Source organism: Sphaerodactylus townsendi, linkage group LG05 (assembly GCF_021028975.2).
Source record: "Sphaerodactylus townsendi isolate TG3544 linkage group LG05, MPM_Stown_v2.3, whole genome shotgun sequence".
Lineage (NCBI taxonomy): Eukaryota > Metazoa > Chordata > Lepidosauria > Squamata > Sphaerodactylidae > Sphaerodactylus > Sphaerodactylus townsendi.
This window is the reverse complement of record NC_059429.1, coordinates 119,252,095-119,323,934: the sequence shown is the minus strand read 5'-3', so window position 1 is coordinate 119,323,934 and position 71,840 is coordinate 119,252,095. Positions and strand designations below refer to the sequence as shown.

General features: G+C 49.6%; 1 protein-coding gene across 1 annotated transcript; it reads left to right on the top strand.

The window, feature by feature from the left end:
* The first annotated feature begins 28,457 nt into the window (after window positions 1–28,457).
* LOC125433398 lies at window positions 28,458–64,686 on the top strand. The gene is made up of 6 exons (XM_048497900.1): window positions 28,458–28,586; window positions 56,619–56,753; window positions 58,190–58,279; window positions 61,486–61,659; window positions 62,365–62,513; window positions 64,509–64,686. The coding sequence occupies exons 1-6, from the start codon at window positions 28,551–28,553 to the stop codon at window positions 64,684–64,686; spliced, it is 762 nt and encodes a 253-aa protein (XP_048353857.1). The 5' UTR covers window positions 28,458–28,550.
* The last annotated feature ends 7,154 nt before the right edge of the window (window positions 64,687–71,840 follow it).

The window sequence follows — 71,840 nt, the reverse complement described above, 5'->3', positions numbered from 1 at the left end:
AATTGGACACCCTGACTCAATATTCTTCAAGCTTGAAGATTCTTCAGTGGACAGGTACCATCAGCTCTGCTACAATTTTGGTGCCTCTAGCTCTTTTCACAATCATCTTAAACACACACACACACACACACACACACACACACACACACACACACACACACACACACACACACACACACACAGGCTCCCAGATAATTTTTCCATAGGCTAAAATAAAGCAGAATAAATTCAGATTCCTGAATAAAAGCTGGACCTGAATGCCATACTGGTAGTAGGATAACAGTAAATCAGGAATACCAATATATATATTGGCTCCAATATACCCCCCCCCCCCAAGGCTTTTTTTAATGCACATGCCTACTTAGGACTGTGACCTTCAATCAGTCAAAATGTAGACTTAGGATCATCTACTGCCTAATGCAAACCTAGTGATTGGAGTGAAAAAGGAAATGTATGAAAGAAAGTCAAACATTTCTTGGCATTTTTCTCAATGAGTTTGTTGTTAGCCAAAACAAAGAGTGAATGTTTCTGTAACACATCAACAAGGGAAACAAAGGAGCTTAAGTGGCAACTTTTAGCCTCAATGTAACACCCCTCCCCCTCAGCTTCTTTGAAATCAGAGCCTGGAAACTTGATTAAAGAAAATCTTAATGGCTTTACAAGAGTCTCTTGTAACTTGGCTCAAAATCTTTTGAGCAATAAACACTGAATATTAATCCCAGTCATTTATTTGCTTGCACAAAAAGAAACCAAGCTGAAGCACTCTAAGGGTGAAGTGTCTGCCGTACTGCGGGGACAAATGTCGGTGGGGGCAAGATTTCTTGTGCAGATGTATTTCCCCGAGCCCCGCTTTCAATTTTCATTCTCCCTGCACCAAGCGACACTACTTTAAGTGCACCTTCAGTTTTCTTCATTGCCAGAGTGAGGGAGATTTGCCAATGATCATAGCTTTGCCTTGACATCTTCCCTCCACCCACCGCCAGCCTAGCTAGCTTCACCCCTCCCTCATGTTGCTATACATCCCCTTCTCCCTCCCTGTTGTGATCAAGTCCTCCCTGCTTCCTCCTCATTCTGCCAGATCGCTTTTCTGCCATCTTTTAACTGCCCCTGACCCCCCTCCTCCTGCTGATTTCTACACGCTGGGACAAATGAGGCACAGAACAGTTTGCATGGGAAAGTAATGTTGTTCCAGGAGGTCTGTGCCCTGCCATTACTGCCCTTCTTCCTTCCTGCTAGAAATTGGAAACAGTGGGCAGGCAGTGGGCAAGGACATTGAGGGTGATATCATGGCTCAGACTTTGGCATCAGAGGAAGTGGTAAATACACAAGAATTAAGAGTGGGGAAGTTGCTGCATTGAAACGGAAGGTGGTTGCTGTGGAAGTAGGACTGTGGAATTTTTTTTAAATAATACTGGAATTTTTTTTAAATAATACTGGAATTTCCAGTGTCACTGGAATTTTTTTTAAATAATACATCCTTGTGTATGTGCTGGAACTTTATAAAGGTAGCAATAGGGTAGCTCCTTCTAAGCAAGCCTTTATTGGCATAGACAGCAGTACAACAATAATAAAAACAGATTAAAAGCATATACAATACAGGATATACATACATGTTAGGACGAAGGAAATCTACTGGCATTTAGTAATTTCCAGGAGAAAGTCTGCCACTATCATACAGAGAGAAGGATCAGGGTTGTCCAACAAGTAGTGTAATCTAATTAAATCAGGGAGATCGGGTAAATGTAAAGGAGTGAGATTCACATACTTGGATCTGATTTCCTTGAATCTGAGACAGTGAAGTAATTGGTGGGCCAGAGATTCAACTGAGCCATCGTTACATGGGCACAATCTTTTAGCCTTTTCTTGCTTATTAAATCTGCCATGTAACAAGGCAGAAGGCATAACATTAAACCTGGCAAGCATTATGGCTCTCCTTTGAACAGGGTTTATTAAGCAATACAGGTAGTATGCCAGTATGTTTAATAGGGTAGCTCTAGGAACAATCAGAAACTCTATGGTGAAACCACAGTTTCCAGTGATTTCTCCTTTTGTCACTTCCTATTCCAATTTTTGCCAAATACACAAGGCTGCTTTTTCCATCTCTTAATTTTTCTCCCACCACCACTGGGAGTAACAGTGGGCCACAGGACCTGGGGTCAAGGGATTCACTAAAGGCTATGTGGAAGTTAGAGGAAATTGAATTGAAGGAGGATACCAGCAATTATAATTGTGATGCAGCAGGCACCATGAGGTGGTTTCGGGAAACAGAGAGTGGTAACACTACCTGAAATGTGGTTTGTAGAGACACTGTTGAGTGAGCAGAGTAGTGATACAAATATGTATGATAGAAACTACTATGGGGTCATCTTAGATCTTTGAACATGCCATAGGCAAGTGAATATGGAACATCCTTATCATACCTAGCACTTGGTAAGGGCCAAGGTGTATGAACAGTGAGGGTGTGTGTTGGTCAATATGTTTTTTGGTGATCCAATTACTTGGAGTATGAAACGCTGAACAAAACAAGTCTTGCCCTTGAGGCAGACAAAGGTAGTCACAGTTAGAATAATCTTGTTATTATGATCTGTCTGTTTGACCCCCTGTCAGTCCAGTATAAGTTTTTTTGAACTTTGTTAAATCAGGGAAGTACAGTTTGAGCTCCATCAGCTAAGTCCGCTAGGCCTACAAATACCAAGAGTATTGTGAGTGAAAAGGGAGCGCCTTCAATGAAAGCTCAGGTAATCAAAGAGTCCTCCCTGCTACTCCCCAAACTAAAAGATGGGCTTGCAACTGATGAGCCATCGTAGCCTTGCGGATCCTTGAAAAGCCTTCTTCGAGGTTGGCTGATTGCATTTGTCCCTCACTCCAAGGACACTTGTATTGATTAACTTGGTCTGATGGCAGTTTGAGTGGGCTTTCCACTATCCTTGGAGTTGGAAGAAAGCGTCCTGAGTGGCTCTAAATGGCCATCATTTGATGGGTGTTGACAGAACATTTGCATTTTACTCCCGAAGGAGGACTGTTTATTTACATTTGAGCTGAACCCTCCCGCTTGCTCGGTGATAGATGCACTGTATTGAGCTGATGGATGCCTGCTCATCCTAACTGTGTTTATTCACAAGCAAGCTCTGTTGATTTTAACTGGGCGTTGTAAGAATCTGTAGAGCTTTCAAACTTTGCCGAGTCACTGTATCCTGTGCCTGCCCTGGAGGAGCATTTGTCTGGTGCATTGGTTCTCAATCTTCCTAATGCCACGACCCTTTAATACAGTTCCTCATGTTGTGGTGATCCCTAACCCTAACATTTATCCATTTTACAGATGGAGAACACTGATGCAGAGAGTCTTAGGTGACCCCCGTGAAAGGGTTGTTCGAACCCCAAAGGGGTCCCGACCCACAGGTTGAGAATCACTGTCTTCTTAAATTTTGAAATGGCTATTGAATTTCAGTCCTTTTTTAAACAGGCCATTTGGGCAGTTCAGTTGCTCAATCATTGAAAAAAAAAAGAAAACGAAGAGAGCATGTAACTCACCAGATCCTTTTTCCTAACAAAAAGTAGCATTCTAGGGGGTATCCAATTAAGCAGTGATCAATTATTAAATTCAACGGTTTAGATACAAAATAAATCTGCCATTTCTACCAATTCCCCTTTCCAGCTGCAGACCTTGGCATGTCTTTGCTCATGGCCCGCTATCCACTGGCAGCATCATGTTGTGGAGGTCTGTAGGATGCAGTGGGAGAGGGGAGGCAAGTCATTCTAGTCTGCCATTGGAGGATTTGTCTAGATCCAATTGAGTAGCCATTATACTGAAGTTAGTTGCACTGAAAACCTGTTATGGTCCATGGGATCCAACAACAACCATCCATGAAGCTGCCTTGGTCCATCAAGGGCAGTATCGTCTATTCAGACTAGCAGCAGCTGCCCAGGGAGTTGGGTAGAGATATTTCATATCACCTCCTATCTGATGTTCTAACCAGAGGTGGGATTCCGCCAGTTTGTGCCAGTTCAGCAGTACCAGTAGCTAATCGGCTGGAATCCCACCACCCCAGGTCAGATTGGGCTTCACGCCTCTGGGCCAGCAGCATGGCCTTGGGGGAGCCCACCCAGGCAGCCTAGCTGGAGCCCACCCAGGCCTCCTGGCCACTGCTAATGCTGGAGAAAGGGCCCACTCGGGCCGCACAGCTGGTCCCCAGGTGCGTGGCCTGCTCCAAGGTGAAAGAAGCCCGGCCTGCAGCCACTGCCTTCCCTTGCCTCCCCCTGCCCAACAATCTTGATCCTCTTTGAGCTGATATTACAAATGCCTTAACAGTCCAGGTGCTCAGAAGCAACAGCCGCAGAAGGCCATTGCTTTCAAATCCTGCATGTGAGCTCCCAAAGGCACCTGGTGGGCCACTGCGAGTAGCAGAGAGCTGGACTAGATGGACTCTGGTCTGATCCAGCAGGCTCGTTCTTATGTTCTTATGTTCTTATGAGGTTGCAATAGCCAGGTAAGTGGGCAGGAAGGCACTCGAAAGGGGTGCAGGGGGGGGGGGCAAATTGGTGGCTGAAGTTTTAGAATCCCACCACTGGTTCTAACTGAAGATGCCAAGCAGATTTTCTACCACTGAGACATGATCCCTATATAACCAACTTAAGCCTCATTAGTTGCAACGCTATTTAGGCACGACTGTTCTTCTTTTTAGTGAGTCTGTAAGATTGATTCCAGTCAAGGAGGAAATGGATACCAGGAAGTCACTTGCAAACACTATGGAGTCCATGGCTCTGTTATGGGATCACTGTTCTCTCTCTGTGTGTCTGCTGTCAAGTCACAGATGATTTACGATGAGCCCATTGGGTCTGCAAGGCAACAGGCAGAGGCAATTTGCCATTGTCTGTCTGCCTGGGCTAAGAGAGTTCTGAGGTAATTATTAACGGCCCAAAGTCGTCCAGTAGGATTCATGCGGAGGAGAGGAGAATCCGGTTCTCCAGATTAAAGTCTTGTCACTGTGAGTTAACTACACAGTGCTGGCTCTTATCACTGCTATAGGTTGCTGGTATTATGGTGTATATTTATGAACATGTCTGCCCCATTTATGGAGGCTTAATGTGTGTAAATGGTCAGCGTAATCTGTTTTTAGCACGATGGTAAACATGACATCAACCTCTATTAAAGGGACAAGGTATCTTTTCCCCCCTCCAGGCTGTTCACATCCCTGCTTATGGGTATAATAACGTAACAACCCCCAATACAAAACAGTTCAGAACTTTATTGGAATGAGACAATGCCTGGGCACTGCTAGGCCATAAGCAGCCATCTAACCTGCAGCCAATATAAGAAGTGAAAAGTGAAACTAAATTCAAGGCTCCCCCCCCCCCCCGGAATCATGTTAAAATAACTATATGATACAAGGGAATATTGCAAAATTCACAGTTCATCAGTGTATAATAACAGATTCCTGAATGTTTTTCATAATATAGCAAATATCAGTTTTCGCTGAGGTAGTCTGATAACGAAATTAACCCCCTTTGTCCCTGTATCAGTTACCAACTAGGGGCATTTCCCCACTCACCACGATCCCCACTCTTGTGCCGTGTCTGGGTGTCCCCATGTCATTTCTGGTGGGCACCCGGGTGTCCCCATGACCCCGCGCTCTGCTCGGGGTCATCAAAAGGCGCCATTTACAAGAGCACCAGGGATGCCACGCGCTGAGGGGGCGCGAGAGCGGCAGCATTGGGGCGGCTGCGTTGTCGCCGCCCCTGTAGTGGGGAGTGCCGGGGGAACCCGCGCTACTTGAGGAGAGTAGCTCGGGGCTTACGGTAAGTGGGGAAAGGCTCTCAGTTTGAGGCTTTCTGTGACTGCTGAAAACAGGGGTGGTCTGAGCTTGGTTCTTCTGCTGTCAGATGGCACCCGAAGCCTTCTGTGTGCAAACTGTGAATTCATCTGTTCAGCCAAGAAACCTCCCTAGATTATTCATTTGTTTTAAATGCATACATTAAAGCAAAATGAGGCTCTTGCTTCATATTGTCAACTCAATTTTTCAATCAATTTAAATGGAAGCAGAACAGAGTTTGGTGCCACCTTCTGGTTTGCTAGTTGTTTACAGGGACCTGTGGGAAGCATTAAGTAGCTGTATAGGACTCTCAGAACGAAAGAGAGAGAAGTGAAGCAACCCCCCCTTCCCCCACCACCCACAAATTGACCACCAGTTGCGTAAAAAAAGAGCCGTATATTCTTTCTCAGGGTCAGATGTCAGAGTAAAACATTAATGAAAAGTAACTATGTATTACTTAGGTTGATGGTGGGGATGCGAGTCTCCAGGTGCAGACGGAGAAAAATCAGGAGCAAAGACAGAAGGGGCCCATATGCAAGTGGGCTGGGTGCACAGATCCAACACACACACACACACACACACACACACACACACACACACACACACACACACACACACACACACACACACACACACACACACAAATATGAGTGACCAAATATTTATAACCCAAAATGGATCCTGAGATGGCATGAGGTAAACTGGCAGGAAAACCAGAGACAAATAATTGATTGCTTTTCTGAGGTTCAAACAAAGAGATAGGAGAGTCTTGATGTATTGTCTGAACCTAGGGAAACACCTGGACTATTCTTTTCAATACTGACTGATTGCTGGAATGGGTCCAGATAGGGTAAGCTGATTGAATCACCCTAGGGTGACACCATGGGGAATAGCTAGCCCTATTGGCCAGGCAGGAGAAAAATTCAGCAGCCAATCTTCTTCACCCTGCCCAAACTCCACACACGCGATTGATCACAAAACTCTCAGACGGCCATAAGTTTTGTGGGGAGCAGTATCTTGCTTTAATGCCAGTCTTGGTCTCCGGTGCCTCTGTGGTGGAAGGAGGGGTCCAAGTGCTTACAATCCTATCTAGCACATAACAGATAATGCTTACAAACTGTTGGAAGCCAGCTGGGTGACCTTAGGCTAGTCACAGTTCTTTCAGAACTCTCTCAGTCTCAGGTGTCTGTTGTGAGGAGGGGAGGGTGATTGTAAGCTGCTTTGGAGACTCCCTAAAGATAGAGAGAAGTGGAGTATAAAAGCCATCTCTTCTTCTCTTCTTCAAAGGGTCAACTTCCTTGAGTGGACAGCTCCTGTCAGAACTGTTATACCACTAAGGTGCCTTGACTGGGACCAATTTTTGGTGAAACAAAAAAGAAAAACTTGTTTCCCACCCCCCACCACTAAATGTGCAGGTGATTATAAAACAATGTGATGACTACTTGTCGTCCCCCCCCTCCCCACTGCCGCTGGATCATTTTGCGCACTGAAAATAGAAGTACCATTTAAGAGTCAGCATTCTCAGAAGGAAACATAGAGTTCTGGTGGAAGCACAGAGCTCTGACTAAGATGTTGTCTCAAGGAGTAACTCACATGAAGCAGGTTGTGTTTTATACCACTAGGTACAGGCAGAGCCTCCGAGGTGCACATCTTCCATGTTGGAACTATTGCAAGAACCTTCAAATAAATCTTTGTCCAGGATTTCAAAACTTTGTATCTTTGAATATGTTGCTTTGCTGAGAACTATTTGACCTAACAGTTCCTTCTATTTTACATCACTTAAAAACAATTAAGACCTCTGATACTTTCTGTAAGAAACTTTAATTTGAATTCTTCACAGTAATCATCCAAAATATAGCTACTGGAGATAAAGGGCCTGGAGATAAATGTCCCTTCCGCACATGCAGAATAATGCACTTTCAATCCACTTTCAATGCACTTTGAAGCTGGATTTTACAGCGTGGAATAGCAAAATCCACTTTCAAACAACTGTGAAAGTGGATTGAATATGCATTATTCTGCATGTGCGGAAGAGGCCTAATTAGAGAGGCTTAATGTGTTGAAATGGGCAGCTGAAGCTTTTCATGATATGACATGGAGGTAAATTACATCACCTGGCACATGGCATGCATTAAGCCTCTATTAAAGGGACAGGACACAATACAACAACCTTTATTAGGCATATTAAAATAGGCTCCAGAGCATTACAGAAATTTCTGAAGTACAAATCAAAAGTACATTCAAAACACAGACAGATAAACTGTATCTAGCATTGAACGTTACTTAGAAAATTCTGTCACTTGTAAAAGAAATTTTGCTACTTTTTCCAAGAGCACGGCCTCTGTGTTATTTAACAAAAGCTCCACAACAGAGTTGTCAGAGTCTCTTTCAGATTTGTCTAAGACCCGTCCAGGAGAGAAATTCCTAATACCCACATATCTCGGACAGTCAAGTATAATGTGAGCAAGAGTCTCCACTTGGTTTTTACAGTGTGGACAGACCCGATCCTGGAGAGGGATAGATAGGTAGCAACCCTTCGTAATGGCCGATGGAAAAGTACTGCATCTGCCCCTTGTAATAATCCATCTCTGTTGGGGTTCAGTTAATAGTTCAAGATATTTGGCTGTGTGCCCCTGTTCTGGTACTATTCCAACAGAAAGGGGTGAGCATGATTTATTTGCTTGGCCGAACAAGATATGGTATTCCTGTTCTAGAAGTCTGCTTTTTAAGGTTTGGGGACAGGACACTTTTTTCTTCAATCAGTTGGCAATCCTAAACAAACAAACAAAACAGAATTGCCAAAATACCTTCCTGTGTGCAACTGTCAAAGTGAAACACTATGCGTGACTACTGAGGAGGCCCCACTGATTCCAATAGGATGTGAATCTGCAGCATTAAAGGTACAGGGTGCATCAGGGGCATACCTAGGCAAACTGGCGCCCGGGGACAAAACCTGAGTTTGGTGCCTCCCCCGCCCGGCGTATGGGCAGCCACCCTCCCCCACCATGACCAAACAATGATTTTTTTGTACCAGCTCACAAAACACCTCCCACTCCCATCAAAACATAAATGGCTCTCTCCCCACCAACTCTTTTCCTAATTTCCTACTCACAACAACCCTATGAGGTAGGTTGTTAGCCTGAGAAACAACTCCAAGCCAGTGCAAGTGGGTATTAAGCAAGTAAATCTTTCACAAATCACCCCCAGCAAAACATTTACCAAACAAATGTCAGCATCATCTCTCACAAAACACCTCCAGTGGAATCCACCCCCAAACACCATCACTTTCAATGGTGTTTAAACTAGGGAGTTCAGATTCTTCTTTTAAATCTACCTTAAAGGGAGAATCTGGGGTCCCCGGTTAAAACAAAATTGAAAGTGATGCTGTTTGGGGGTGGATTCTCCCCCACCCTGAAACAGCATCACTTTTGAGGGTTGGAGATTCAGATGAAACAAATAGCAGATTCGGCTGGAATCTGGGCAAATTTGGGCACATTCGGACAAAAATTGTCCGATTATGTCCTGCTCAAATATGAACAAATGCGAATGCAAGCTATTTGGGTTTTTTGGGGTATTTTTGGTGTTTTTTGGCATGCAGGGAGCACATTTTTAAAGTTAGCTGCACCATGATTTCAGGGCATCATCCAGAGACTGCCCTGATGATACCACCCGAGTTTGGTGATGTTTGGTTCAGGGGAAGCAAAGTTATGGACGCCCAAATGGAATGCCCCCATCCCCATTGTTTTCAATGGGAGCTAACCTGAGATGGGGGCTACCCATTTGAGGGATCATAACTTTGGTCCCCCTGAACATAACTTCACCAAACTTGGGTGCCATCATAAGAATAGTTAACAGATGATACCCTGAAATTTTAATGTCACTAGCTTTAAAAATACATCCCTTCCAGGCACCCCAAGAAATTTGCCCAAGATTCTTTGTTTTGCAGTGACTTTGCTTCATTGTAGCTAATGAGGAATTTCTGAGGCAGGCTGCACATTTTTGAAGATAGAGGTGCCAGACTTTCAAGGTGGCTCCAAGAGGCCTTGAGTAATAGCACCCAAGCTTGGTGAGCTTTGCTTCTGGAGTGGGGGGGGGGGAGTTGAGAAAGTTCTGAGAGAACTCAGTCCACAGGCTTTCATGTGCAGGAGCGGGGAAACAAAATAAGTCTTTTGGGGGCCCATAAAATTGAACCCCCAGAAGCAAAGGCCTCCAAACCTGGATGCTATTACCAGGAGGTCCTTCTGGAGCCACCCTGAAAGTCTGGTGCCTCTATCTTCAAAAATGTGCAGCCTGCCTACACACTCAGAAATTCCCCATTGGCTACAATGGAGCAAAGTCACTACAAAACAAAGAATCTTGGGCAAATTTCTTGGGGTGCCTGGAAGGGGTGTATTTTTAAAGCTAGTGACACCAAATTTTCAGGGTATCATCTGTTAACTATTCTTATGATGGCACCCAAGTTTGGTGAAGTTATGTTCAGGGGGACCAAAGTTATGGTCCCTCAAATGGGTAGCCTCCATCTCAGGTTAGCTCCCATTGAAAACAATGGGGATGGGGCACCCCCTTTGGGGGTCCATAACTTTGCTCCCCCTTAACCAAACATTTCCAAATTTGGGTGGTATCATCAGGGCAGTCTCTGGATGGTACCCTGAAATTTTGGTGTCGCTAGCCTTAAAAATACGCCCCCTGCAGGCTGGAACGTGAAAAAACACTTTAAAATTTAAAAACACACAAACGACCCTGAAATGTTGGCGCCCCCCCAAGTGACCAAATGGGGGACGCCCGGGGACATAAGGTACCCCCTGTCCCTAGGCAGGAACGCCACTGGGGTGCATATTACCCTTTGCAGCAGGTGACCACCAGGGCCTTGTTTTTACTGTAAAATTGTGTATTGAACGTCATGGCCACTAGATGTCTCTGTTGGCTAGCTGAATTCATTCTCAAGCACTGAAAAGTTTGTTTTAAAATTTAAAACATTAATCACTAGTCTCTGTTTTCCCTTTCGATTTTTTTTGGGGGGAGGGGGCATATGCCTTCCCCAATTCAATCAACTTTAAGCTGTAGCACAAAATACATTTTTGCTTAAAACAAATGCAATTAGAAGCTGTCCGTACACATAGATGTGATTCCCCCCAAGTATTTTAATTGGAAACTGTGGTCCCTGCTGAAAAGTCTCACTGGTAGCAAAATTAAAACATGAAATTATGGTTCCTGTGAATAATGCTGAGAATAACTAGATATTTTATTTATTTTACAAAATTACAAGTTACGTAGGCACACGAAAGGTGATTCTAGGGTGAACAAATCCACCTGGAAGGTGATGATGAATGCTCAAGGCCGATTTTCAGTCACCTACAGGGACTGTGCCATGTTTGCCTTCCCCCTGAGGACAAGATAGACTTCATGTGTCAAAAGTTTAAGCTGATAAGGCCCTTGGAAGAGAAGATTCTGAGCCTGCAGGAAAGGATTACAGCCCTTCAAGAGATCCATGAAGGGAAAGATTTTATTTATTTGCTTCGTTTATTTTATTTATTATTTATCCCCCCCCCCCATTACCAAAGTCCTTGGATGGAGTACAATCATAAAAACACCATAAAATTACTGTCATATAAAACCATCCTAAAGTCTCCTTAAAACCATCCTCATCCTTAAAAACCGTCTCCTTAAAAACCACTTTAACCCACCCTCCTCAAAAAATGTGTACAATTCAGCCCACATAAAGCCCACTCCAACACATTTCAGAGTTTCGGCTGGGGTTGAATCCAGAAAGCTGATACAGAAGAGAAAAGGTACCCAAAGTAAAAGAGTATGTAAAAGTGGGCACCTCCCCCCCCCCCAAAAAAAAAGGCAATAGGCATAGCTGTCTGATCAGCTGCATTTGAGTAGTGTAGATCTGGCCCAAGGCTGATGTGCATGTGCAAAATCACCCTCTGGGATCCTGGCCGATCACTGCAGATGTTGGATGTTGCTTTAAGACTGGATGGAGAATGTGGACAGACAAATGGAAGGGTTTTTCAAAGAGATGGAAAAAGTGCAGAGAAGGGCAATGAGGATGATTGAGGGATTGGAGCCCCTTCCTTATGAGGAGAGGCTGCAGCGTTTGGGACTCTTTAGTTTGGAGAGGAGACGTCTGAGGGGGGATATGATTGAAGTCTATACAATTATGCATGGGGTAGAAAATGTCGACAGAGAGAAATTTTTCTCTCTTTCTCACAATACTAGAACCAGGGGGCATTCATTGAAAATGCTGGGGGGAAGAATTAGGACTAATTTCTTCACGCAACATGTGATTGGTGTTTGAAATATGCTGCCAGAGGAGGTGATGAGGGCCACTAACCTGGATAGCTTTAAAAGGGGCTTGGACAGATTTATGGAGGAGAAATCGATCTATGGCTACCAACCTTGATCCTCCTGGACACCTCTCTGTCTGGGATATTGCTCCACAACACATTGTTCTTCTACCAGAGCTAAGTCCGGGTTGCTCAGTTCTGTACATCAGACCATTCTGCTCCAAGATCAGGTGACTATAACCCTTACTCCCCAATTCCCTCATCTATTCCAGACCTATCCCCTCACAACTGCTTGTATCCTAGGACTGTGTGTGTGTTTTGCTGGTTTGATTTTTATTGTCTGCTCATGTACCCCCATTATCCCTAAATAAAAATGGTTGAACTTTATTTGCTCTCCTGCGAGTTTCTTGCCAAAAGATGTCACACCCACCCTGTGTTTTTCAGGGAATCTCTGGCATACATGGGCAATCAAGGTCTCGAGTTTTCTGACCTCTAGTTAAGCCAAGAGTCTTCTCTTGGTAATTCCTCACTCTAAAAGAGAGAGATTCCCACCATTTTGGGTAACACACCTGTCTAGGAGTGGAGAAACAAACCTGGCTCACCAGATTAGAATCTGCCACTGAACTGGAAGAGCAGAGAAATAAATCTGGTATACCAGATTAGAGTCTACCATTCACGTGGAGAAGTGGGGAATCAAACCCGGTTCTTGATTAGAGTCTGCTGCTCATATGGAGGAATAGGGAAACAAATTTGATTCACCAGATTAGAGAAGTCCACCACTGTTAACTACTAAGCAATGCTGGCTATCTGGATGGATTCAACACAGATTGTCTTGTATATCCAGTTGTTTGCATGTTACATGGGAAAACTAAATATAAAACCCTTGGAATTATGCTGCAATGTGCAATCAGTTATTTTTGTATGCAAACGAAAAAGACGGCTTTAGGTTTGATCATCTTTGATTGCTGATGAAGGAAGTTTCTGCATCAAGATTACATTCCATTGAGAAAACTCAGGTGGGTTTGACACTGAGGTCTGGTTCTTGGACTAAGGTCATCCAGGTGGCTTTCGAGGCAGGCTGACATGGAAACCCTCAGCAAAACGGGAGGGAGGAGAAAAGCTGGACTGAAATTAATGTATGTAAATGGCCTTGGATTTCTCCAGCTAGTAATCACTGAGAGGCCCTTTTGTACATCATTCTGCCTTCTCAGCTGCAGCTGCCTAGATTCTAGATTCTTGGCATCAGAGGGGCTTTCCCCACTACAGAAGGGAGCTAAGGTCGACTCGGTTCCCTTCAGTGGAAGGCGATTCCAGGTTGTCCCCACAGCAACTGAGTTGGCCCCCTGGAACCGAGCTAAGTGGGCAGGATCATCTTGGTGCCTGTTTCGCTCCTCGATTGTGATTGGAGCTTGTGCTATGGCGGGAAACGGGAGTGTTCTTTTTTTTTAACAGTTTTTACAGTTTACAGTGTACAGTTACATGCGCTTTCTGCCCGCCACGACTCTCCCGTTCTGCGCATGTCACAAAAGCGGCTCGTGATTGGTTGAACAGATGAGGTGTCATTTCGATGCTTCCCCACTTCGAAGCTATGAAGTGGTATCGACCTTGTTCCGGCAGAAAAATGTAGTTCATAACTGCGACAAGGATGTCGCAGTTCGGGGGGGGGGGGGGGGGGGAACTGAGACAAAACAATGTTGAGCTCGGTGGCAGTGGGGATTAACTGAGGCGAACCTAGGTAGAAACCAGTTCAACTCTGTCAGAGGGGAAAGCCCCAGAGTGGGGACTGAAAGAGAATCTGCACATGCCCAGAGACATGCAACTTTGTTAAGCACATACCTCTGTGAACCAGTGTTAAGATATGAATATTCCAGTCCAGAAGATGAAAGAAAGAGAGAATGGACTGAGTGCTGGGGAGTCAAACAAAATTCAGAGCTCCTTCCTCTCTTCTTTGTTATAGGGGTGACTCCAAGATCTCACTGCAGCTCCAGTGCTTAATGCAGGCCATTCAGAAGTGATTACCGCAAGCAAACGGAGTGAGCGAGGTACAGATAGACGGCATCCACATTTTAATGTAGGTTCTGAAAAGGTGGTGCTGGGACTCATTAACGTGGGCTCATGCAAGTCTAGTGTTATTAATTGGCTGTGTATCTAGCCATGACTTTGACAGCCCCTATTCTGTTTTTTTGCAGTCCCAGGAAAAGAAAAGAAGGCTTGTTGGTGCCTTGGTGCTTTTGAAGTCGTTCCTGAAGGCTGTCTCTGGAAATGCTTTTTGATTTGCAGCCATTAATCAGTGATCACCACTCCACACCATACAAAGCTTGCTCTGTTCAGGGTGCCAGTCCATTGCTGGCAATCTTGGGAGATTTCCAGAGGTGGAGTCAAGAAGAAGAAGAGTTTGGATTTATATCCCCCCTTTCTCTCCTGCAGGAGACTCAAAGGGGTTTACAATCTCCTTGCCCTTCCCCCCTCACAACAAACACCCTGTGAGGTAGGTGGGGCTGAGAGAGCTCAGAAGAACTGTGACTAGCCCAAGGCCACCCAGCTGGCATGTGTGGGAGTGCACAGGCTAATCTGAATTCCCCAGATAAGCCTCCACAACTCAAGCAGCAGAGCTGGGAATCAAACCCGGTTCCTCCAGATCAGAGTGCATCTGCTCTTAGCCACTGCTCTTAGCCACTACGCTACTGCTGCTCAAGGAAAGCAGCATTGCCAGAACGCCCAGAAGTGATGTCACACCCACCCTGTGATTCTCAGGGAATCCCACAAATCTCTAGGACATCATAAGAACTGAGTCAGTTCCTAGAGTCCCATAGTCACTTCTGATGTCCTTTCTGGGGCTTTGCCAGAAAATGACATTATAGTATTGGCAATGCCATTTTCTCTCCTTTTTTGCTCTCTGCCAGTGCATTGCTTGGTGGCAGGCACTTGGGTGAGGGGGATGGTGTGTTGCTGCCTGGCTGCTGGTAATCCTATTACTTGCTGATTTCTGCACATCAAAGGAAGGGGCAAAGTGACTCACTTTGCATGCAGATGGTCACAGGTTTAACCCCGGGCATCTCCAATTAAAAGGGCCAGGAAGCAGGTGATGTGAAAGACCTCTACTTGATACCCTTGAGATTTCCTGTCAGTCAAAGTAGACAGGACTGTCCTAGACAGATGAGCAATCTGACTTAGTACAGGGTGGCTTCACATGTGCACATTGAGACACTGCAAATCCCTTGATGGTGGTGGAAAATGTCATCAAGACACAACTGACTTATGCAGACCCTGTAGGGCAGTGATGGTGAACCTTTTCGAGACCGAGTGCCCAAATTGCAACCCAAAACCCACTTATTTATCGCAAAGTGCCAACATGGCAATTTAACCTGAATACTGAGGTTTTAGTTTAGAAAAACAGTTGGCTCCGAGGCGTTTGTTACTCGGGAGTAAGCTTGGTTGCAACTCTTCCAATGGGTGAATCACGACCCTAGGAGGCTTTACTCAGAAGCAAGCCCCATTGCCAGTAACCGAGCTTACTCCCAGGTAAAGGATAGCTCTTTAGTTCTTCCTTTGAAAATCAGTGGGATTGAACAGCACTTAACAGGGTTACCTACACTGCTTCCCCAAAACTAGGTCTTAGGTTTAATGCTAATAATCGAGCCCAGCGGCCCAGACCAGCCTAGATGTGGGGGAGGGGGCACTGTTTGTACGTGCCCACAGAGAGGGCTCTGAGTGCCACCTCTGGCACCCATGCCATAGGTTCGCCACCACTGCTGTAGGGTTTCCAAGGCAAGAGATGAATGGATGAGCTTTGTCATTGCCTGCTTCTGCATAGAAACTCTGGGCTTCCTTGCTGATCTCCCATCCAAGTACTAACCAGGGCTGACCTTAGCTTAGTTTCTGAGATCTGAGGAAATCAGGCTAGGCTGGGCCATCCAGGGCAGGGGGCTGTTCACTAGGGGACATCTGATTGGCTTGCCTGACAGACAATCACATGGGTGGATCCAAAGTGGCAAGTAGCCTCTGGGACTAATACAGGCAAAACACAGTTTGCCTTGGATAGAAAATATGAACTCATTTTAACAGCTGAAAATAGGAGGAGCTGGGGGGGGGGGGAAGAAGCTCAGGGCTCTAACCAGGTGTTGTCTCACATGGCGACTGGCAGTCCATGGGACAATTCCTGCAGAGTTGGGAGATCACAGTGACAAAGATTATTTTGCAACTATTGTAGCAAAGTAAAGGAAGCAGTCCCTGGGCACCTGGGCAGTGAAAGGAACATGGATGACCTTTCATCATCTCTAAAACCCCGCACTCACGTTAATGAATGACACATGCAGCCATCAAATCTTCAGAGATGCCATTTCCCCAAAGGCAAGACCCTTCCCAAACACCTTGTTGGTTGGGTAACTTTGCTGTCCAAATCCAAATCCAAAACCTTTATTAGGCATAAAACCGGTGTGTGTCAACTTTGCTGTCCATCAACTGTTAACTGAGTGTTGGCACTGTGATCTTTGATGACAGCTCTGGGGAAGGGGCTCTGCCAGTCCATCAAAGGGACCAGAGCAAGCTAAGTTGGCCTTTCCTCCTGCTGACTCTGATAATCCTACCTGGCGGGACAGCATATTGGTGGGTCATAGTATACACTGCTTTGGTTTGGCTGATCACTAGTTTTTCCAGTGAGGATCCTCTGATACTTTAACTATATTCCACTTCAAGGGAGAAAAGGTGCAGTCTTCAGATTCAGCAAGAGGATCCTCAGCCTATGTTGAGATTTTGCTACTTTTGAAAAGTAGACAAGGCCTCTTTCACATACAGAAAACAGGGAATCAAATTAGCTTTATTTGTTTATTGATATCTTGCTGTTCTCCCATAGATCCATGGCAGTTTATAAAAGTAAAAGTCAGGCATACAGATAAAACCATTCTGCCTATAAATAAGTATAACTAACCAAGACTCCTGAACTCAAACAATCTTCTTGTGAACCATCATTGTACACCTAAACTCAGAATGTGATCTCAAGAAAGAAATAACAACATGGTCTTGTATTTATGCTTTCCCCATATGCCTGCAGTTGGGTTTCCCTTGACCTACCCACATGTTTTGTTTACAGGGCTAAAGCCAGCCCTGTTGCTGCTCCATCCATGATTTAAATTGTCTGCAAATACACAGACACAAAAGCCAAACTTTCCTTCACTTAAGCCTTCAACCCCTTCGCAAACATCTTCTGGCCCTTCACCTTTTCAGTCAAAGCAAACCCATGCCTTTGATAGGGACTTCACCCACTAGGAGATTCACAATCTTTTCAGTCCCAGGTTCCTCTGCTCAGCAATGGCTTCTGACCCACAACATTCTAAGTCACAGTGCTTGAGAGATCCACAATCAGATTCCCAGGCTGTATTTCTAAAGAAGAATATTAAAAGTACCTGTATGAAATGCTATGAGCATGGAATGAACTGGAGGGGGGGTTTCAGCTTTTGAAATCGTCTCTGTTTCCTTCTGTAGGGTGCCCTTCAGCATTGACTAAATGCTGGGCTGGCTAAAATTGAGAAGGCAACAGAAAGCAAAGGGTTAATTCCCTGTCTCCATGTTGTGGCCCGGAATTGGTTCTTCTGGTCTCCAACTGGTTTTTAACATTTGGAAATAGGAGAAATAGGAGAACCAATCGCAGCTCCACCTCAACATTATCTAATGTGGACTTGAATTACAGGAGTTTTAGTCTAACCTATTTCCTGACATGCTGGTTTTCTAAGTGGAAGGAATCTTCTTCTCTTTTTTTGGCAGAGAAGAGCAAGCATTGAATCCTTTGAGCCTCACCTGCAGTCTGGAACAGTTCCCGGAGTTCTGGTTTGTCATGCAGATTTCCCCATTCCCAACCTGCTGTATTGCACTAGCTAAGTACAACACAGGGACGAAGGATTTTCTTCTTTGCACACTCTTCTCCTGTAAATGTTTCTTGACTTGCCTCTTTATCTTTCCCCAGAGATCCATAACTGTTAAATGTATTGCTTTCCTCTCCTTTGTGTGTTGCAGTTCGATGCAAAAATCACGGCTTCGTTTGGTGTGCCGTGCACGCCGGTCCAACCTAGTGATATCGCTGTCCTTGGAGACTCACTGTGTCACTGCGCTGTTATCCAGCAGCCGAGCAAGTACCTATTAGCCTGGGCTGAGTCATGGATTCTTTGGAGAGCAATATGTATTTGCTTTGGTACATGTCGCCTACCCTTCTTGATCCTTGTTAGTGGAGCTTTGTTTTTTCTTTATTGCCATTGGAACAAAAAAAGAGAAAGAAAATTAAACCAACCCCCCCCCCCTTCTTTCATTCCTCCGGAACTTCCAGTCCCCCCCTGTCCTTTGACTGTGTCCATAGTGGTGATTCCTTCTGCCGATCTGACCTATGAGGAGGTGCAAAGGTGATGCATATTATACACAAGTAACTCTGATGTTAGGGGGGAAATGCTCTTATAGAGTTGTAGTTCTCAACCTTCCTAATGCCCTTTAATGTAGTTCCTCATGTTGTGGTGACCCCCAACCATAAAATTAGTATATATAAAATATATATAAAAAGTTTTCTGATGGTCTTAGGTAACCCCTGTGAAAGGGTCGTTCGACCCTCAAAGGGGTCCCGACCCCCAGGTTGAGAACCACTGTTATAGAGCAACCTAGCACCAAATACTGGTTGCCTGTTTGTTTCCAGGTTTAGTCCAAGTCACGAGGTGTGATCTATAAATTCCTACGTGACCTGGTGGGACACTTACAACTGCTCAAGCATCAGTCCAAAATGAGCCTTTTGAGAGATTTGAGATATTTGCAAGATGAGCTGTGACACATTCTCTTCTGATGGGCCCTTACTGCACGGGGCCAATAAATGCAGGTAAAAGATGGGTTACATGAACCTGTCCTTGCTCTGGCCCATTCACATGGCTGGATGTCCCCCAATGCTCAGTTTCTGAGGCATGCACAAACAACCCCCAGGGCCATGATACAGCCCTTTGTCCCTGCGTGGGTCTGCAGATGTGAGCCAGGAAAGGTCAAACTAGAGAACTGCACCGGCATAATGTGCCTCGCAGCGGTGGCCATTCGCTCAGCCATGGCTGTGAGGTGCATTAAAACAAAAGAATCATGAAAAAAATCACAATTCTTGAAACCCCCGGGGGGGGGGGGACTTGGGGTAAACTTGCTTTAGGAGTGGGATCCATGTGAACTGCCCCCTCAACCCAGGTTTTACCCCACCCTTAACCCGTGTTAATTGGCCCATGAGGAAAGGGCCTAAGAAGGTAAGAAACCGTGGCTGCCTATGCCCAGCTTTTTTTCAGTGGTGACCCCCTGTGCTCTGGAAAAGCCTGCTAGACCATGTAAGGAAGATGCCAACACTCCTGCTTCTAGAAAAAGATGTAGTACAGAGTTCTTTGGAAGAGCCTTTGAAGAAGTATAACTGGCTCTTTCTGCACAGACACTTTAAAACATTTTGAGGCAGTTTCCTCTGAGGAGTTCCACATAGTTTTTACTCCAAAATGTTTTATTTCCACCCTGAAGATGTCTTAATGCATCCTCGAGTAGCAATCTTTTTGCTGAAACATTTTCAAAATGCTTTGACTTGCTGCATGGTCTCTTTAAGACATTTCCCACACCTTTCTGCAGCCCCTGGATTTCCTCCTCGGCACCATTTTCTGACCTGGCTCCATTCTGTCTCGCCTGTTTATTTCCATCAGCTCTTTTTTAAAAATTTATTTTGGAGGGTGAAGTCTACAAAGCATTGCTTACGTCATGAGCTATGGAGAATGGCAGCATGAAGAACTGAAACACTGAAGCATCAAATCCATGAATAATTATTTTTTAAAAAACCAGGGGATTAACCCTTTTCTTTGTGTTGCTTTCTCAAGAACATTTTGCAAACGTTTTGCAAACGTTTTCAGTGGTTTGTGTGGAAAGGGCTGTTGTTTCCCCCTTGTGATCCATGTGGACTATTGGCACAGATCACTTGGGGATGGAAAGTGCTGTCTAATTGCAGTCAACCTATGGTGAACATGTGGGGTTTTCAAGGCAAGAAACGCTCAGAGGTGCCTCTGTGTAGTAACGCTGGACTTGCTTGGTGGTCTCCCTTCCGCATATTAATCATGTCTGACCCTGCTTAGCTTCCAAGGATCGAAATGATTGGCTTAGCCTGAACCATCCAGGTCAGCACTAGATCTCTATTATTTTTGTATATGATACAGAGACCTGAATTGGGAGAAAGGCAATCTTTTTTTAAAAAAACCACACACTACAGTTTGCACCATATAAGGGCTGATTCTCAGACGTGGCAGCTACAAAAGATTTCTACTATAATTCTTGTATAGATGCAGTCAAGTGTTGACAGTTCTTGAAATGAAATGATTGTGAAACTCTGGAGCAGCCTAGCAGCAGAGGCTTCTGATATAGTAAATAGAAGCCAGACCATGTCTAGGTAAGGTTGCCAACCTCCAGGTGAGGGTGGGAGATCTCCTGGAATCACAACTGATCTGCAGATTACAGGCATTGCTTATTAATTTATACACTGTTTATTAATTGTATACGTAAAACATTTAGTCCTACTCTCCTGGAAAAAACGGCTGCTTCGGAAGGTGGACTGCATGACATTATACCCTATCTAGGGCTTTCCCCTCCCTAAACTCCACTCTCCCAGGCTTTACCTCAAACTCCAGGCAGTGGCGTATCTGCCAGAGGAACATGTAGGGTCACATGTCCCCAGGCACCACTCCTTTGATCACATGAGGGGCACAAAATAGCCCTCCCCCCCCCACCCCTCTGGCAGAAGCTTTCCACACAAACCTTTTAAAATGTTTTGAGGCAGGAAATGAAACTTTTCTTCCATGGAGTTTTGCATTTTATTTATTTATTTATTTATTTATTTATTTGTTTGTTTGTTTGTTTATTTATTTGATTTAATATACCGCCCTATCCTCAAAGGGCGGTACCCCATTTACCCCAAAACATTTTATTTCCAGCCTCAAAATGTTTCAAGTGAATCCCTTTTTAAAATGATTCTCTGGCTGACATGTTTTGGAAACCTCTTTAGTTGCTGTGTGAGGTAGGCCCCTTCCGCATGGGCCAATAAACGCGAGCTAACCATGGTATAAAACCCATATTGGGGAGCGAGAACTTTGCATGGATCCCACTCCTAACGTTAGTCCACTCCACGTTTTCCCTACCAACCCGGGTTTTTCAAGAATCGCACTATCTGTGATTCTTTTGTTTTAATATGGATTGCAGCCACAGCTGAGCACTGCCCTGGGAAGCATGTTTCTTGGCCACGCTTCCCTTTTTTTTCATTCCCCGCCTCTCTGCTGTATAGCTACGGAGGGCACAAGGATGGCAACATGACTGTGGAGGTCCATGCCTGCCAGGCTTCATGGCTATGCAGCGGAGGGAGGCGAGTGGGAAAAAAGCACTTCCTTGTGAAGGCATGCACCCCAGCCAATGCACTCATTGACCATGGGATGCCTAGCCATATGAAAGGCCTGGGGCTATGATGGGTTTATTTATCCCACCTGCAACCTGCTTTACATTAGCTGTGTGGAAAGGACCCTACTGAGTATGTTTTCCCTGCTTCTTTGCTTCCCTGAACTTTTTCCTTGGCACTATTTTCTGAGCTCACTCAGTTCCCCCTCGCCTGTTTACTTGGAGCATTTTTCTGTTCTCTTATTTTGAGGGGCACTCTTCAAAGCATTGAGTATGCAAGGAGTATGGAATGCAATATGATGCTGTAAAGCATTGAAACACAGAACTAAAAAGAAGGGGAAAATCATATAACGGCGGCCAAAAATTGCTTTGAGGGGGGTGAGTGCAGACATCCGTCATTGTAAAAGCAGGGCACTGAAAACATTTTAGAACTGTTTTAGGGGATTTGTGCAAAAGGGGTCATTGACCTGTTCTTGATGCTGTTGTGCCTTATGAACCTTTTTTGGATTTTCTGGGCACCTGGTGACTTGGAGACCTGTCTCGGCTTCAGATGTTTCTAAGCCATGTGACTTGTACTTTCCATTCGCTGTACATAGAGAACGCTATGATATCCTTTCATTTAAGAACGCACATGTTCCAAAGGATGGTAGATGGGCCTTTTAAACCATAGAACTGACCTTCTATTTTCAGCTGTAGTTTGACAGAACCATTTGTTTATATTGAAAGATGATATCTGAATGATTCATGAAGCCCCCATAAAAATGTCTATGCATTCCATGTTGTCAAAACCCTCATTTTTCATTTGAATGGAGGCCAAGCTGGGAGTATACAAGACACAGGACTAAAACGCATGAAAAATACTTGGTTAATAATAAACCAATGTTTATACAAAGGTCTCTTTGTGGTAGGGGCACATTCTATTACAGCTGGCAGGCCTGAATAGATAAGACTTGGTATATTCCTATATACACATGTTCAGGAAATTATTTCAGTGGCACGTATCTGTGTCTTTTTTGGAACTGCTGTTGCCTTTTTTAAAAAAAGGACTGAATGAAGGTAGTGCAAGCCATAAAGCTTAACAGAGTCATCTGACTGGATGAGGCCAAGGTCCGTCCAGTTTAAGTTTTTGTTTCCATCAGTCGCTAACGAAGTTCCACAAGGCTATGATATTAAGTGCAATCCTCCATTGTTCATTCCTAGCATCTGCTACTCAGAGAAAAATCAGTGGGGTTCTCATGAAGTACAAGCAGAAGGTAGGGTTGCCAGCCCTTATGCAACCTCTGGAAGGCTAAGGGTGGGTAACACCCAAATGGCATCCCACAATGCCTCAACTTATGGCCCGATCGTGTGGGTGTGTGAAGTGACTCCTGGAGGAAGCACAGGTTTATGCGGGCAGATTTGCCTTCCTTGGGGCACTTACCTTTGTGGTGGGGCAAATACACCAGCAGGCAGCTACTGTAGCCTCTTGAGATGCCTGGCCATGGCACCCAGCGCTGCATCAGCATTCTTGTGCCACTTCCAGCTCCGTTGGTGCATTGGGGTGTGTGGCAGACTTGTTCCTGGGGACAGATCCAATGTTAGTTGGCTTCCACCCTGGGTTTACACCCAGTTGCGGGGTGGCCAGAGTCATGGATTCACATCACCCTTTGGGGTGGCATAAATCCATTAAGCCCTAGAGAAGGTTTTCTGGTGGATTTTTTTTGGTGGGGTCCACCCTCCCCATGACACCAGAAGGCCTTCTGGAAGAAGTGGGATGTTGCTGCAGTAGCTCTGTCCCTGGTTGCCCAGGGCCATGGATGGGGCTACCTAAGTTGAGTAACCAGAAGTAACATCTTCGTGTTTGTTTATTTATTAGATTTTGTAGACCGCCTCATCCCCAAAGGGCTCTAGGCGGTTCACAATATAATAAAAACCAATAAGTTACTTAAAGCATCTAAAAAAACATTTAAATTCAATATGCAGCATCAATTCCAATAATAACAGACTAACCATATTGGTGGCACCCGGTCCCAAGGCTGGCTTTAAGGCTGGGAGGGGCTGGCAGCACCCGAAGATGAAACCAGTGGGGGCACTGCCAGAGATGACAAAACCATGGCAGGGCCTCACAAGGGGTTGCAGGACTGTCTAGGAGTCACCTGAAACTCTGTGGTAAAACAAGAATTATTAGGGGGTCTGAAGACTAAGCTCGAGGCCAGAGAGAGGCTGACAGAACTGGGGATCTTCAGCCTGAAGGAGAAATTGAGGGGGAAATATGATTACTCATGTTATGTATTTGAAGGGCTGTCGTTCTGAGGCAGGTTAAGAGCTATGCCAGTTGGTAATGGATGATAACGCTCACAACAATGGGTTTAAATTTACATCTGGGCCTGATACCATCGGAGGGGGTCCGCCGATCCTCCCTTTGGGGCAGGATTTAATAACGGGTAGCTGGGCGCCACTTATAGCTATAATTATCAGGGTTACAGTTAGTTCTTCGCTGCTTTTATAGATTTTAATTGATTTACGATGTTTTTATGGTTGTATTTTATTGTATGCTGTACACCGCCCGGAGCCCTTCGGGGATGGGGCAGTATAAAAGCCTAAAATATAAATAAATAAAATAAATAAAAATAAATTACAGGTGGGAGGATTTCAATGGGATATTAGGAAATATGTGTGTGCATAAAAGAGAGAGATAAAAAACAAATATAAATACTGATAGATTATTGCACAGGGCTTTGCACTGGAAGGTCTTTAAGGTCCTTCCAATTTTTAAGTCCATGATTCCTTAAAAATCCACAATCTTGGGTAAACCCAAGAGCATCAGAAGCATCATTTCCACTGACATAGCCAGAAGTGATATCATGCTAGCAGACCAGGTGATTGGGAGCAACAGCCGCAGAAGGCCATTGTGTTCACATCCTACATGTGAGCTCCCAAAGGCACCTGGTGGGCCACTGCGAGTAGCAGAGAGCTGGACTAGATGGACTTTGGTCTGATCCAGCTGGCTTGTTCTTATGTTCTTATGTTCTTACTGTAACCTCTACCTCTATCTGTGGGTTCTGTGGGGCAGAACTTGGAAGGAGTTGCAAAGAACTAAATTTAAAACAAAATGGTTTACTTCCTTAACAGATAACACTTTTAACATTTAACATCAACAATTCACAGTCCTTTTAGGCTACATTTCAAGTCCTTATATTCACAGTCTACTGATAATCCCAAGTCAAATTCTTCTTTGCTGGTGGTTGGCTTATGAAGACTTCAGAGGCATGGTGAACCGGATCCAAGATGATGAAGGTCCCCAAAAGAACTCCCATCAACTACATACACAGCAAGCCCTGAAACAATAAATTCTAACATTTACAATACAGCAAAAATAAACAACTCCCTTCCCACTAGTTTCCAATAACTTTGCAGTTACCTTAAACAAGGTGTTAAGAGCTTGTAAAGAATTAAATCAAGGTCTCAGCCTGGTAGCCTGGCTTCCTCCAACTTCACCAGTTTTGGCAGCCTGCTGCTTTGAGTCTCCACCCCTTTCTGGGTCAACCCATTCTGAACATAGGGGTTACACTACCACGGAATTCCATTTTGCCTTTCTCATTTCCCACACTGGGGGTGGTCATGGAAGGGGATGAAGCTTGATGGCAGCCTGCCTAGTAGAGGTTGCTCATTTTCCTTCCCCAGCAATTTCTTTTGGACTACAGAGGTTTGGGGGATTTGCATGAACCAAAAAATCCAGATGGGGGTTGGAGTGAGGAGGCAAAAAAGTAGCCCTTTTACTGGCAAGAGGAGCTCCAATGTATAAGGAATGCCGTTTGATACCAGTAGAGGGTAATGGTGGGTAATCTCCTTATGATTTTGTCCAATGCCCACCAACACTCAGCTATTTGGCAGGTGGAAGCAGGCCAATCAATGACGTCACTTCCAGTATCATGTAGAAGCATGTCATTGCATTGGGAAAGGAATGTTCTATCACTCTTTCTTTCTTTCTTTCTTTCTTTCTTTCTTTCTTTCTTTCTTTCTTTCTTTCTTTCTTTCTTTCTTTCTTTCTTTCTTTCTTTCTTTCTTTCTTTCTTTCTTTCTTTCTTTCTTTCTTTCTTTCTTTCTTTCTCTCTCCTTTTTTTTCTCTTTCTTTCTTTCTTTCTTCTTTTCTTTCTTTCTTTCTTTCTTTCTTTCTTTCTTTCTTATTTATTTATTAAATTTATAAACCGCCCACCCCCGAAGGGCTCTGGGCGGTGTACACTGGGCCAAACATACAATGGCCAAAACAACATACACCAAAAAATCAGTTAAAACAAGTTAAAACAATATACAAAAATTCATAAAACTAGCAGCATCAATACAATATACACAACAGCAAGATTATAAAAGTGTGTGTGGCGCCTGATCCCAAGGCCGGGCGGGGGTAGCAGTGTCAGTCAGATATTATGTTAGACGTGCTGATGGTAAGATGGCACGTAGCATGGGGGCATCCTGGAGGGGGGGGGGTCCGCGGCCGGCCTCACCAAAAGCCCGGTGGAACAAAACCGTTTTACAGGCCCTAAGTGGAATTCCCTCCATAGTCCCTAGGAGGCCCGCAGACTCCTGGATGGAAGAGAGCTGCTCCATTTCAGCCAGGGTCCAGGGTCAGTGGAAAGCCCTGGGTCTGCAGTAGAGGCCAGCTCACATGATGGAGGCTTGTAAATAGGCCACTAGGTGCAATTGGCCTCTGCCGACCGCAGAGACCTACTTGGGACATATGGGGTGAGACGGTCACGAAGGTATGGAAACCATAGAGTTTTGGGACAAATGCTAGCGTATCCTCCTGGTGTGATGTGGGTGCTTCTGCATCATACTGGAAGTGATGTCATTACAAGATGCTGCAGATCACCACTCCCTGCAATGATAAGTTCCCACCTCCTAACATCTTTCTGGCAACCCTAGATGCCACTCAGGTTGTGTTGCTTTGCTTTGATCCTCCGACACCAGTTTTTTTATAGGTCCAAATGGACTGCAAGGGGAAGGGGTATGGAGGGAGGATTTACATCTATGAGCTCTTTCTGCTTGGATGTTTTCATTTGACTGTAAATACTAGCAGCCATTGATACACTAATATTCCATAAATATTCCATAAATTGATTCTTAAAAAGCCACCCAAACAGGTGGCCCTTACTACATCTTAAGGCAACAAATTCCATACGTTAATTATTAATTCTTTACAATACATATAGTCAATTAATATCATAAAGCTCTATCTAACAGAGTAGTCTTTGCCCGAGGTACACAGTTCTTTTAAATTCACTAAGGGAAAACTAACATCTAGAAATCTGCCTTGCAGTATTATGCATGAGCTACACATTTCCTTGTTTATTTAAACCAGCCTTGATATCTTAGGTAAACTTTTGCAGCTCATCTGTATATCTAATGCTAAGCCATGCCCTACGGCGTGGATCAAAAAATCTGCACAGTAGGGCCAGGGATAGAAAAGGAAGCTATTTGTGCAGACCTAGGACAGATTTTTTAAAATTAGAACAGGAGATGGGCAAAAGGAAAAAAAAATGTTAAAATGCCAACGTGTCACAAGATAATCTCCCAAGTATCCAAGAATTTCCCAGCCTAGAGAAGACAACCCTAAATTGGAGAGAAAACAGAAAGCTGTGGGAAGATGAAGATAGATAAGTGGGTATGAGAGACTGGAAAATATTGGGGGGGTATTGAGATATATGGTGAGGAGGATCAGAGCACCGAGGGTGGGGGGAGATTCCTGCCTGTGCACCCCAAGTGCTCCTTGCTTGTTTATCCTCTAAGAGCCAACTTCCTCATCTCAAGTTGTAAGAAACAGCAATTCCACATTTCAGAAATTCAGAAGAAAAATGTAAGATTAATGTATCATGTTTTCAAATCCCATTCCACCTTCAAGATGTTTGGGGTGGTAAACATGGGTTACCTTCCCTCATTTTAGCTGAACAACAGTCAAGTGATGTACTGTCGAAGACTTTCACGGCCGGATTCAACTGGTTCTGGTGGGGTTTCCGGGCTGTGTGGCCTTGGTCCGGTAGATCTTGTTCCTAACGTTTTGCCTGCATCTGTGGCTGGCATCTTCAGAGGTGTATCACAGAGGGAAGTCTGTTACACACTGTCTAGTCAAGTGAATTCATTTTGCTGAGAGACACTCTGCAAGATTTATGGCTAAGTGGGAGTTTGAGCCTAAGTCCGTGGTGGCGAACCTTTGGCACTCCAGGTGTTATGGACTACAATTCCCATCAGCCCCTACTAGCATGGTCAATTGGCCATGCTGGCAGGGGCTGATGGGAATTGTAGTCCATACCATCTGGAGTGCCAAAGGTTCGCCACCACTGGCCTAAGTCTTCATTTGTGTATAGGTTTAGGCCTGGAAACATGTCTTCAATGACAGTGACAATATACCTTTGAATACTGAAGCTAGTAATAACAGTCAGTTGGATAGGCTGGAACAATTGCAGACCCTGAGAAAGCCACATATGTATATATATTTTAAACATTTCCTATATGAATAAAACCTTGCTGCTGAATTGGCTGCTTTACAGCAATTGGGAAGACCTGAAATCTAACTTTGTGATAAATCTGTTCACTTGTGGCCATTGGATCAATTTTTAGAGAACAGGGTGGGTGTGGGTCACGGTGTGTGTGGGTTCATAGATTATTGAAGCGGTTCAGCCCTGGTGCAATCATAGTTTTTGGAAGTCCCCCCCCCCCACCCCGAAACCTGTGCTTAGCATTAGACAGTAGCATTGATTCATCAAGTCGAAACAAATAACCTAAAAGGCAAAGAGCTATTCAAGAGAAAGCAAACAAACATTTGTCCTCTTTGTCTTTGAGAGGCAGAGTGCCAGAAGGAAGTTGGGCCTTTTCTTTTTGCACGGAGCTCTGATCTTACAAGGAAGTAACAGTAAATTAATTAATAATCTTGCTGGTTACCAGGTTTCAAGGAACAGAAGGGGGAGAGAGCTGCGCTATGCTTCAGCGAAGCAGGAGTTCTTCATGAATTAACAATACTTTGGGACCTTCTGGGACGTTGGCGAAGCAAGAAAAAGCTATGGACGGCGCAAAAACGCTTGATGCTGTTCCGCAGGTAAAGAAGAAGCTTCTTTTTCACTTACCTGGCAAGCTGCAGTTTCGGAGGTCAGAGTGTCAGACTAGGATTTGAGAGACCAGGGTTCGAATGCTCACTCCGCCATGGGCAACTTGCTGGGAGACTTTTGGCTACTCAAACACTTTCCACCTAAATTACCTCACAGAATTGATAATATGGGAAAAGGGGGAATGTTGTAAGCCCGTTTGGTGAGAAAGGCAGGGTAGACTCGAAGTCAGTAAAGAACTGGACGAAAAGGGCCCAGTGATTTAAATAGTGCGTTTGTAGAACTTGCCTCAAGGGTTTGGGTTGTATTAACTAGGACAGTGATGGCGAACCTATGGCACGGGTGCCAGAGGTGGCACTCAGAGCCCTCTCTGTGGGCACGCGCAAACAGAGTGCCCACCCCCACACATCTAGGCTGGCCTGGGCCACTGGGCTTGATTATTAGCATTAAACCTAAGACCTAGTTTTGGGGAGGCAGTGTAGGTAACCCTGTTAAGCGCTGTTAAACCCCACTGATTTTCATGCAAACAACTAAAGCACGATCCTTTACCTGGGAGTAAGCTCGGTTACTGGCAATGGGGCTTGCTTCTGAGTAAACCCTCCTAGGGTCGTCATTCACCCGTTCGAAGAGTTGCACGGTTGCTTCAAAACAAAGCCACCGACTACCACCAAGCTTACTCCCGAGTAACGCACGACTCTGAGCCAATCTTTTTTCCACACTAAAACCTCAGTATTCAGGTTAAATTGCTGTGTTGTCACTTAGCGATAAATAAATGGGGTTTGGGTTGCAATTAGGGCACTCAGTCTTGAAAAAGTTCGCCATCACTGAACTAGGAAGTCCGGTGTGAGAAAAAAGAGCCATCCATCTCCAAACTCAGACTGCGATCCTATGCATATACAGAAAGGAAGTGTTGCTGGATTACTTCTGAATGAACATGGCAATGTGGCATAGTGATCAGAGTGAGAAAAGAGCTGGGTTCAAGTCCCCACTGGACCATGAAGCTGATTGGATGATGTCAAGCCAGTCACTTTGTTTTGCTCAGTCTACCAATTTCACAATATTGGTGTTAAGTTATAACGGAGGAAAGGAGAATAGTATACACCAGCTTGAAAAGATGAAGCTGGTTATTATTTGACAAACCGTTGCAGTTCATTTGTCACAAATTTTTTAAAAAACGACAAAAACATAGGGACTCAACATTGATGTTAATAAGAAATCCTTGAAATTTCCTGTTGGAGGATGCTGTAAAATCTGAATGCACATCTCCTGATGTAGGCAATACATTTTACATGCCCCTCACCTTCCCCAAGAGTTTACAACATTTTTATTTTGTACAGTTACTAGGGTGCAATAGATGTACATTGGCCCAGATTAACTGGATAACAAAATGCTTTTGATTGCTGTTAATGCGCTCTAATTCAAATGAAAATTAATTTGAATGAGAGCACAGCTCATTTGCATAATAAATAAACAGCCACCGAAAATTCACACAACCTACCTCTTGGCAGATAATCATTCCGCTACTCCCTTATCACCAAAAGTGATCACTCTGTATCGGTTATGAAAATATTCCCCATGCGCTCCAGCTATTCTAGGGCTGCAAGTTTAGTTGTGAAGCAGTTTAAATCAGTAGATCGGTTACACCTTAGGCCCAAATGTTGCCTATATAAATCTCATCGATTCCATGAAATTCCAGCGGTGAGATTGTTTGATTAATTACAGAGTGTTATTTTGGCTGGTGAGGGCAATTTTTAATTGGTGGGGTTGAGAGATAAGCATATACTTGCCTAATATTGGGGCCTGTATTGATTTGGGTGCCTTATTATAAGATTTTTTAAAAAAGAAAATACTGGAGATGGCTCTTCATTTTTACAGAGAGTGGGAACTGAGCAGGCTAGAAATGATAGTGATATCTGGGCAGATGCCAGCTCTTTTGCCAGAGTTCACACTGACATCGTACACAACCGGTCAGAGTTGATGGTCCAATTGCAGCAGAAGCAAAACACGAACACTGCAATGTGCACAGCATGTCCATGGCAAACTGGGTTCTATTCACCAGTCTTAGGTCCCTTCCGCACATGTAGAATAATGCACTTTCAATCCACTTTCAATGCACTTTGCAGCTGGATTTTACTATGTGGAATAGCAAAATCCACTTGCAAACAACTGTGAAAGTGGATTGAAAGCACATTATTCTGCATGTGCGGAAGGGGTTTTAGTGCTGTTCAACAAATACTCCTTCCCAGGCTGCACTCACATAGCAGCTGTCATGATCTAAGATGTCATGATCTAAGTTGTCTTAAGATCAGCCAACCCAGTGTTTACACACTAATTCCACATACTGCACCCAACAAAGTATCCAGAAATAGAACACAGTGGTTCTGACTGTATGACAGTCGGCAGGTAAACAGACAACATGGAGAGCCCAGGAACTTCTGAAAATAAAGGGTTTGACTGTCACTGTGGGAACAGAGCCTTGATGCAGTTAAATTCCATCACACTATCTACAATGCAAATACATGCAGGAGGGGTCACTGGGGGTGTGGTGATAGGGAGGCTGAATTTCCTGCATTGTGCAGAGGGTTGAACTAAAGTGACTTTGGAGGTCCCTTCCAACTCTGTGTTTCTATGTAGGGCTTACATCAGAGGGAACAGTATATGGGGCAGATATAAGAGTGCCACAAGGAAAAAAATGCACAAGGAAAAATAGATGAAAATAGACATGCACAAGAGAAAATAGTGACACATGCACAAGGGAAAACAGTCCTCTTGGCAGCCCCATGACCTTCTGAGATTCAGGAGGGTGGGGGCTATACAGAGAGCCTTCTCTGAGGTGGCCCCAGTGCTCTGGAACACTTTCTCCCTGGAGGTCTGCCTCTACAGGAGTTTAACTGACTCTACAGGAGTTTAAATGCCTTGCCAAGACCGCCCTCTGTACCCAGGCATACAGGTAACTCCTTCTGGGAGGTTCCTTCCCTTCTTCTCTTTATACTCCCTTTTATTTTTGGTACCTGTACCAGCTCTCTCCTGGTTTTAGCCCAACCCCAGCCCAAGCTCACTTGAACACTGTCCTTTCCTTGCCCTTACAGCTGCATGCACAGCAATGCATGCCCTATTTCGGATAGCACTGGACAGCTCATGTGGCAGGAAGAATAAGTGACCAAGTAGGAGAAGAACAGGTGTAACGAAAGCCACTTATATATAAGTTCTGCTTTCTGCGCTGCCACCAATAATATTTTTCCTCTATATAGCCCACTCAATCCTGATTTTCCACACGGCCACCACCCTGACTGGGGAACACCGACACACAGACAAAAATACTAATGACTGGAAAGGTTTTAAAAGATGAACAAAACTGAAACGTTTATTTGCTGGCTTTCACAAAGAGGCTTCTCAGGTAAACTGGAGAGGTTTTACGCTTGTTGGTTTCAGAATAAGTTTGTCTTAAGATGTTACTTCAGATTCATATGCACACCGACACACGCAGGTGTCTCTTAAGGGAAGATTAGCTTTGAACTAATACATAAATTCCCTCACGTAACACAGACACTATTCCCTCACTGCTCCAATACCCACTGATCACACCCAAACACACAGTCCAAGCCCAGGAGATTCTGGGCACACTTGGCCTCCCTCTCTCCCACTAGTCCTAAGATGGCTTCACTCTCTGCCTCAAGCTTGGACTGGCTTCTCCCAGACTGGTGATTCTGGTGATACACACAGGGGCAAGGCAGACTAGATAGGTCTGGGCAGTTTTAAAACCGCCAAGCTCCTGAAGGGCACTTCAATCTGCACCCAGTTAGGGCCTCCTCTCTCTCAAGGTCAAGCATACACCGCTTAGACAGGGACTGGACTTCTGTCAGCCAACTCTGCTGAGACAGAATCTTTTCTTCCAGAGCTGACAGACTCCTCTCTGCCAGACTCTGCTCTGCTCTCCTTGACCGACTCCGATCAGAACTCAACTCTCCTCTCAGTGCTGTAAGCATACTGGCTCCCCCTAGCTCTTGCCAAACGCTACTGGACCTTTTTCAGCCAATCAGGTCGGTTCTCTCCTTGTGGAGCCTTTTTTTCTTTTTCTGGCTGTTGCTAAGGCCTTCTCCCTTTGGCCTGCTGTACGCCAGCCCTTCAGGGTGGGCCAAGTTCGTTACCAAGCAGGGATTTGGGGGCAAGGTGGAGGGGGAACAGCAGCAGTAGACCCCACTGGCTACTCCTCTCAGGGTACACTGAAGCAGGCCCTGCCTATGCTGCTTATTTGGTTGGAGAGGCTAGCCTGTGGATCTTCAAATGTATGTGTGGAGTGAAGGTTCCTGTTTTGTGTCTGAGTCTGGAGGTCTTAGATAAGGTTATAAGAACATAAGAACATAAGAAATAGCCTGCTGGATCAGACCAGAGTCCATCTAGTCCAGCACTCTGCTACTTGCAGTGGCCCACCAGGTGCCTTTGGGAGCTCACGTGTAGGATGTGAAAGTAATGGCCTTCTGCTCCTGCTGCTGCTCCTGAGCACCTGGTCTGCTAAGGCATTTGCAATCTGAGATCAAGGAAGATCAAGATTGGTAGCCATACATCGACTTCTCCTCCATAAATCTGTCCAAGCCCTTTTTAAAGCTGTCCAGGTTAGTGGCCATCACCACCTCCTGTGGCAGCATATTCCAAACACCAATCACACGTTGCGTGAAGAAGTGTTTCCTTTTATTAGTCCTAATTCTTCCCCCCAGCATTTGCAATGAATGCCCCCTGGTTCTAGTATTGTGAGAAAGAGAGAAAAATTTCTCTCTGTCAACATTTTCTACCCCATGCATAATTGTATAGACTTCAATCATATCCCCCCTCAGACGTCTCCTCTCCAAACTAAAGTGTCCCAAACGCTGCAGCCTCTCCCTGTAAGGTTTTTGACCAGACAAGTATTATCCATAATTTTTCCATAAGGGGAAGCTCCTTAGTTACAGCCAGTAAACATCTCAATACCAGTGCTGTGAAGGGCAGCATCAGTGGAAGGTTTGGCCTCTGTATCCTGTTTGCTGTCCCTCTGGGGCCAATGTGTGAAAAAGGATGCTGGACTTGATGGACCTCCAGACAGATCCAGTAGGGCTCTTCTGAGGCTCTTATGTCATGATATATTAAAAAAGAGTAAAAGTTCACATAAAAGGTCATTTCAAGTTAGCAGAAGGTTTGCCTAACCCAAGAACGGAAACAGTCAGTCTAGGGGCAAAAAGTAGCAAAGATTGACCTTTAATATGATTGGTGAATTCAACTGTGATTCTAGACCAATGAGAGGCTGTTGCGTGGGCGGGGGGAAGTATCCCTGATGTATGATTTGTATATGCTGAATTGAGACTGAGCTAGAGACTGAGTTAAGTTCTGTATGTGTTGAACTTTGTTATAGCTGAAAAGTTCTGTATAGTCTTATAGTCTTGTATAGAATAGACTTCTGTAACCTTGCAACTGCTAAAGTAAAAGCCTTCCTATGGAAAGAACATCTTGAGTGGAGAGTATTCTTTTCCAAGTGTGATAGAAGGTTGCAGTGAGAGTGCAAGAAGACTATAGACTTCTCATCTTACCAGAGTGACTCCGCTTCACTCTCTGCTGACATCTCAGAAGTAGTGCCTATTGAGCAGTACCAAGTCAGAGTCCTCTTGGGCTCAAGCTGTCTATTCTATCAGATACACACAACTCTTGCCTTTTTACCCTTTTTTTTCCCTGAGAAGCAGGAGAACATCCTAAAAAATACATTACACTGCAACACCATCCAGCTTGTGGAATCCTTCTGGCCGGTCTCCTTTCAAATTTGCTGCAGTTCTGAGCAGCAGGCTATCAAAATGCAACATTTATGAAAAAGGGAGCGATGATGTGCGCGGTGACAAATTCCTCTGGAGGCCACGAAGATACACGCCAAGAAGAGAGATAAAGGAATTTTGCCTTATTTAAATTCAGTTGATCACCTGACATACACGGCTCATAAAAGCGTTGGCCTTACACCGCCACACAAAGAATCAGCAAAAATCAATCGGAGAGGAGAGCTGCCCTTTCGCTGAAAGTTTAACAAAATGGATGATATGTCTGGGGAACAGGGTGCGACAAAATGGCTGATTGAAACCAAGAGAGCTGTAAAAGGGGAAAGGAGGATGTCTAGCCCCTGGCTGTGGCGAAAATTTTTTTTTGCTAGCATTTGCGTGAGGCAGAGGAACCCGTTTCAAAAATAGGTAGGGAGAGATCTAAAATGGAGGTGGAGGATACATACAAAATACAAAATGACAGTTGAGAGCTCATTCATAGCAGTGTGAGATGTGAGGCCCACATCCTGCTTCAGGTGCTTCATGTAAGGTTGGCCAACCTCCAGGTAAGGACAGGAGTGCTCCCAGAACTATAACTGACCTCCAGACCACAGAGGGCAGTTTCCCTGGAGAAAATGGCTGCTTTGGAGGGTGGACTCTATGGTATTGTACCCCAAAAGCCAATGTGGTATAATTGTTAAGAGTGGGTGGATTCTAATCTGGAAAACCAGGCTTGATTGCCCACATGCAGTCTGCTAGGTGACTTTGGGCTGGTCACACTCTCAGCCCAAGCACAGGTAGACTGCGGAAAACCACCTCTGAATGACTCATGCCTTAAGAAGGAGGAGGAGGAGGAGGAGAGGAGGAGGAGGAGTTTGGATTTATATCCCTCTTTCTCTCCTGTAAAGAGACTCAAAGGGATTTACAATCTGCTCCCCCCCCCCACAACAAATATCCTGTGTGGTGGATGGGGCTGAGAGAGCTCTGAAGAACTGTGACTAGCCCAAGGTCACCCAACTGGTGTGTGTTGGAGTGCACAAGCTAATCTAGTTCACCAGATAAGCCTCCATAGCTCAAGTGGCTGAGCGGGGAATCAATCCCGGTTCCTCCAGATTAGAGTGCACCTGCTCTTAACTGCTCATAAGTCAGCTGTGACTTAAGGGCACATTTCACCACCAATTCCCAAACTGCAGGGAATGGAAGTACATAGCAGCAGCAGCAGCCAAAGTGAACAGCACAGGATACACTGCTGCAGACCCACTGAGCGGAATTGTTTGGAGTCTGACACTAGGGGCCATTTGAATGGGAAGGGACACAGCCTCCTCCAGGCAACACACTCCAAGGTGCTCCATTTCATAAGAGGAGGAGGTAAAAACATGCAACCAATCAGTGACGTAGGTATAGATTTTTTGTGGGGGGGTTCGGGGGCGAGGCTATGCCCCCACCTGCCTCTGGGGGCATGGTCACACCTCCCCAAGCCCAACCCCCAGCCTAAGTGCTTATAAAAGCAGCTCTCCGAGGCAAGGGATGGCAGACTCCCGTGACCCGGCTGCCCCGCCTCCCCCACTGGCTGGGCTTCCAGCTGGCAGCTGGCAGTCCCTTCTTTCTCCCCTCCAGGCAGAGGGGTAGCTAGGGAAAATGGAGCTCAGTGCAAAACCCATCTACTATTAGCTCCCATTGGAAACATTGGGGGATGGGGCACCCCTTTTGGGGGTCCATAACTTTGGACCCCCTGAGCCAAACTTCACCAAACTTGGCTGGTATCATCAGGGGTGTCACCTGACGATAGCCTGACATTTTGATGCTGCTAGCCTAAAAACTGCTCCCCCTGCAGGCCAAAACCCGAAAAAAACACTTTAAAAATACAAAAACCCACAAACGTGAGGGGGGAGCTTCGGACATGCAATGGGGGGGGGGGTCTGAACCCGAGAACCCCCCCCTTACCTACATCCTTGCAACCAGTCAGCCATTGGGAAAAGGCCCAGACCAGCATTTGATGTGTTGATAGGCAGCAATCATAGCAATCTTTTAATATGCTTTGCATGCATCCTGGCAAACTGATATTAATGTTTTACCTACAAGCTGCTCTACCAGCATGGGTGGAAACTTTACATGCTACCTGAGCAGCGTGGGAGCAAGCACAAAAGTAGCAGCCGTATCCCAGAAAGCAGAAATTGATATGGGGGGAGACACGAGGCTGCTACTGAAAGGAACAGAGCCCCGCAGCTGCTCCTTTGTTCTTCTCCAGTCATAGCTAGTGCTAAAATATGTATGATGCGACTCTACTGCAAAGTTCCCTGCCCCATGAAGCAGGGTTGGAAAACTCACAGAATAGTGGCACGATTTCACTTGTGGAAGGAGGAGTAAACACAGGGCTTTGGTTTTCAGTGGCAAACAGGCATCACCTATCATGTCTAGACTTCGATACATAAATAGGTTAGTACGAGGGTTCAGCCCCCAAATTATGTTTACTTTACTGCAGAAAGGTAGGAGTTAGACCTGTTTGACCTGTGTGCTGAGTTAAAAACTGTATTCACGGAAGACAGCTCCTTCAGAGACTATAGGTTGTGGTTTTATTGTTACAGGTTGTAACTATATTAGGTTTTATTGGATTTTATGACCGTTGTGAGTCTTGTGTTGTAGCCCACCCTGAGACCTTCAAGTATAGGGTGGAATAGATAATAAATAAGCAAACAAACAAACAAACAAACAAGTAAATGGAGGCTTATCTGGGGAAAACAAACAAACAAGCTGTGGAGGCTTATCTGGGGAATTCAGATTAGCCCGTACACTCCCACACACGCCAGCTGGGTGACCTTGGGCTAGTCACAGTTCTTCTGAGCTCTCTCAGCCCCACCTTCCTCACAGGGTGTTTGTTGTGAGGGGGGAAGGGCAAGGAGATTGTAAGCCCCTTTGAGTCTCCTGCAGGAGAGAAAGGGGGGATATAAATCCGAACTCCTCCTCCTCCTCCTCCTCCTCCTCCTCCTCCTCCTCCTCCTCCTTCTTCTTCTTCTTCTTCTCCTCCTCTTCTTCTCCTCCTCCTCTTCTTCTTCTTCTTCTTCTTCTTCTTCTTCTTCTTCTTCTTCTTCTTCTTCTTCTTCTTCTTCTTCTTCTTTCTCCTCCTCCTCCTCCTTTTTCTTCTTCTCCTCCTCCTCCTCCTCCTCCTCCTCCTCCTCCTCTTCTTCTTCTTCTTCTTCTTCTTCTTCTTCTTCTTCTTCTTCTTCTTCTTCTTCTTCTTCTTCTTCTTCTTCTAAATAAAGACTGAAAGGAACCATCACATCCAGGGTTGGTTAATTTCTGAATAGTAACGATAGGAGGCAACGTAAGGCCTGGGGTTCTAACCTATGCTTGTTGGTTCTTCAAGAAAATTGTTTGGCCAGTCACTGTGTGAAGCAAGATACTGGACTAGCTGGGACATCAGGCCTGAGCCAGAAGGGCCTTTCTTCTGTTCTTATGGATTGCTAGCCCTAGGGTTGCTGCATGTGCCTGAACACATGATAAACAGGGCGTCATATCGTCTGAAAGATAGTAGAATGAAGATGCAGTCACTTGGCAGAGCGGGGCTATCCATCAAACCTTAATCCCAACATAAAGTGGAGATGTTTCTCTTTCAAAGTGCATTTGTCTGAGAATATATTGTTGTCAGTGGTAGAAATTCTTGGTTCTAGAGGTAGAATAGTCAATGCATAGTTTTTAACATGTTCACAGCCCAGTCCAGAGTGGGAATGGGGGGAGGGAACGATGCTGCTCTGGCGCCGCCCCCCCTCCCCAAAAGCAAAAACAAAACTCCCTCTGGTACTCCCCATAGGGGATTGATTGATTGATTGATTGATTGATTGATTGATTGATTGATTGATTGATTGATTGATTGATTCATTCATTCATTCATTCATTCATTCATTCATTCATTCATTCATTCATTCGATTTTATTACCGCCCGATCCCCAAAGGGCTCCGGGCGGTGAACAGCACAATTCAAACATCAGCAGGAGCAGGTCATACACAAAATACAAATACATAGGCTCCATCCCATAATCATCAATAAAACAACCTAAAAACTCATATAAAACAGCGGATAACAGTTAATACAAAAATAAACAAGAGGCGTCCAGAAAAAATATGAGGGGACCCTGATGTAACAGCACCAAGGCAAAGAGCAGTAATAAAAAATACCATTAAAACATGGCATATCTCTAACTGGCCCCACTGTCACACGAGGTCTTGGTGGGCACAATGGAAAACAATTAAAATTGGCCCCACCCCCTGGCCCATCCCTGGAATGTCCCTGGCCAGCAGGCCTAGGCAGGAATGGTTTCCGGGTTGGATGCTGCAGGTCTGTGTGGTGCCTGCTAGCTGGGGTAAATAACTCCCCCCCCCTTGACACATTTGCCCCTTGCCCCTGTGGATTGGGCTGCCCGACTCTTAGTGAAAAGTCTTCTAGGTAGTCTAAAATTTTGCGTACCGTTGAAACACTTAAGCTCTTCTCCTTGGGCGAAGCAGGAGTGGGGAAGGTGCCCACAATGTGTTTGATTTAATTGCAAAGGCTGCAACGCTGTCCGCTTTTGCTTTGAAGTCTGTTCCATCGACACCAACAGGGCTGACTTGTATGCTTCATGGACAGCTTTTCAGTTTGTTACTAACTCAAAGAGGCAGCCATGATAGGAATGCTTTGAAAACCTGGTTCCTGATTTCACTCTGGTCAGTTTCGTTATATCACATCTACATCAGATGCACCCATTAAATTCAGAAGGGTCTAGATGTGCATTGTAATATACCTGTTCGCCAGATAAATGTACCTCCATTAGCTACATGCTTGGCTGTCCCTTGTAAGTAGATCTAAGCCTGTCCGAAGAGAGAATTTAATATTGCTAAAACAAAAACCCTGATATTTCTGCCTGTTTATCCTGGGCTAGTTAATAACTCCTACCAGTTTCTTTATCGGCGCTGCCGTGAGAGATCCAAAACCAGATAGTGAGTATTTGATATATGTTATAAGATCTTCTGAAGAATGGCCATTGCTGGAATGGAGTTATTCTGCTCATCAAACGATGCCCTTTGTCAGTGCATTTGGGCAATTAAAGTGTTTGGTCAAACTGAGAGAGAAGTCATTATCAAATTTCTCCTAGGAAATTGCTTGCCACGGGTGTCAGAAAGCCAAGCATCTAAGTCACTGTGAAGGGCTTTCTGTGGGTGTTCTGCGCTTCTTCCAGCAGAAGGCAGAGCCCTAGTTTCATTGCTGCTGCTGGCATTACCCTGAGCTTTTATCAACTGAAACCTGTGGCTCCCTTTCATTACTATTTTATCCGTACAGAAGTGCTCCTGGCTAAGCATTCAAGGAGACCCAGAGGAATCATATCCTCCTGCTATCCCCCTACGTGCTCAGACTGGAAGTTCCAGTCAGTATTAACCATAGTTAATCATTCCATTGGCAGTCACATTACCCATCATTAAGGCTAAAACAAGCATTCAATATGCGATTGCAAGCTCCGGGTTGGGAAATACCTAGATATTTTCAGGGTAGAGCCCGAGGAAGGGCTTATGTTTCTCCAACAGTGACTTTCCTCGGGGCCATTTCGGTTCAGAAGATGGTGTGTGTTTGTGTGTGTGTGTGTGAGGCTTTTCTGAAAATTGGATTCTGGGCACAGAACTGGAAGAGGGGAGAATGCATGCCATCCTTGAAGGACTGGTAGGATAATAATCCGAATCATTTTCTGAATTCCGAATCATTTTCAAGGTGTTGGTATTGACCTTTAAGGCCTTGCGCGGTCTGGGACCTCCGTACCTGTGGGACCGCCTTGCCCCATATGTCCCAAATCGGCCCCTGCATTCAGCAGAGGCCAACTTACTGGTGATCCCTGGCCCCTCAATGATGCAGCTGGCCTCCACCCGGGCCAGAGCCTTTACAGCTCTGGCCCCTGCCTGGTGGAACGCTCTACCTCCAGCTACACGGGCCCTGCGGGATCTTAATGATTTCCGCAGGGCCTGCAAGACAGAGCTGTTCCGCCGGGCTTTCGGGGAGGCCGGCCGCTGATGGCTCCCCCACCTCCTTTCCATGTCATCTATGGACCATGCCGTCCTTTCCACTTCCTTCTTCCTCCAAGGGGATTTAGTAGGTGGACGCCATTGATATATTTGCTGTTAGAACGCTGCATTTTAATGGGGTTGGTTTTTAATAATATAGAGCCATTATTTAATGTTTATCTGAATTTGGTTTTACCAATTTTAATGTGCTCTACCTATTTATCTGTACACCGCCCTGAGCCCTTCGGGGGAGGGCGGTTTATAAATATAACAATCAATCAATCAATCAATCAATCAATCAATCAATCAATCAATCAATCAATCAATCAATCAATCAATCAATCAATCAATGGACAAATGGACAAATGTACCAACACATCCACATAGATTACTGTACTGTATTGATACACCTCAGGTGCATCTGCAGATACTTGGCCCCTTTCCTAAAATGTCCACTCCCACTCACTTCTCCTTGTCTCTTTGAAACCTCGGCCACCCACAATCAGGTAGATGGATGAAATGAGCTGCAAGTACTGGAAAGGTGCAAGCTGCATATTCCCACTAATCTCTTACTTCAGGGATCTGCAACCTGTGGCTCTCCAGATGTTCACGGACTACAATTCATGGACTACAATTGGCCATGCTGTTCAGGGGCTGATGGGAATTGTAGCCCATGAACATCTGGAGAAGAAGAAGAGTTTGGATTTATATCCCCCTTCCTCTCCTGTAGGAGAGGGGTTTACAATCTCCTTGCCCTTCCCCCCTCACAACAAACACCCTGTGAGGTGGGTGGGGCTGAGAGAGCTCCGAGAAGCTGTGACTAGCCCAAGGTCACCCAGCTGGCGTGTGTGGGAGTGTACAGGCTAATCTGAATTCCCCAGATAAGCCTCTACAGCTCAGGCAGCAGAGCTGGGAATCAAACCCGGTTCCTCCAGATTAGATACACGAGCTCTTAACCTCCTGCGCCACTGCTGCTCCACAGGTTGCAGACCCCTGTCTTACTTGAACCTTGGCTGCTGGAATTCTGCTGTAATTTCTTATGTTGTAAATGTAATTCTTATGGAGCCTCATCCATTTGATAACCTGGAATTTGAATCCGGGGCAATATCCCCACTGCCGATTAATCCCAGGATACTCACCCAAATATCCAGGTTTCACAGAGAACTCCCCACAACTGAACCGCTGAACACAGATTCATCACGGTTCTGGCGCTCCCCTCCCCTTATCCCATGTTTCCCCTGAACCTGCATGAATGTGAGCCTTTAAAATAAACATGTCTCCAATCCAGATCGGTGGGGAGGTTTGGGGGTCTAATGTGGTCTAATTTCCCACCGTAGAGAATGATGCAAATGCCTTTTAGCCAATTAGAGTGTGGCAGGCTATGCGTGATGTGTGCGCAGCCTTTTTGTTTGTTTGTTTTGCTCGGCTTTTCCTGTTTCACTCGGCTGAGGCTATTGTTGAAACATGTGCACGAGGGAGCGAGAACCGCTCTAACGTGGGCACAAGAGAACGGGAACCGGTCAAACGTGGGCTGAAGGGGTCAATCGGATAAAAAGCTGCATATCGCGTGTACGCATTTACGTGCTCACGTTACCACATATTGTCGTGACAAAAAAAGTTCCCGCCTTTACACGGCACGACAACCAATCAGGATAGACCCTCGAAGCCGATCGCGTGGGGATTGTCACATTCTTTGAAATTGAGATAGGCATAGATGCCTTCACTAGAAACATGCTGCAGTGGGGGGGGTGGGGGTTGAAACTTCAATGAAAAGGTGCAGTTTATTTTGAAACCTGGCTGTATCTGCATTTAATTTTCAGTGGAAATTCGACCCCTGTCTCCTAGACTATCTCCCATTCTTCCCCTCCAGCTGGATTCCAGACTGCCTTGAGAAACTTGAAGCAAACCCACAAGCGTTTGATACTTTAACAGGCTGACACTTCACCTGATGCCTTCCACTGAGCAAAGCAAAATAAGCACAAAGACCTGTGAACCGGAGTGCACCAAACTGACTCTAAAATAATTAGATGCCACCATTTAACAGCCTGATAATCATTGTTTCAACACAAGGCTAATTGGATTATCATGTTAATAGGCAGTATGATAATACGGTTCTTATTACTTTGGATAATTTTAATTACTCATTAAAAGGCACGGGGCATTATTACCTTGGTCGTGAACAGATGCGGTGACATGTCAACAGCTTTCCGTATTATTTTATGGTTACTTCATTAAGTAGTAAACATTTAAAATTTGCACAGGGGAACTCTGCAATGGTACTTAAAACGCCCGTGCCAGAAGGTTTGGCATTTTGCAAACTGTTAACGGAATGACAGTTCCTGCCTTGGAGATGGAGTTAAAATTCACAAAAAAAATATGGGGCGTCGTAGAGATGCTGTGAGTGTTTGGTGAAAAATCAATGCGGCTTGTAATATCCTCCAAAAAAAGAAGGCTGGGCGGCCCGTCGTCGAGACCATTTGATACTCTGTCCATTGAATGGCTCATTGCCTGACCATTATTTGGTCGTTTGCAAAACCCCTGTCATTATGAGAGACAGATGATTGTGGAAAAGGATCTAGAACAGTACAGTAGTGGAGTGCCCAGCAAGATGTCTCTTTGCGGTTTAGGCACTCCCATGGGGAGACCATGCCTCAGTGACGGAGCATCTGCTTGCCATGCAAATGGTCCCAGGTTCAATCCCGGGCTTCTCCAGTTAAAGGATCAGGTAGCAGGAAATGTGAAAGACCTCTGGTTAAAACTTGGAGAGCTGTAGTTAGTCCAAGTCAGGGGTCTGCAACCTGTGGGTCTCCAGATGTTCATGGACTACAATTCCCATCAGCCCCTGCCAGCATGGCCAATTGGCCAATTGGCTAAAATAGTCCATGGACATCTGGAGAGCCGCAGGTTGCAGACCACTGGTCCAAGTAGACAATGCTTATGGTCTGATTCACTATAAGGCAGTTTTGTGTGTTTATGGGGTCTGACCTGGAGATGCAGGAGCACTCGATATCAGCGACAGTTTAATCGGAGAGAGCAAGGAATTAAATAGATGACGATGATTATGATGATGATGATTTCTAGAGGGAAATAAAAGTGTTGATCAGGCATATAGTTAGGATAGGATCAAAATCTGTCCTGGCTCCCTTGTGACACCCATATTGGGACATGGGAGTAGGTTTTGCTCCCCAAAACCAGCCTTAACCCCAAACTATAGTTTCTCAGCTTTGACATAAAGCATGTCATGAGAGTGTTTTGGAACTGAGATGGCTTTTATTTGCATAATCCCATTTTTTAATCTGCCCCTAACAACATGATGGGATCCATTTCCTGGTCTCATTGGAGTATAATGGAACATGCAGTTAATGTGAATGGGATATAAACACATCTGCCTTCTTGCATTTGAGTTGCTGCATGCCTTCTGAGTTGCTACTTCTGAATTCTTGAAGTTACTGGCTACATTTATTTAAGCAGATGTTCCCAAATTCAAATGATATTTTAAAAAAGAAACCCATGAATGTCCACGTTCTTGGCTCGAATGCAACCATATTGAGATTTCCCTACGGTTGAATGGGACAAGAAATATCCACTCAAGTCAAATGATTTTTTTTTAGTGTTAGTTTCTAAAAAGTTGAAATGGGACTTTTTCTGTTTCCAGTGCCCTTCAAAACAGTATGAGGCAGGGAAACAGAAATGTAATTGATAACATGCCAGACAGAAACAGATGCTCAGAGTGGCTCTTGTTAAACATGTTTGATCTTGGGTAGTTTTCACTTTCCTTTGAAGTGCACTTTGTCTCTCCTTCCTGAGCAATCGGAGGATATTTAATTTGCAAGCGCTCCTTCTGAGGTGCACCTCTCTGTAGTCGAACACATGATGCTGCACTGAGTCAGACCACTGGTCTATCGAGGTCACCGTTACCTGCTTGACTGGCGGTAGCTCTCCAGGTTCTCAGGTGGAATCTTTCACAACACTCATGACCGATGGATACCAGCCTCCAGGTGAGACCTGGGGGTACCGTAGAATTACAGTGAATCTCCAGACTACAAAGATCAGTTCCCCTGGAGAAAATGGATGCTTTGGAAGGTGGACTTTATGGCCTTGTAACCCACTGAGGTTCCTCCCTTCCCCAGGCTCCATCCCCAAATCTCTAGGAGTTTCCTAACCTGCAACTGGCAACCCTACCTCCCCACCCCTCCCTGCTTGCCAGAAAACACCTGCCAACCAGTGGTGGGATTCAGCAGGTTCTCACCACTTCGGCAGAACCGGTTGTTAAAATGGTGCTTGCAAACAACCAGTTGTTAAATTATTTGAATCCCACCACCGGAACTGGTTGCTAAATTATTTGAATCCCACCACTGCTGGCAACCCCATTTACTACCTGATCCTTTTGAACCGGTGATAGTGGGGGTTGCACCTGGAACCTTCTTTGTGGCCCTTTCCACACAAATCTCCCAAAGTATTTGTAAAACGTTTGTAAAACGTTTTCAATCCCCCCTTTTGTTCACACTCATCTCCTCAAAAGGATTCCTGGCCGCCATTGCAGGATTTCCCCCTTTTTCAAATTCTGATGCTTTAATGCTGTACAGCCTTTTGCTACATTCTGTACTCCTTGCAAACTTGATGCCTTGAAGATTGACCCCCCCACCCCAGATAAAGCAAAGAAGCGCTGCACTGTGCAAGTCATATAGGTGATGCTGCTGCAGAAAAATGCTGCCAATAAACAGGAGAGGGGGAACTGAGTGAGCTCAGAAAATGGCACCGAGAAGGAAGTGCAGAGAAGCACGGGAAATATAGTCAATAGACCGCACAGCAACTGAAGATGTTTTCAAAACATTTGAGCCGGAGAATTGTTTTAAAAGGGGATTCATTTAAAATATTTTGAGGCTGGAAACAAAACATTTGAGTGTAAAAATAATGCGGAACTCCATGGAGGATACTTTTTATTTCCTGCCTCAAAACATTTTACATGAATTGTGCAGAAAAGCCCAGTGTGTTACCATTGAAGCTCAGCTCCTTCCAGTCTGAATTGCCCAGGTGACTCCACCTTCAGCTTATAACTGACAGCTGGGGCCTTCTAACAAGAAGCCCAGCATTGGACCCTTCTAAATCTATGGCTTCTCAAAAGGTCACATGAAAGCCAAAGGCTATTTGTAAGCTTCTGCTTTGCAGCCTTGACTGAATTCTTCTGCCTGCCTGGGGGAGGGTGTTTTTTTAATTAGTGGTGTAGGAGGTTAAGAGCTCGTGTATCTAATCTGGAGGAACCGGGTTTGATTCTCCGCTCTTCCGCCTGAGCTGTGGAGACTTATCTGGGGAATTCAGATTAGCCTGTACGCTCCCACACACGCCAGCTGGGTGACCTTGGGCTAGTCACAGCTTCTCGGAGCTCTCTCAGCCCCACCTACCTCACAGGGTGTCTGTTATGAGGCAGGAAGGGCAAGGAGATTGTAAGCCCCTCTCCTGCAGGAGAGAAAGGGGGGGAATATAAATCCAAACTCTTCTTCTCTTCTATATGCCTTGCACAGCACTAGCAAACGTTGTCTAGAGCCCCCTGCACATCAAAATGCAATTTTTCAAAACTGTTGGGGGCAACTCTTTCTTTCCTGTGCTCCAGATTGCACAGGCCATTTTTCATGCCACATTCAAATGGGATCTAGTCTGAGCGGAATGAGAGTTGGGGTAAACCTCAGCATATTTCTTGTGACAAATCCCGTCACTGCAAAGGCCTTCTCCATGGGCCTTGCTCTCTGGTACTTCATCATATCAGTAATGCTGAGCCTGCGTAATACTCAGCCCGGCACTGTCAACTCTGATGAAAGACCATGTAGCTCCAATTGTAACAAGGCTGGATTTTTTTTTTAAAAAAATGCTAGTGTTGTTGTAAAGAATGCCAACTCTTGCGTTATGCTCTGACAGTATGCTATCCCCGAAGAGAGGGTGTGCTGGTCGAAATATATGGATTTCTGCCAAGGATATTCCTTTGAAAGTTTCTCTTGAAAAAATGAAACACATTCTTTGTATAGTCTTTTCTTCTGGGTCTTGGTTCAAATGGAAAGTATAGCATAGTGTAGGCTGCTGTGTGGATTCTGTTTTTTTATGCCAACCTTAGTGGCTTGCCATCAGTATTATACATTTTATAGTCTTTGACCTGAAGGGAAATGTTTCTGAACATATCTATCTGTCTATCTGTCTATCTAATAACAATGATGTTTGCTTGCTGGTTTATTATGTAATATTCAGCAAGCTGTTTGGTATCATTGTTCCTTCAGCTGGTACTACTCCAAGTGCTGAGAGAATCCATTGCTTATTTTCCTCTGAAATAAAATCCCCATGCTCAGAAGCAGTATGTGAAAGTCAGATTCTGGAACAAAAAATAGGTAGAGTAGCTATTGCCACAAGGCCCTGCTATGTTTCCTAAAGACATCTTTTAGATACAGGGTTGTCTAGATCAGGGGTCTGCAACCTGCGGCTCTCCAGATGTACATGGACTACAATTCCCATCAGTCATCAGGAGAGCCACATCTGGAGAGCCACAGGTTGCAGATCCCTGGTCTAAATAGACCCTGGAGTAGATGAAGCCTTGGTCTGATTCCATGTGGTTCTTACATTCTTAACTTGCCCATTGTCTATAAGGTTTTCATTTTTTTTTCTTTTGTCACAGTAGTCTTGCATGGCTTATACTTGGCATGCATTTGTTTTGCCCTTAAGTGTTTAGGAGCTCTTTTAAGAAAAGGTGGCAAATATCATAAGAGATTCATATGTAACTCTTATGGTAGGGAAATCTCTGTATCTTGGAATGATGGGTTACTTCTAATATCAACTCCACCTGCTTTCCAAAAACACTGGGTGGGGGCCAAGAAAGGTGCTGGCAGTGGCTGCACCCCAGGGCACCCTGTGTGAGGGGGGAGACTCCTGCCGCTGTGGGCTCCAATGGTGTGGATTTCCCAATGAGTATGGCTCCCTAGCATTCATGGAGCTTCCTGGCCTGAACAAAAATTCTGTAACATATACATTTATTATTTAATATTCACACCTATTCACTGAATATTCACTGTGAATGAAGCTACTGGCCACCCATAGTGCAGCGAAGCAACAGCCCAAGTCTTACCTGGGAGCTGCCTTTGTGCACACATAGCAGAGAGCAGGTGCAGAAAAACACCCTCAGCTCCCAGCCTTTTTTAGCTTGCCACCTATTCCCCCCACCTGCTCGCCACCCGTTAACTCACCTATAAGTCGAGGGAGGCTTTTTTCAGAACAAAAAATGTGCTGAAAAAGTAGACTTATACGCAAGTATATAAGGTAGATGTTTCCAGAGCAGCACAGAAACCAGACAGCCAACCATATAGAAGCGACAATAAAGAAATAATTAACCTTAATTGGCTACCATTGTGGAGGCAGTAAAACCCCTCAAATAGCACCAGCGAGATCCATTTTGAAATGGGTTATATCACATGAATACACTATTTGCATCTTAACTCTTGCTTTCAGCATAATTCCATTTTTGTGTGTCTCAGAATGCCACAGGTCTCTTCAAGGCAGTTTCTCAAACTTTGACTTTATTTGGCTTTGTAGCCCTCCCCCCCCTCACACCCCGCAATTTCTTATCACATTGATTGAGTTTTGAAGAGTGTCACTCTGAAACTGATGGAATTAATCTGGTTGCTCTTTCAACTCTTGTTTCCTAATGAAAGTAAAAGTGGAATTCAGGAGAAAAGAATGGAGCCGTTGTGAGTTTGAAGTCATGTACAAGGAGATCTAATGTTGGGAGTCAGGTGAGAACTTTAGGTATTTCCAGTCTCATGAGTAACACGGCGATGGAAAGTGCTGCCAAGTTGCAGGGGAGCTATGAAAACTTCATAGGGTTTTCAAGGAAAGAGATGAACAGGGGTGGTTTGCCATTGCCTGCCTCTGCTTAGCAATTCCAAACTTCCTTGGTGCTCTCCCATCCAAGTACTACCAAAGACTGACCATGCGTAGCTTTTGCAAACTGACAAAATCAAGCTTGCCAGGTCTGTGCAGACATAACATACAGGTCACCATCCATCCATCCATCCATCCATCCATCCATCCATCCATCCATCCATCCATCCATCCATCCATCCATCCATCCATCCATCCATCCATCCATCCATCCATCCATCCATCCATCCATCCATCCATCCATCCATCCATCCATCCATCCATCCATCCATCCATCCATCCATCCATCCACCCACCCACCCACCCACCCACCCACCTACCTACCTACCTACCTACCTACCTACCTACCTACCTACCTACCTACCTACCTACCTACCTACCTACCTGTCATGTGTCTGTCTGTCTGTCTGTCTGTCTGTCTGTCTGTCTGTCTGTCTGTCTGTCTGTCTGTCTGTCTGTCTGTCTCCTCTTTGCCATTTTATGCTCACAACAATTCTGTAAGATATGCTCGGGTGAACATGTATGACTGGCCCAAGGTTACCCAGAAAGCTTCCATGACAAATCAGGGATTTGAACCTACGTCTCCCAGGTCCTAGGCCCCTTCTGCACATCTTATATATATAAAAATCTATCAGTGCGTTTTTCTGCTGACAGGTAATCTCCCAAACTACTGGACCGATTGCTTTGAAATTTTCATACGATGTTGCATTCACGTGCAGCCAGATTTCCATACTGTTTCCACACCTCCTGTTGTGTACATGTCACAACTGTGCCAGTTATTGTGTACATGCCGCACCTGTGACAGTTGGAACCACAGTTCTGTTCTGCAACAGCGCCCTCTGCTGGACGTCAAAGCAACACCCTCTGGGGAACCAACCATGCCTTCCTTGAAAACCACTGCCATCTGAAGTGAAAGGAATGGGGCCCGCCATCTGGACATGACCCACCCACCCTAGCGGAGGAAGGGAAAGGTGAGGGTGGGCCCGGGGGTTTGCTGGACCAAACGCTGTGACATTTGAACACAACTTTTTACGCTAGATAATTCACCTGCAAGGGAAGGGAGTGAAAGAGACAGGGCCTGCCACCTGCACATGGCCCACCCACCCTAGCAGAGGAAGGGAAACGTTAGGGAGGGAACGGGTTTCCATGCAAGGGAACGGGAGAGAGGGAGGGGAGCGAGGGGCCCCTTGCCCCTCCCCTCCCTTGCAAGCATTGTGCAATGACACATGTTCGAACTGTTCACTTCCCCTTTTCTTTCTTTTCCACTTCACCAGACTCAGCCACAGCAACACGTGGCCGGGCCCGCTAGTGTAGAATAATGCACTTTCAATCCCCTTTCAATGCACTTTGCAGCTGGATTTTATTGTGCAGAATAGCAAAATCCACTTGCACACAATTGTGCAAGTGGATTGAAAGTGCATTATTCTGCATGTGTGGAAGGGGCCCTAGTTTGACAATCTCTCACAATTTAGCGTGCACTCATCAGAAGAAAGCTAATTCAATGCAATTTGTACGTTTCTGTGCTGAGTATCTCCTGAACGTCCACAGGAAAGATGCCTGCAATGTGGCTCAGCAGTAGACCAGATGTTTGCCTGCAGACAAACCTACTTCAAATTCCTGTTATCACTAGTGGAAGGAACAGGGAGTAAGTGGCCTGAAATGATGCTTAGTAGTTAGGTGTGATAAGCTGTGTGGATGTGATGGGGTGGAGGTAAAGAAGTATATCAAGGCTTCATTATAGTTACTTTCTTTATCACACATGGTTACAACAGGAGTAGATATATTTATTTATTTATTTATTCCACTTTTATACCGCCCTCCCCCAAAGGGCTCAGGGCGGTTTACAACATAATTACAGGCAAGTGGATAAACAGGATAAAATGCTAAAAATTAATACCAGTTAAAATGCAGCACTCCAAATCCATAAATATTTAAAACAGATGGCGTTCAACCATTAACTCCTCTAACTCTGAGAGGGGAACAGCGGATCTCAGTTGTTAATGGGCACCTATCAGCAGCCGGCCTCCCCAAAAGCCTGGCGGAATAACTCGGTCTTACAGGCCCTGCGGAATTCAATTAGGTCCCGCAGGGCCCGGACAGCTGGAGGAAGAGCATTCCACCAGGCAGGGGCCAGGGCCGTAAAATATATTGTGGTTAAATTAAGATGCCTAGACTGGTTGGCAGGGTCCAGAACACGTGTCCCATATAAGCAAGCTGACCTCTCCCCCAATAGATCATTTGCTTCAGACAAAGGTCGTTTCCCCACTTACCATCTGCTGCACGCTATTCTCGCCAAGTAGCGCGGGGTCCCGCGGCACTCCCCACTACAGGGGCGGTAACAACGCAGCCACCCTGACGCTGCCACTCTCGCGCCCCCTCAGCATGCATCATTCCTGGCGCTCCTCAAAATGGCGCCTTTTGATGACCCCCCGCTCTGTGCGGGTTCGTGGGGAAGCCCGGGAGAGCGCCAAAAATGATGCACGCTGAGAGTAGCGTGCAGCGAAGGGTAGTCGATGGTAAGTGGGGAAACAACCAAAACTTATTCCAGGTCCTGGCAGTGAAAAGTGCCATGAAGGCTGACTTACGGTGACCCCACAGAGTTTTCAAGAGGAGAGAAGAGAGGTGGTTTGCCATTGTCATCCTCTGTGAAGTAGCCCTGGACTTCCTTGGTAGTCTCTCATTTGAGTATTAACCTTGGTTTCCAAGATATGATAAGATAAGGTTAGCCTGGCTATCCAGTATAGGTATTTCATATACTACAGAACAGGGAACTGTTCTCTGACATGCTGTTCTTTAATTCTCTTTGCTTGCATCCAGGAAAAAAAGACAGTGAAAAATGAGGCAGTGATTGGTTGAGCTTCTCCAGTGTCACAGGAGGGCAAGGCTGCTATTGGCTGAGAAGTGATTGTATAGGGAGATGGACAATTCAGAAGACTCAGGGAATGAGGAATAGAATCCACAGTTTCAAATAAGGATTGTCTTGGAAAGGCAGCATCAGAAGGAGAGGTCTTGGAACGGAGGATGGAAAGAGTGGCTGATTCAGAAGGAGAAGTTCCCTCTCTTTCAGAGGGAAATGTATTGAAATGATATGGAAAAGTGGGAGAAACTGGGCAGGTTTGCATTGCCAGGAGCTGCAGAAGTGACATATTTATCTGGGATAGCAAAATGCCTCTAGTTACACTGCGATGCATTATATTCCAGATGACACTTTTAGATGCTAGGTGACTGGAAGGGGAATAAGGTCTCTGCACGCTGGCTTTTATGCACCCGTCAATTAATCACATGAGGGTGTGGACAGTCCCATCTCCGTGACAGGGGTTAAGCTGGATGACTTTCAGGTCCCACATTCTAGGCTGACATGATTGAGTACCTGTCGTCCTCTACTCCAGTTCATCACGTTAAATCTGGTTCATTACATCTGGTTGCACCAGTCACATTTTGTTAGAGCTCTGAACAACAATTTGTCTTCGTGGCATTTCACTGGAAGAAACCTGTTACCCACTTAAGGAAAGACACAAAAGGAAAGAAATACCTTGAGCAGGAACAGAAATGATGACGTATGGAAAGGAAGAACCCCGGCTAAATGAGAAATGTCAGGACTCTTTACTCATTTTCAAATAAAAATGCCATTAGGTCCTCCGCGTTTCTTAGTAGAGAGGAATGTTTCAGGGGCAGTTCTTCTGAATTTGATTTTCTTTAGAAGGGGCATGTTCGATGCCTCTGTAGATTTATTTGAAAATATATTCATATAGAACACCAGTGGAAGTAAGAGGCATAAAAGTAAGTAAGGTATAAATGTGTATATGGATTCGGTCACCCCTTGCAATCAATATTTTCCTTCTTCCCAAATGCTGAAGGCTTAAAGGATAAATAAGGTGGCTACTGAGGTTCCTCTATATCAGTGATGGCAAACCTTTTTGAGACCGAGTGCCCAAACTGCAACCCAAAACCCACTTATTTATTGCAAAGTGCCAACACAGCAATTTAACCTGAATACTGAGGTTTTAGTTTAGAAAAAACGGTTGGCTCCAAGGCATGCGTTACTCAGGAGTAAGCTTGGTGGTAGTCGGTGGCTTTGCTGTGAAGCAACCATGCATCTCTTCCAATGGGTGAATCACGACCCTAGGAGGGTTTACTCAGAAGCAAGCCCCATTGCCAACAACCGAGCTTACTCCCAGGTAAAAGCATCGTGCTTTTGTTCTTTGCATGAAAATCATTGGGGTTTAACAGTGCTTAATAGGGTTACCTACACTGCTTCCCCAAATTCGGTCTTAGGTTTACTATTAATAATCGAGCCCAGCGGCCCAGGCCAGCCTAGATGTGGGGGGGGGGGGCACTCTGTTGGCACGTGCTCACAGAGAGGGCCCTGAGTGCCACGGTTTGCCACCACTGCTCTGTATCTAGAGGCTTCCAACTTAAGAGGAGATTTGACAGAAGGATACTAGCTTAGTGGTAGACAACTACGTAGAGGCGTAGCTATGGAAAATGGAGCCTGGCGCAAATTTTGAGTTTTGCTCCCCCCCATGTTCGTTTGTGTTTCTTGTATTTTTTAGGTTTTTTCAGTTTTAGGCCTGCAGGGGGCGCAGTTTTTAGGCTAGCAGCATCAAAATTTCAGAATACCTTTAGGAGACTATCCTGATGATACCAGCCAGGTTTGGTGAAGTTTAGTTCAGGGGGTCCAAAGTTATGGACTCTCAAAGGTGTAGTCCCCATCTCCTATTAGCTCCCATGGGAAACAATGAAGGCTGGGAGCCCCCCCCCCTTTGGGAGTCCATAACTTTGGACTCCTTGAACCAAACTTCACCTAACTTGGGTGGTATCATCAGGAGAGTCCCCCAAAAACTCTTTGAAATTTTGGTGCTGCTAGCCTAAAAACTGCACCCTTTGCAGGCCAAAAACTGAAAACATTAAAAAATACAAAAAACCTAAAAACATTGCTGCCCCCCCAGGTGCGCCCCCGGTGCAATGCGCACCCCCGGTCCCCTTGTAGCTATGCCTCTGCAACTACAACATTCATTTGAAACTCTGAAGGACAGTGGCCAGTCAGCCTAGAAAATAGGGCTGTCAATCTTTAGGCAGTGGCTGGAGATCTCCTGGAATTACAACAGATCTCCAGGTGACAGAGATCAGTTCACCTGGAGAAAATGGCTGCTTTGGAAGTTGGATTCTATGGCATTTATACCCTTTTGCAGTCCCTCCCCTCCACAAACTTCACAGTTTCAGGCTTCACCTCCAAAACCCAACCAGGTTTCCCAACCAGGAGCTGGCAACCCTATGTCTCTCACAGTGTCTCTCACCAGTTATTCTGGAGGATGAACAACAAGGCCAAGGCCTCCTCCCCAAATTACCTCATGACACTGGTGTTCAGAAGTTTACTGTTTCTGTGTGCGGAGATTTCCTTTCGTCAGCAAGGCCAGCAGCTGCTGATACCCTCCATGAGTCCTCCCGTTAAAGCCGTCTATGCTTGCAGCGATTCTCACATTTTAATTGCTTGTATAAACCCATACATCCGCTATTTGGAGCAGGTGCAATGGTTCACTTATTAGAAGCCATCATGGGGCAATTTCCCACTGGCGATTAATCCTGGGATAGTCACCCGAAATATCCAGGTTTCCTCGCAATCTCCCCACTGCCGAACTGCAGAACACAGATCAGTCCCATTTCTGGCGCTCCCTACCCCCCTTTTCACGGGATTTTCCTGGACCTGCTTGTATATGCACCTTTTTGAAAAAACACTCCAATGGGAGCTAATAGGAGATGCAGCTACACTTTTGAGGGTCCATAACTTTGGCCCCCATGAACCAAACTTCACCAAACCTGGGTGGTATCATCAGGGGAATCTCCTATTGGTACCGCCCAGGTTTTGTGAAGTTTGGTCAAGGAGGTGCAAAGCTATGGACTCCCAAAGGGGGTGCCCCATCCCCCATTGTTTCTAATGGGAGCTAATAGGAGATGAGGGTTACACATTTGATAATCCATAACTTGGCCCCCATGAACCAAACTTCACCAAACCTGGGTGGTATCATCAGGAGGGTCTCCTAAAGATACTCTGAAATGTTGGTGCTGCTAGCTTAACAATTGCACCCCTGACAGCAGGCACCCCCCACCCCCCAAGGGGCAGGCCTAGACGTCTTTGCTAGAAAAAATGCTGCAGTGAGGATGTTGGAACCTGGATGAAAAGGTGCCAATTCTTTTGAAACTTGGTTGTATCTAGATTAAATTTTCAGTGGGAATTCAGCTATGAACAGGAAGAGTGGGAAATATGTGTCCCTTCACTGAAAAACTTTCAGACACACTTGCCAATTAAGAGGCCTTCTCGAGCATGATATTCTTTGGAATACTATTCTAGTGGAAGCAACAAGACTCAATTGGGGGTTGGACTTGATGGCTTTGGGGGTCTCTTCCAACTCTATGATTCTATGAACTGTGCAGTTATCTAAACTATTGTTCAATCTGTCGGCAACTACACTACAACTTTGTGGCATTTCAAACTCTTATCTATGGCAGGAATATAAGGAACATTTCTCAGAAGCTAGTTTGAATCAAGCTAGAACAGAAAATCTGGATGTAGAAATGGCATATAATCATGCCATTTTTAATAGAGTTCTGATAATGATTGAAGATTATGTTCTAATGCTGGGTGACTCTCATTGAAAACATTTGATTTTCCTGAACCAAGGATGGCAGCCTCCAGGTGGGATCTGGGGATCCTCTGGTATTGCAGCTGATCTCCAGATTACTGAGTTCAATTACCCTGGAGAAAAATCAGCTTTGGAGGGTGAACTCTATAGCATTATACCTGATGGAGAACCTTCTCCTACCCCAGTTTCCATCCCCAGATCTCTTGTCGTTTCCCAAGCTAGTCCTAACTCTGTATAGGACAGCAAGAATTCAGTTTAGTATCATCTTAAAGACCAACAAGATTTCCAGGGTATAAGCTTTCAAGACTCAAAACTTTGATGAATAGACAATTGACTATCAGATTCTTATACCCTAAGCTTTGTTGGTTTCTAATTTGCTCTTCTGCTGCAGACTAACACAGGGATCCATCCTTCATGTGCACGTGGTCTCCTCCCAATGAGCATTCATTCCCTTCAGGGGAATCTCCTCGTAATACACACATTTTACCCTCCTCTGAACTCACCATGCCTCAGCTGAGAGAAGCCCCACAGCTTTCATCCTGGAAAAGCTCAACTCCCCCTTCTTCACAGAGAAAGTGAAAGGAAGAAGTGTGTGTTTTGCTTTTTGCAGGTTTTCTTGCTCCTCCTGGCTTTCCCTGCCCACACAACAGCAGTTCCTTCAGCAGAGAGAGAACCAGGAAGTGGGGGAGTAGGCAGAAGGGTGAATCTGCATGGCTGGAAGAGGGGGCTTCGCAGCAGGAAAAACCCACTGCAAAGGGCACAGAAGATGAAGAACAGTTGGATTTACATCCCCCTTTCCAGCAAGGAGACTCAAAGGGGCTTACAAACTCCTTGCCCCTCCCCCCTCACAATAAACACCCTGTGAGCTAGGTGGGACTGAGAGAGCTCTGTTGAGCTGCGACTAGCCCAAGGTCACCCAGCTGGTGTGTGTGGGAGTGTACAGACTAATCTGAATTCCCCAGATAAGCCTCAACAGCTCAAGTGGCAGAGCGGGGAATCAAACCCGGTTCCTCCAGATTAGAGTACACCTGCTCTTAACCACTATGCCACAGCTGCATAAACAGCTGTAAGTGCACAAAAGGCCTATATGTTTACTGTGCACTCTAATTTGAGGCTCCTCCTGGTTGATTTAAATGCTGTAAATAAGTCTGTGAAAAATTTAGCAGTTTCCCCTTTAAGTTTATATAGCAACAAGGAAGTGTAACAACAATTTCCATCACATCTCAAAGAAAGCTCAAACCAGGAGTTAATGCATTTCCTGACAGCGGAGCTAATTCTAAATCTCTGATGATACTAGTTTAGCTTCTCACTGGTTGCGATGCTGGCAGGGAGACCTGGGCACGATACGTTCAGAGGTCTTATCCTGACTTCTTGCTCAGCTTTGGCTAAGTCAGAGAGATTTCCTGCTAGCGGTCGGAGCTCCAAACACAACCACCCCGTATTTCAAAACTGTACAAAGCTCTGCATACTTGATATCTTGTAGGCTCTTGCAAGGCTTCAAAGGGAGATTATATTCACTGGGCAGGTTGTCGATAAAACATAAAATATGAATGAAATAGTAATTTTTATGACTGATACTGTAGATGCATTTGTCATGAGTCTTCCTGTAGGCGGATAAAGAGGAAGAGACACCCCGATTTTTTTTAACAAAACTCTTCTTTTTTTCCCTCCCAAGCTGAGCCAAGAAAAAATCCTGAAAATTATGACGATGGTGAAGAACAAAAAAGTGAGCATTGACGAAGCCTTGATTTTGGCAGAAATAGAGAGAAATGTAGAAGAAAAAGAGGAGAATCCACTGCCGTGTTTGGGGGTAAGGACGCCCCCTTTTTTCTTATGCAACAATTTTACTAGAATGATATAGGTGAAGCATTCTGAGCTTGCAAATGTACCTGTGCTATGTACCTATTTACTTGTGCTATGTCTACCTATTTACCTACAGAGTAGCTTGCACATTCCTCAGTATTCTGTCACATTCTTGTGTGACCAAGGACTCTTCTGTACATGCAGAGTAATGCACTTTCAATCCACTTTCGCAATTCTTTGCAGGTGGATTTTGCTAGTCCACCCAGCTTTAAAGTGGATTGAAAGTGCATTATTCTGCATGTGCGGAAGGGGTCCAAGAGACAGAAACCAGGGACTGAGAGACTAAAAACACCTGTTTAATTCTCTTGAGGGGGTCAGTGTGGTTGCCTGAAGCAGGGTTTTGCCCCCAGCCCAATGGGATTCCCTTTAATTTCCTCTAACAGCTGCCGAATGAATGCCTACCAATTGGGAAAAGTAATTAGTTGGGTTTAGAAGCACTGCTGCCATATTGACCCTCTATCCCCAAAATGGGGAAGGCAGGGCAGCAGACTGTGCGTGGAGAGGGTGCCGTGAGTCCCAGAGCTGTTGTGTATTTGCTGCTTTCAGCAAGGCTGTTTGCCTCCCAGTGGGGGTTTCCCATGGTTTTCCATTTGGAAGGAAAGCCCCCTGCTATGAGGTGGTCCCAGCTGTGCCAATCTGATCTACCTGCAGCTGTGCCAATCTGATTGCCTGCAGGTGGGGTATTGAAGCAGATTCAAGGGTTTGGTGCTCAACTTTAAACCCCTTAATGATCTGGGGCCTTCATTCTTGAGGGACCACCGATGGCAGACTGCCAGAAAATGGGTCCAGGCAGAAGGGCATTGTATAAAAAATATGCAGAAGGGCATTGTATAAAAAAATAACAGCACTGCTCAGCTCAGTGTCCCCAGATCAGCTAGAGTTTCCAGTGCAACTCAGTAAAATGGATCATCGCCAAGATGCAACAGACATTGTACTGTACCCTTCTAAACAATAATTTGCTGGTACAGCGGCTCATGGAATTGGAAAAGCTCTCAGACAGCTCTTAGGAGAGCCGTTGCAAGTGTTCGTAATTTGCCAAGACCCTCAGTCTGCAAATATAAAGTGGATTAAGCGGGCAGCTTTGATTTGTGAATCTGGAATAACTTACTTGTTTCCCGTTCTATCCTGAAAGGTGTGCCCTTTATCTGTCTTGGCTGGTTTGCCAACAGGGCCTTTCTTCCCTCTTTTACACTCCAAGCTCTCATTACTCACAAATCATAAGGATTTGTGGATGCTGAGCGCTTCCAAAAATCAATCCATTAAGGTGCCACAATTCAACCCAGGGCAGCTGTGTTGCAAATCATGGAAACACAAAAGGGAATGTTGCCGTAAGATGAACAGACGGAGCCCAATGACTTATTCAAGCCTGCTTATCTTTTGCAGGATCTCCAGGACTTGCCAAATAGGGGCTCGCAATTCAACTTTGTCGTCTACAAGTATAAACACTACCGATGGCAGAAACGAATTTTGCAGGTAACTTTGTGAACAGACACAACAGTTAAGGAAGAGAGCCTTATGATTTATGCAGTTTCACGTCTAGCCTCAACAAAAGGCTACAGAGGATGAGGAATTCCCAAATTTTGATGTCAAGGAAACAGTTCCATACAAGCCAAAGATCCCTATGTATCAGCAACTGCCTGATACATCTTTGTCCCTCTTTTTGTTTTGGGCTCACGTCTTGATAAAAAGTTTGTCTCGGTTTTCATCGATTTGCCTCAGTTTTCATCGATTTGCAGTAAGGTGCAGGGGTTTGTGGAGAAAAATCACCTGGACAAAGCTGTTGCAGGCCGTGTCTGCAACTTGTTTAATGACAATGTCTTGCCCCATTTCAGACAAATCTTAAAGAGGTCGGAAACAGACCTCTTTGGACAGCTTTCTGGTGCGACATTGGTCCACTGGCTCTGAAGCTGGTCCTAGTGTTATTGTTTGTTGCTGTTTTCAGCATTAAACGCTATGTTTATTCACCAAAAATGTGTTTTTGGTATGTTTTTTGGAGTGCCTAGAACAGATTAATTGGATTTACATTAATTCCTATGGAAAAGTTTGCCTCGGTTTTCTTCAGTTTTGGTTTTCGTCAATTCTTTTCCGACGGATTACCAATGAAAACCGAGGTTCCACTGTATGTGTAAAGTGACACCAAGTTACAGCTGTCTTATGCAACCCCAGAAAGGGGCTTCCATAACAGGTGAGAAATGGTGGGTGGGGGTGGGGTGGGGGTTGCCATTACTTTCCTCTACAGAGTCTTCCTTGTGGGTCTCTCTTCCAAGTGCCAACTCTGCTTAGCTTCGAAGATCTGAAGAGGTTGGCCTTGACCGTGCCGCCTTCCTTCCCTGGATTTTAACGACCTGCTTTAAATATTTTATGTTTTCATTATATTTTATCTTGTAAACCACCTCAGGAAGAGATGGCATAGAAATTTTCCAAATAAACAGATTTTAGACATCTGTGAATTTAATATGGCTTGCCAGCCTTCATGTGTGATGGCTGACATTCTCTATAGATGGAATACACATTTTTAAAAAACCCTGATCCAACAGCACAATTCTACAGGGAAGCCTGAATTGAGCAGTGGAGGTGGTGCAAGGGGTACTCTCAACCAATGGACGCTGGTGACCAGCTGCCCCTCAGTTTCATGGTGATGAAACTTGGAAGTTTGGGTCGCTGCTGAGCTGCACTGGCATCCAACTGAATGCCAGTACGGGTGGGAGCGAGGGACATTCCTGGGTATGAAGCTGAGGTTAGTCAGCTGCCACCACAGCTTTGCAGGGAGGTATGCTGCTACCTGAGGCTCTCTTGGGTGGCATAAGTCCATTTAGTCTTATGGAGGGCTTTTGGGTGGCATAAGTCCATTTAGTCTTATGGAGGGCTTTTCAGTGGCTTGGTGAGGGTTTTTTTTTGTATTTTCTGCCTCCCAGTGCTGTTGGAAAATCCTATGGAGGAGGTGGGGTGGCAGGGCAGTTCGGTACCAGAGCCGTCCCTGGCTGCCTTGGGCTGTGGATTGGGCTTCCCCTCTCCTTTGGTTTGCACCCTGTCAATCCTAATCCATTATGACTTGGTGATTTGCTATATTCTCATTTGCTATCTTCTTCATTTGCATCTCTGGCTATCTTCCTGCTGAAAGTTGGAACTACTTAATAATTAGCTCAGGAAATGGCCGAGTGTTGGCTGAGTGTTGCTGCCTCCTCGGCCAGTCTGGATTTTTTTTTCTTCTTTTCAGCCGCTTGCTACATTCTTGCAAGATGATTAGAAATCAATCCTGTGTGCTGGAGCGTGACCGTAGGTGCTCCAGCCTGTGATTTTCATTGCTGACTGTATCCCGCTGCACAAACAACTCACAGCCAAGGAGGAACTCTTTATCTGAGAGAAGGCTCCTTTGCTTTTTGTTTATTGGTCATTTCCAAATGGAATTATACCAGCTGTGCAGGCAGCCACCAGAGGGATTGTGTGACTTCTGCATTTGATGGCAAGCCATTCCAGCAGGTTCCCAGGATGAGGCAGGCAGCTGTTCTGGCAACTTATAAACAGTGCGTTCATTTGTGCTGAATTCTGTCTTGTATCCCTCAGCAGCACAGTCACCACCTTTGGGATGCATGAGTCAAAAATGTTCCTGGGCCATCCCAAGCCCATTTACATTCTGCTCAGCCCATTGGATTTGATGAATTTAGAAGGACATGGGGCTGCCTAGGACAGCATTGCTCAACATCTAATCGGAAGCAGTGAAGCAGTATTGGCCAGCAGCACGCTGCTTGTATTAGCTGCAAGAGACTTCTGCATGAGAAAACTAAAACCACAGACACACACACAACATGCAGCAGTGGCATAGTGGTTAAGAGCAGGTGTACTGTAATCTGGAGGAACCAGGTTTGATTCCCTGCTTTGCTGCCTGAGCTGTGGAGGCTTATCTGGGGAATTCAGATTAGCCTGTGCACTCCCACACATGCCAGCTGGGTGACCTTGGGCTAGTCACAGTTCTTCTGAGCTCTCTCAGCCCCACCTACTTCACAGGGTGTTTGTTGTGGGGGGGAAGGGAAAGGAGTTTGTTAGCCCCTTTGAGTCTCCTTAAAGGAGAGAAAGGGGGGATATAAATCCAACTCTTCTTCTTCCAGCCCTTACCATTAAGAAGTTCTTCCTGATGTTTAGGTAGACTCTTTTTCCTGCACGTGTTGCTGTCATTATATAGACCTGCCAGGGGCTATGTGAAGGCACAGTTGTCCTTCACTCAATGGAGAACTGTGCAATTCCTATCAGACATCAGGACTTGCCCATCTTACCCTTTGTGTACCGTGATATCACATGGTAAGTGACACAACTGAGTTAATCCTGTACAAAGAAAGGCTCTTGCCTTGGGTAGAGCAGGACGTTAGAAAATTTAAAAGGAAATAACACTTCAGAATGATAAATCGATGCATATTTATCAAAAGAAGGGATAAGGAAGCAGCAGACAGAATCAATCTATATCCAGTCACTAACTTTAATAAATACGTTACGGTGACTAAGTGATGAAGAGAATGTTTGTCTTGATTATAATCATCAATAAAAAGATACATTTTTCGCAATCAGTCTTTTCACCAAGTGGCTGCACATGTTAATTTAAGGAGAGGTTTTTGGCTCATTGCCGGCGGAAAGAGGTGGCCGTGACAAATGCTTCACCAGGAAACATCCATGTATTTTCCCCCCAGATTGATGTGAACACAAAGACCATTTTTAACATTGAGAAAGGGATCATCAAAAAACAGTTCCCATTTTCCCAAGTGAAATCTTGTGCCTACAATGAAGGAAAGCGGTTCCGGATTGGCTTCCATGGACACCAAGACTATGAACTGGAAGCAGCATCCACGGAAGATAAAAAGACAGTAAGTTGAAAGGAAGGGGTTTAGTTCTATGCCAGTGGTTTTAACTTTTAATTCATTACCACCTAAAAGGAAAGCAACGTTATCATCAAATGCCTCCCAAGCCACAAGTAGAAAATAAAACGTAATCAGTACCTACGGTGCAATCCCAAAGGCCACACCCTCCCAGGTCCACTGAAGGTCCACTGAAGTATGAAGTACTCTTTTAGGATTGCACTGAAAAAGCAACGCTCCAGACCAGGCAACTTAATTGGTACAGGTCATATTATATCAGAATTATTTATTTTCATTGCACTGAACTTATGGGAAGCATAGAGAAACCATATGATTTACCTGTTAGGGTTGGGTTTTTTGGGTTTTTTTAAAGATGTTTAACTATGGGCGTTTCCCCACTTGCCACGACCCCCTGTATGCCGCGCGCTGCTCTCAGCGTGCGTCATTTCTGGTGCGCGCCTGGGCTTCCCCATGACCCCGCGCGGTCATCAAAAGGCGCCGTTTGGAAGAGCGCCAGGAATGACGCACGCTGAGGGGACACGACAGCAGCAGCCTCAGGGCGGCTGCATTGTCACCGCGCCTGTAGTGGGGAGTGCCGGGGGATCCCACGCTACTTGCCTGCAGTAGCGTGGGGCAGAAGGTAAGTGGGAAAATACTCTTTGTCCAGATCATTGATATGTAAAACAACGTACTTTCTCTCATTTAATTTCACAGATAACACACCTTGTGACTAAAATTATACAGAACCATGCTTGCGAAACATCTGCAAAACCTTGCTGCGACCGACCTCGTGAGTGTGAGGTGATTCATGAAGGGCTGTTGGATTTGCAGACACAGACAGCGACCTCCATTAAATGGGTGAAGTACGAAGCCTAATAGTAATATAAGCAACAGCAGCAGGTTATAGTGCTTTGAACGCTAGTGGAGGATTTTTCACAGGCCTCAGATCTTGACTGAGGGCCTGTTTTTCTCTTGAGGGAAAGCACAGTTCCTTAAAAAAACTGTTTAAAAAAGAGTTCTAACAGGAAAATTTCAATGTATTCTTTTTTTTCCAATATTAGACGAACTGAACCCTTCTAAATTTGTTGAAGGAAATGGGCTTCAAAGGGTGTCACGTTAGTGGGATTCCACTAAAAGTAGTTTACAAAAGAATCAGTAATGAGTTTTAATTCTGAATGGATAGTGAATGTTGAGGTCCTCCTGAGCAGCCCCCGAGACCTCTGAAAAACAGAAGCCTCATTTGAAAAATGCCTGGGTCAGAGAGAATCTGGAATATAGTCCAGAGTTTCCTTTTGTGCTGGGTGACCTTGGGCTAGTCACAGTTCTTTCAGAACTCTCCCAGCCCCGCCTACCTCACAAAATGATGTGGGGAGGATGTAGGGAATTGCAAGCCATTTTGAGATTTGTTATGGCTGAGAAAGTGGGATATAAACACCAACTCTTTTTCTTCTCTTTTTCTTCAGTGGTACTATTATTATTCAGTGGTACCATTGTAATCAGAATAAAGCAAATCAGTCTTTGCTGGAGTTTTTCAGATTGCCACAATTCTACATTGTCGTCCTTTGCATGTCTACTTCCTCTACCTCCTTTTGTCCCTGTCCCATTGAAAAACGAAAAAAAAACTGCAAAAATTGGACTAAACATGACCATGCAGAATAGACGGGTTACCAGAATGGCTGTGTCAAAATAACTCCTGGGCTGAGATCCAACGTTTCCTGTGTGTACAAGCAAAACACACACAGTTCCATGGAGGCTGGGGAGGAAGAGAAGTGCTATGATTTCACTTTCAGCTTCAGTAATCCGGTACACTGCATTGGTTGGCCGCTGGTGGGGCTCTCCGGACATCTTTTTGGGACTGTGGGATACTGTCTCTCTGTGTGAAAGAGGAATAGGAAGTGTGGTTGTGGATGACAGCTCGAGTTTGACGCAACAAGATGCACAACTGGAACGATAATGCCATGTTGCTACATAACAAAAACTATTCATGCAATGGATAAAGAAACGAAGGATGATCACAAATGTTAAACATTCTACATAAACAAAATGCGAACTTCTTGTTAGATTTCGTTTAGATTTAGAGTCATGGATATGCCCAGTAGTGGGTGTGAGTGAAGTTTATAGAAACTTCCCAAAAGATAAAGGTAAAAGGTAAAACTTACATTTATTCAAGCATCTCCAGTTCACAGCTTTGTTCCAGGAAACAGGTAGATAGAAAGAAACCCTAGTCTAAAGAGATTACTTTCCCGATGACAAGTGGGTATAACTAACGCGCCATCACGTGTGTGCAGGTGAGAGGATGCTACAGTGGGAAAGGCCCCACTGTGGCAGGCTGCCATTGACCATGCGCTCAGGTCAAAGGCTATAACAGAAGTGAAACCAGCATGGGGAAGAAAGGAAGTTAGTGGGCGGTCTCCTGGCCCAGACAAGGAGGGCAAACAAGAGAGGCAACATCACAGCTAGAGTGATATACACAGCACCCCCCAGTGTCCAGGCATGCAGAAGTCGCTTATTCCAATACTTCTATCATTACTGGTGCTCACTGATGGAGAAGTTGCCCATGACTGCAGTTATAGGTGACTGAATCGCTGCTTGCCCAGCACAAGCTGATCTGACATCAGGTGTTAAAAGCTAATCAAGGTCAACCCTGGGCAATATTTAAATGGGATACGACCAAGGAATCCCAGGGTTGCTGTGCAGAGGTAGGCAACGGCAAACCAACTCTGAATGCTTCTTGCCTTGAAAACCCTGCCAGGTAACCGTAAGTTGACAGCACCTTGATGACAAAACAAAAAATCAGTGCTAGCGTGGAGCTCTAACCAGCAGACCATCTTTCCATTGTGTCTCTTTTTGATCTCCAGACACTTCGTGCAGCTCCGAAAACAGGAGCTGAACTTACATTGCATCGACCAAAATGAGATGGGGGTGGCAGTTCCTGGAGTGAAAACAATCGACTTGTCAAGGGGGGAGGTGGTTGTCAGCAAGGAAGACGGTGTGGGTGCTTTCTCACTTCAAACAAAGGAAGAGAAGTATCTGTAAGTGTTCCCTGACTACAAACTCAGAAATCCATGCCTGGAGATCTATGTTGTCCCAGCTGGGGTCTTTATTTAATAACATCTGTTTTGTGCTTTATTCATGTTGGGAGGAATGGACTGGGCAATGCCGCTGAAGGCTGGCACAGATTTTGGAGCTACAGCAAAGGGCAGTAGAGGGACTAGGGGTAGATAGGATGCTCTCTAACCTTTCCTTTGTCCACTCCTGCTGCTGTCCTTTTGTTACCCAGAATGCCATTCTTAGGGGTTCCTTCTGGTCATCCTTTCATCTCTGTCCCTCCCTTTGCCCACCACAAGGACTAGACATGTCTCCTACAATCTCTCTCCATCCTAGCTCAGATTGACAGCTAGAAGCCTGTACTCTGCCTTTCCCATCCAGTATGGAGTTCTCTTAATGATAACAAAGTTTTTTCTTTTCTTTATTGCACCAAGCACATGGTCTAGTTCAGGGGTCTGCAACCTGCGGCTCTCCAGATGTTCATGGACTACAATTCCCATCAGCCCCTGCCACCATGGCCAATTGGCCATGGTGGCCCCCCCCCCACCCCCCCCCCCCCAAAACCCCCCCCCCCCCCCCCCCAACCGCCCCCCCCCCCCCCCCCGCCCCCCCCCCCCCCGCCCACCCCAAGCCGTCCGCCCCCCCCCCCCACCCCCCCCCCCCCCCCCTCCCCCCCCCCCCACCCCCCCCCAGCCCCCCCCACCCCCCCCCCCCCCCCCCCCCCCCCCCCCCCAACCCCCCTCCCCCCCACCCCCCCCCCCCCCCACCCCCCCCCCCCCCCACCCCCCCCCCCCCCCACCCCCCCCCCCCCCCACCCCCCCCCCCCCCCACCCCCCCCCCCCCCCACCCCCCCCCCCCCCCACCCCCCCCCCCCCCCACCCCCCCCCCCCCCCACCCCCCCCCCCCCCCACCCCCCCCCCCCCCCACCCCCCCCCCCCCCCACCCCCCCCCCCCCCCACCCCCCCCCCCCCCCACCCCCCCCCCCCCCCACCCCCCCCCCCCCCCACCCCCCCCCCCCCCCACCCCCCCCCCCCCCCACCCCCCCCCCCCCCCACCCCCCCCCCCCCCCACCCCCCCCCCCCCCCACCCCCCCCCCCCCCCACCCCCCCCCCCCCCCACCCCCCCCCCCCCCCACCCCCCCCCCCCCCCACCCCCCCCCCCCCCCACCCCCCCCCCCCCCCACCCCCCCCCCCCCCCACCCCCCCCCCCCCCCACCCCCCCCCCCCCCCACCCCCCCCCCCCCCCACCCCCCCCCCCCCCCACCCCCCCCCCCCCCCACCCCCCCCCCCCCCCACCCCCCCCCCCCCCCACCCCCCCCCCCCCCCACCCCCCCCCCCCCCCACCCCCCCCCCCCCCCACCCCCCCCCCCCCCCACCCCCCCCCCCCCCCACCCCCCCCCCCCCCCACCCCCCCCCCCCCCCACCCCCCCCCCCCCCCACCCCCCCCCCCCCCCACCCCCCCCCCCCCCCACCCCCCCCCCCCCCCACCCCCCCCCCCCCCCACCCCCCCCCCCCCCCACCCCCCCCCCCCCCCACCCCCCCCCCCCCCCACCCCCCCCCCCCCCCACCCCCCCCCCCCCCCACCCCCCCCCCCCCCCACCCCCCCCCCCCCCCACCCCCCCCCCCCCCCACCCCCCCCCCCCCCCACCCCCCCCCCCCCCCACCCCCCCCCCCCCCCACCCCCCCCCCCCCCCACCCCCCCCCCCCCCCACCCCCCCCCCCCCCCACCCCCCCCCCCCCCCACCCCCCCCCCCCCCCACCCCCCCCCCCCCCCACCCCCCCCCCCCCCCACCCCCCCCCCCCCCCACCCCCCCCCCCCCCCACCCCCCCCCCCCCCCACCCCCCCCCCCCCCCACCCCCCCCCCCCCCCACCCCCCCCCCCCCCCACCCCCCCCCCCCCCCACCCCCCCCCCCCCCCACCCCCCCCCCCCCCCACCCCCCCCCCCCCCCACCCCCCCCCCCCCCCACCCCCCCCCCCCCCCACCCCCCCCCCCCCCCACCCCCCCCCCCCCCCACCCCCCCCCCCCCCCACCCCCCCCCCCCCCCACCCCCCCCCCCCCCCACCCCCCCCCCCCCCCACCCCCCCCCCCCCCCACCCCCCCCCCCCCCCACCCCCCCCCCCCCCCACCCCCCCCCCCCCCCACCCCCCCCCCCCCCCACCCCCCCCCCCCCCCACCCCCCCCCCCCCCCACCCCCCCCCCCCCCCACCCCCCCCCCCCCCCACCCCCCCCCCCCCCCACCCCCCCCCCCCCCCACCCCCCCCCCCCCCCACCCCCCCCCCCCCCCACCCCCCCCCCCCCCCACCCCCCCCCCCCCCCACCCCCCCCCCCCCCCACCCCCCCCCCCCCCCACCCCCCCCCCCCCCCACCCCCCCCCCCCCCCACCCCCCCCCCCCCCCACCCCCCCCCCCCCCCACCCCCCCCCCCCCCCACCCCCCCCCCCCCCCACCCCCCCCCCCCCCCACCCCCCCCCCCCCCCACCCCCCCCCCCCCCCACCCCCCCCCCCCCCCACCCCCCCCCCCCCCCACCCCCCCCCCCCCCCACCCCCCCCCCCCCCCACCCCCCCCCCCCCCCACCCCCCCCCCCCCCCACCCCCCCCCCCCCCCACCCCCCCCCCCCCCCACCCCCCCCCCCCCCCACCCCCCCCCCCCCCCACCCCCCCCCCCCCCCACCCCCCCCCCCCCCCACCCCCCCCCCCCCCCACCCCCCCCCCCCCCCACCCCCCCCCCCCCCCACCCCCCCCCCCCCCCACCCCCCCCCCCCCCCACCCCCCCCCCCCCCCACCCCCCCCCCCCCCCACCCCCCCCCCCCCCCACCCCCCCCCCCCCCCACCCCCCCCCCCCCCCACCCCCCCCCCCCCCCACCCCCCCCCCCCCCCACCCCCCCCCCCCCCCACCCCCCCCCCCCCCCACCCCCCCCCCCCCCCACCCCCCCCCCCCCCCACCCCCCCCCCCCCCCACCCCCCCCCCCCCCCACCCCCCCCCCCCCCCACCCCCCCCCCCCCCCACCCCCCCCCCCCCCCACCCCCCCCCCCCCCCACCCCCCCCCCCCCCCACCCCCCCCCCCCCCCACCCCCCCCCCCCCCCACCCCCCCCCCCCCCCACCCCCCCCCCCCCCCACCCCCCCCCCCCCCCACCCCCCCCCCCCCCCACCCCCCCCCCCCCCCACCCCCCCCCCCCCCCACCCCCCCCCCCCCCCACCCCCCCCCCCCCCCACCCCCCCCCCCCCCCACCCCCCCCCCCCCCCACCCCCCCCCCCCCCCACCCCCCCCCCCCCCCACCCCCCCCCCCCCCCACCCCCCCCCCCCCCCACCCCCCCCCCCCCCCACCCCCCCCCCCCCCCACCCCCCCCCCCCCCCACCCCCCCCCCCCCCCACCCCCCCCCCCCCCCACCCCCCCCCCCCCCCACCCCCCCCCCCCCCCACCCCCCCCCCCCCCCACCCCCCCCCCCCCCCACCCCCCCCCCCCCCCACCCCCCCCCCCCCCCACCCCCCCCCCCCCCCACCCCCCCCCCCCCCCACCCCCCCCCCCCCCCACCCCCCCCCCCCCCCACCCCCCCCCCCCCCCACCCCCCCCCCCCCCCACCCCCCCCCCCCCCCACCCCCCCCCCCCCCCACCCCCCCCCCCCCCCACCCCCCCCCCCCCCCACCCCCCCCCCCCCCCACCCCCCCCCCCCCCCACCCCCCCCCCCCCCCACCCCCCCCCCCCCCCACCCCCCCCCCCCCCCACCCCCCCCCCCCCCCACCCCCCCCCCCCCCCACCCCCCCCCCCCCCCACCCCCCCCCCCCCCCACCCCCCCCCCCCCCCACCCCCCCCCCCCCCCACCCCCCCCCCCCCCCACCCCCCCCCCCCCCCACCCCCCCCCCCCCCCACCCCCCCCCCCCCCCACCCCCCCCCCCCCCCACCCCCCCCCCCCCCCACCCCCCCCCCCCCCCACCCCCCCCCCCCCCCACCCCCCCCCCCCCCCACCCCCCCCCCCCCCCACCCCCCCCCCCCCCCACCCCCCCCCCCCCCCACCCCCCCCCCCCCCCACCCCCCCCCCCCCCCACCCCCCCCCCCCCCCACCCCCCCCCCCCCCCACCCCCCCCCCCCCCCACCCCCCCCCCCCCCCACCCCCCCCCCCCCCCACCCCCCCCCCCCCCCACCCCCCCCCCCCCCCACCCCCCCCCCCCCCCACCCCCCCCCCCCCCCACCCCCCCCCCCCCCCACCCCCCCCCCCCCCCACCCCCCCCCCCCCCCACCCCCCCCCCCCCCCACCCCCCCCCCCCCCCACCCCCCCCCCCCCCCACCCCCCCCCCCCCCCACCCCCCCCCCCCCCCACCCCCCCCCCCCCCCACCCCCCCCCCCCCCCACCCCCCCCCCCCCCCACCCCCCCCCCCCCCCACCCCCCCCCCCCCCCACCCCCCCCCCCCCCCACCCCCCCCCCCCCCCACCCCCCCCCCCCCCCACCCCCCCCCCCCCCCACCCCCCCCCCCCCCCACCCCCCCCCCCCCCCACCCCCCCCCCCCCCCACCCCCCCCCCCCCCCACCCCCCCCCCCCCCCACCCCCCCCCCCCCCCACCCCCCCCCCCCCCCACCCCCCCCCCCCCCCACCCCCCCCCCCCCCCACCCCCCCCCCCCCCCACCCCCCCCCCCCCCCACCCCCCCCCCCCCCCACCCCCCCCCCCCCCCACCCCCCCCCCCCCCCACCCCCCCCCCCCCCCACCCCCCCCCCCCCCCACCCCCCCCCCCCCCCACCCCCCCCCCCCCCCACCCCCCCCCCCCCCCACCCCCCCCCCCCCCCACCCCCCCCCCCCCCCACCCCCCCCCCCCCCCACCCCCCCCCCCCCCCACCCCCCCCCCCCCCCACCCCCCCCCCCCCCCACCCCCCCCCCCCCCCACCCCCCCCCCCCCCCACCCCCCCCCCCCCCCACCCCCCCCCCCCCCCACCCCCCCCCCCCCCCACCCCCCCCCCCCCCCACCCCCCCCCCCCCCCACCCCCCCCCCCCCCCACCCCCCCCCCCCCCCACCCCCCCCCCCCCCCACCCCCCCCCCCCCCCACCCCCCCCCCCCCCCACCCCCCCCCCCCCCCACCCCCCCCCCCCCCCACCCCCCCCCCCCCCCACCCCCCCCCCCCCCCACCCCCCCCCCCCCCCACCCCCCCCCCCCCCCACCCCCCCCCCCCCCCACCCCCCCCCCCCCCCACCCCCCCCCCCCCCCACCCCCCCCCCCCCCCACCCCCCCCCCCCCCCACCCCCCCCCCCCCCCACCCCCCCCCCCCCCCACCCCCCCCCCCCCCCACCCCCCCCCCCCCCCACCCCCCCCCCCCCCCACCCCCCCCCCCCCCCACCCCCCCCCCCCCCCACCCCCCCCCCCCCCCACCCCCCCCCCCCCCCACCCCCCCCCCCCCCCACCCCCCCCCCCCCCCACCCCCCCCCCCCCCCACCCCCCCCCCCCCCCACCCCCCCCCCCCCCCACCCCCCCCCCCCCCCACCCCCCCCCCCCCCCACCCCCCCCCCCCCCCACCCCCCCCCCCCCCCACCCCCCCCCCCCCCCACCCCCCCCCCCCCCCACCCCCCCCCCCCCCCACCCCCCCCCCCCCCCACCCCCCCCCCCCCCCACCCCCCCCCCCCCCCACCCCCCCCCCCCCCCACCCCCCCCCCCCCCCACCCCCCCCCCCCCCCACCCCCCCCCCCCCCCACCCCCCCCCCCCCCCACCCCCCCCCCCCCCCACCCCCCCCCCCCCCCACCCCCCCCCCCCCCCACCCCCCCCCCCCCCCACCCCCCCCCCCCCCCACCCCCCCCCCCCCCCACCCCCCCCCCCCCCCACCCCCCCCCCCCCCCACCCCCCCCCCCCCCCACCCCCCCCCCCCCCCACCCCCCCCCCCCCCCACCCCCCCCCCCCCCCACCCCCCCCCCCCCCCACCCCCCCCCCCCCCCACCCCCCCCCCCCCCCACCCCCCCCCCCCCCCACCCCCCCCCCCCCCCACCCCCCCCCCCCCCCACCCCCCCCCCCCCCCACCCCCCCCCCCCCCCACCCCCCCCCCCCCCCACCCCCCCCCCCCCCCACCCCCCCCCCCCCCCACCCCCCCCCCCCCCCACCCCCCCCCCCCCCCACCCCCCCCCCCCCCCACCCCCCCCCCCCCCCACCCCCCCCCCCCCCCACCCCCCCCCCCCCCCACCCCCCCCCCCCCCCACCCCCCCCCCCCCCCACCCCCCCCCCCCCCCACCCCCCCCCCCCCCCACCCCCCCCCCCCCCCACCCCCCCCCCCCCCCACCCCCCCCCCCCCCCACCCCCCCCCCCCCCCACCCCCCCCCCCCCCCACCCCCCCCCCCCCCCACCCCCCCCCCCCCCCACCCCCCCCCCCCCCCACCCCCCCCCCCCCCCACCCCCCCCCCCCCCCACCCCCCCCCCCCCCCACCCCCCCCCCCCCCCACCCCCCCCCCCCCCCACCCCCCCCCCCCCCCACCCCCCCCCCCCCCCACCCCCCCCCCCCCCCACCCCCCCCCCCCCCCACCCCCCCCCCCCCCCACCCCCCCCCCCCCCCACCCCCCCCCCCCCCCACCCCCCCCCCCCCCCACCCCCCCCCCCCCCCACCCCCCCCCCCCCCCACCCCCCCCCCCCCCCACCCCCCCCCCCCCCCACCCCCCCCCCCCCCCACCCCCCCCCCCCCCCACCCCCCCCCCCCCCCACCCCCCCCCCCCCCCACCCCCCCCCCCCCCCACCCCCCCCCCCCCCCACCCCCCCCCCCCCCCACCCCCCCCCCCCCCCACCCCCCCCCCCCCCCACCCCCCCCCCCCCCCACCCCCCCCCCCCCCCACCCCCCCCCCCCCCCACCCCCCCCCCCCCCCACCCCCCCCCCCCCCCACCCCCCCCCCCCCCCACCCCCCCCCCCCCCCACCCCCCCCCCCCCCCACCCCCCCCCCCCCCCACCCCCCCCCCCCCCCACCCCCCCCCCCCCCCACCCCCCCCCCCCCCCACCCCCCCCCCCCCCCACCCCCCCCCCCCCCCACCCCCCCCCCCCCCCACCCCCCCCCCCCCCCACCCCCCCCCCCCCCCACCCCCCCCCCCCCCCACCCCCCCCCCCCCCCACCCCCCCCCCCCCCCACCCCCCCCCCCCCCCACCCCCCCCCCCCCCCACCCCCCCCCCCCCCCACCCCCCCC

Bases quoted from the DNA above. Each gene is read 5' to 3' on its own strand.
- LOC125433398 (XM_048497900.1), top strand. From the start codon at position 28,551: ATGGACGGCGCAAAAACGCTTGATGCTGTTCCGCAG. The intron at 58,280-61,485 runs GTAACTTTGTGA...TTTTCCCCCCAG, and splicing joins GGCAGAAACGAATTTTGCAG to ATTGATGTGAACACAAAGAC. The intron at 62,514-64,508 runs GTACGAAGCCTA...TTTGATCTCCAG, and splicing joins ACCTCCATTAAATGGGTGAA to ACACTTCGTGCAGCTCCGAA.